Genomic DNA, 69638 nt, shown 5'->3' on the forward strand with positions numbered 1-69638 from the left:
GCTTTATATTTAAAAACTATGGTCCCTCGTCATGCGCATTTTTAACTACGTGGATTAACCTAACCAAAGATAATTTAGAACTTCAATGACCATTACGGGGCATTTTTTGATCTCCCCAAACTTGTTTTTCTCAAAACTACATTTGAAGACTGTGGATCTAAAATAAAACAAACGCAATGGGACGCCTATCTCTTTACAAAATACTATTCTAAATTGAGGTAAATAAACAATTGAAAGAAAATAAAAAGGCATCAGAGGCCTCTTCACCCCCTTTACCCCACTGCACTAACTTCCCCTTTGGCTACTGTACCTGCCCCATCTCCTTTGTACCCTCCACTTCCCCATTCTAATCCTCTCCCTGAACTTCCCCTTTTCTCTGAGCCTCCGGCTGTCACTTCCTCTCTTGACCTATAGGTTCTCCTAAAGTTGACGAGACTCCGAGGGATTTCCTGGTAAACTGCTACGTTATTCCCTTAAACCGCTAAGGGAAAACTAAATTAAAAATTAATAAGAAAACCTTGCCAAATTCTGGTAAATATTGGAGCTACACTATCCACTTTAAACCCCACTTAGAACTTGTAGATGCAATCCTTAAAAAATCTGGCAGAAGCCAACAAAAGGTGAAAATTCTTACTAAGATCAGCTCTCCCAAATCTCTATCTGTAGTGGCCAGTTGGATAGCAAAATAAAATTTCACGTTGCCTCTTCTTTCCAGGTCCAGACTCATTCATTACCGATCCTTTCTCTCCTAGAGATAGTTACTGCCTTCTTGCTTGTCATGTTTTGCATCTGAAGACCTTGACTTGGCTTTCTACCTGCCCGGGACAAGCAGCTGTTGGTTCCTCCTTTTGGCTATCTTTAGGAGTGACTCTGGATCTCGGGAAGGTAATAACCTTTGCACCTTCTTTGAGGACACCTCTTGGGTCCATGGAGTTATTTAATACTGCCAGAAATATTTACTGTTTGTCCCAGCTGAAACCTGACAAGATATTTGAAAGGATTTAGTAACGTCATGATCAGAAATTTGGCCAATCTGGAAGCTAATATACAGATCCGGATAGGAATTTTCTTTTAGACCCTTTCCTTTAAGCTAAAATATACCTGGGTGGTGGAGGAGAGCTTTAGCCATCTGAGAAGATAAACTTAACTTGTTCCAACTGTCCTTTTATAACTAGTGTGCTTGGTATGATTGTACCTGATTCATGGCATAAATTTTAAAATGAAACTATAAGGTGTCTGTTTGCATCTGTCTCTGTGCTTATGTGTGTCAATAAATGTGTTGTAGATGTGTGGGATTTTCTACCTTTGGATGGTATCACAAAAATTAATGTGTAGGGACTTCCATGGTGGCACAGTGGTTAAGAATCCACCTGCCAATGCAGGGGACACAGGTTCGATCCCTGGTCCAGGAAGATCCCACATGCTGCACAGCAACTAAGCCTGTGCACCACAGCTCTCGAGCCTGCACTCTAGAGCCCATGAGCTACAACTACTGAGCCTGCGTGCCACAACTACTGAAGCCCGAGCTCCTAGAGCCCATGATCCGCAACAAGAGAAGCCACCACAATGAGAAGTCTGCGCACCGCAACTTAGAGCAGCCCCCCTCTCGCCACAACTAGAGAAAGCCCACATGCAGCAACAAAGACCCAACGCAGCCAAAAATAAAAATAAATAAATCAATAAAATTAATGTGTAGTTCGATTTAATTGGCTTAAAGAAAATAAAGAGCTTGTATAAATTAAGTATTCATAAAATTTCAAGAAATATAGTAGAACTCCACCAAAATGCTTTTCAGGTTCATGTGATATGGGAAAATACTGTTCGGTTAAAATAATTTGATTAAAATGGACATGTCTTAGAGTTATAAACATGGAATGTAATGCAAACATACAACTTTTATTCAACCTGGGCTTATTAGTCAAATAAGTTCATATTACAAAATCTGTCAGCAAGAAAAGTAACTTGGTATGATGAAATTTTCATAAGTAATCTAAACATTGTTGTTAAAAATGAGTAAATTAAGTAGATGTAAGTAGGATAAAAAGTGTTTAGGTGAATTTAAAAAATAGTTTCCCCATATCTTTTGGAACCTGAAACCTTAGTGTTGCTAAGTTCAGTTAAATAATGAGTTAAGTTGAATTCACTGAATATCCAAATCATCTCCAAATAGATAAGACACTGAAACATTAAATATTTTTTTAAAGATTTATTTATTTAATTTATTTTGGGCTCCGTCAGGTCTTAGTTGCGGCACGCAGGATCTTTGTTGAGGCATGCGGGATCTTTCGTTGCAGTGTGCAGGCTTCTCTCTAGTTGTGGCGCGCAGGCTCCAGAGTGCGTGGGCTCTGTAGTTTGCGGCACACTGTCTCTCTAGTTGAGGCGCGTGAGCTCAGTAGTTGTGGCGCACGGGCTTAGTTGCCCCGCAGCATGTGGGATCCTAGTTCCCTGACCAGGGATTGAACCCATGTCCCCTGCATTGTAAGGCGATTCTTTATCACTGTACCACCAGGGAAGTCTGTGAAACATTAAATATTGAACATAGGTTTATCCATTTTGGGCTTCCTTTAGACATTTGGGTTTATTAGTAAACATGTTTTATGCCACACTGAGAAAATTTTCTATGAGAAAGTTTGTTTCTAGAAATTATAAAAAGTATTCGTAAATTTGCCAAGCCACAGAATGCTAATTAGAAGAAACAGTTCAGAATTGTTTACTCTTTTATTTTCACTAAAAATTAAGGTTTCTAAGGGTTAAGAATTCTAATTAATATATGCAATTAAAGCTACTGGAAATAATAAGAGAAATAGCTCAGTATGCAAGAAAACTAGGATATGGGTTTTTTTTTAATTGTTGTTATTGTTTTAGAAAGGGTGTGCGGTATGGAGATGCATTTTTGTTGAGGAAGATGAAAGTGATTTTGCCCTAAAGTAAAGCTGGTTATTTTGGAAAGGGAAAGAAACTAAAATGAACATAGATATTTGTAGAAGATTCGTGGAAAAGGAATCTTGGGAAAGGGATTTTATGGTGTGATCAAGCTGGATAAGATTGAAAAAATTTGCTATAAAGGTTTCTTTAAAAAATAAGCTTTAATATCAATAGTGTACTTATGAATAAAACTGGAACTTAACTTTCTTCCACCTGCTAAAATGACAAAGTTTGCTTCTACTATTGGTCTGCTTCTGAGAGGAGCTTGTAAAAGGTTTTTCCTTACTTTTTAAGTAATATGCCTAGAAAGGAAAGATTTTGTGTGTTTTTGTTAATTAATTAATTTATTTATGTGGCTGCGTCAGGTCTTAGCTGTGGCACGTGGGATCTAGTTCCCTGACCAGGGATGAAACCCAGGCCCTCGCACTGGGAGCACAGTCTTTTTTTTTTGGGAGCACAGTCTTAATCACTGGATCACCAGGGAAGTCCCTGTTTTTTCATATTTAAGGAAACCTTTTGTCTTTTTAAAAATATTTATTTTTATTTATTTATTTGTCTGCGCTGGGTCTTTTTTTTTTTTTTTAATTGTATATTTTGGCTGTGCTGGGTCTTCATTGCTGCGCACGGGCTTTTCTCTAGTTGCGGCGAGCGGGGGCTACTCTTCGTCGTGGTGCGCGGGCTTCTCACTGCGGTGGCTTCTCTTGTTGCAGAGCATGGGCTCTAAGCACATGGGCTTCAATAGTTGTGGCACACAGGCTCAGTAGTTGTGGCTCGTGGGCTCTAGAGAGCAGGCTCAGTAGTTGTGGTGCACGGGCTTAGTTGCTCCGTGGCATGTGGGATCCACCCGGACCGGGGATCGAACCCATATCCCCTGCATTAGCAGGCTGATTCTTAACAACTGCGCCACCAGGGGAGTGCGCCGGGTCTTAGTTGCGGCACGTGGGATCTTTTAGTTGCCATGCGAACTCTTATTTGCAGCATGTGGGACCTTATTCCCTAACCAGGGATCGAACCCGGGCCCCGTGCATTGGGAGCACAGAGTCTTAGCCACTGAACCACCAGGGAAGTCTGAAACCTTTTGTCTTAAGTTATCTATGACTTATACCAATTTGGCAAAGTATACCTTTGTAAACAAAAATGAAACATTTACTTTCTCTTCCTACCTGATCCCTCCGAAAGTTGGAAATTCTTGCATATTATTTTCATGGCAATATAGTTACTTATTTACATAAGTTCAATAAAAATCTGTTCTCCTTGTAACAGGACAATTAGAAACACTGGCTGTATTACCAAGGTGTTGACTGGAATATTATATTCAAGAGAGATATGCATGGAGTCAAATATGACCAAACAGCTTTAAGGAACTGCCTTAAGTTTGGCTTGCCTTCCTGGACTCGAGGGGTTTTTAGCATTTAATCTGAGATTCCTTATAAAAAGTTCCAACAAAGCAGTCTTAAAAAGAGATTATATGGTCAATCACTGTTCTTGCTGCATTTATAATCAGGGCAAATTTAATGCAAATAAATTTAGTTTTACTGTGTATCTTTGATTAAAATGGCGGCAGTTGTAGAGAGAGACATCTGTCTATATTTCAATCCTGTTAATAGTCTCTGAGATTTTGTTATATACCTGTAAACCGGACTGGATCCTGAAGTCTTCTAGTATCCTCAAATATCTGGCTATGAATCTCCACACTAATGTTTCAGTCAGTAAGAACAAAGACTGCCCTTGGGTCTCCTAGGAAGAGACTAACCATATCTTCCTCATTACCTGGATGGCAGCCAAACTTCAGGGACTTGAAACTTGGATATACATCTCACAGCTGAAAAAGGCTCTGCCTGGCATCCAGTCCTGTACAAATGCCAGAGACCTCCAAATCAACTTGACTAGGAAGAGATATAGCTGACATTGAGGTAGACTGCCTCCTCCCAAGATGCCGGATAAAGACTTCTTACTTTAGCTAAACATAAAACACTTCCATTCTTCTTCCCTTTCTTTCCTTTACTCTGGCATTGGTCTGGAAAGATAATGCCATTCTCCATTTCTCTCAGGCCATTGTTAAGGGGGATAACTTTTCGGACCGCTGGATTTGTCATCAAAAACTCTGATCTGTCCGTGATTCTAGAGACCCCCCCCTGGTCCATTTCCCTTTCTCTTGTTAAACCCAAACATGGGTCAATTTTTGTCCAGGCTCTGTGTAAAGAAATGGACATAAGGAAAGAATAACAAGAATAAAACTCCCTGTTTGGTCTAGAGACCATTAAAATTTTACTGGCCTCCGTGGCTGTCACCTTTCCAGTCCTGAGCCACAGATTCAGGCATGAACAACTTGGAGACATACATGCCTCTGGGGTTGCCTCCATAGGGAGAGCCTTTCTCCCTTGAGTTGGACTTAGCGTCAATAAACATATGATCAGCAATCTCTCCCTAACATTAGGAAAACTGGCCAATTCCACAGCCAAAGCAATAGCAGCCCAACAACCATTACTTGACTTGTTAACTAAAATAGTTTTGGACAATCACATAGCCCTTGGTTACCTACCTGCTGAAGAAAGAGGCATCTGTGCAATAGCAAGTACCTTTTTCACATGGATAAATGTCTCTGGAGAAGTAGAAACTCAATTACACAAGATCAGGGAACAAGTGCATTGGTTACAACAGATTTCATGTGAATGTCCATGGTCCTTTAACTTGTTCAGTTGACTACCCTCAGGTCTGGGTTCATGGTTCAGGATGATTATACAAGCTGGATTTGTCATACTACTTTAAATTCTGCTTTGCATAATTATTTTAAAACTTTACATCTGTTGCCTGTCAAACCTCTGCAGAAACAATGCACCAGATAGAATAATGTTGGCTCAGTGCTTTGCAGTGAATTTTAAAGCTTATAAGCTTAGGTATGATCTTTTAGAGTGAGAATGCCTGAGAGTCACCCCTTCTATCTTCCTTGTTACTCAAATGTGGCCTCAAATCGTTTCTGATCAATATACACTTTCCCTCTGATGTTGGACATGACACCCAGGAAAGGTCCTTCCTGGTACCAAAGGACAAAAATTATTCTAATAAGGAACAGATGACCCAACTTTTGATCAGCTGTGCTTTCAGAGAAAGATCTTGATCAAGAGAAGGAAACGTGAAAATGTGTTAAGGAAACCTAACTCAAAATTGGAGTCAAGAAGCTGTGAAGAGGGATTCCCTGGCAGCACAATGGTTAAGAATCAGCCTGCCAATGCAGGGGACATGGGTTCGAGCCCTGGTTTGGGAAGATCCCATATGCCACGGAGCAACTAAGCCCGTGCACCACAACTACTGAGCCTGCACTCTAGAGCTCGCAAGCCACAACTACTGAGCCCACGGGCCACAACTACTGAAGCCTGCGCTCCGCAACAAGAGAAGCCACCGCAATGAGAAGCCAGTGCACCGCAACAAAGAGTGGCCCCTGCTTGCTGCAATGAGAGAAAGCCTGTGCACAGCAATGAAGACCCAACGCAACCAAAAATAAATAAATAAATTTATGAAAAATTAATAATTTTTTAAAAAAAATATTGCGGTAAAAACATCATTTATCTTGATAACTGAGTTTTTTGGCACCCCCTTAAATTTTGCACCCAATGCCAGCTTATTGACCCTAGTCCTGACTAGTTCTGACCAAACTGCGTCACTGAGTGCAGAAGGATCCCCCACCTCATTTCTGGCCCCCTCTTGACATCCCCCCAAAAGCCTTGGATTCCCCCACAGGTAAAAGGCATATAAATCCTCACCGCCTAGCATGAGATCTGGGCCCTGATCACCTCTCAGACCTCATGTCCCAGAACTCCCTCCCTTGTCACTCTGCTCCAGCCACACCAGCCACCATGATTCTCGCCAGACACACCAGGCTCACTTCTGCCTCAGGACCTTTGCACGTCCATGCCCTCTGCCTGGAATGCTCTTCCTCCTAATGTCCACAAGGCTTGTTTCCTTACTTTATTAAGATAGAAGCATGTTACCTTTTAAGACGGGACTTCCCAGACCACTCTATCAAAAACAGCACACTCCCTCTCCCAAATCATTTGGCTATTTGGTGGCGTAAAACAATGATTCAATATTTCTCACAAGTCTGAGGGTTGGCTGGGCTCAGTTGGATGGTTCTTTTACTTCCACATGGTATCGGCTAGGGTCACTCCTGTGGGTCACTCCTGTGCGTTCAGCTGGAGCTCAGCTGGGGCTGGAACATCCTGGATGGCTTCAGGCTCATCTCCACATGGTCTCTGTTTCTCCATGGGGTCTCTACAGCAGGGTAGCAGGACCTCTATATGGTAGCTCAGGGCTCTGAGAAGGAGAAAGCAGAAGGTTCCCTCTTAAAGCCTGGGCCTAGAAATCCCAGAATGTCATTTCTGCTACATTCTGTTGATCAAGGCAAGTCATAAGGCCAGCTCAGATCCTGGAAAGGACAGAGACTCCCCCTCTTGATGGGAAGAGTGGCATGTGTCCAAGGAGATGGGAGAAATTGTTGGCAGCCATAGTTACAGGTAATCCAGCAACCCACCGCCCCATCCTGTACCCTTGCTATCTTGTTCTTTTTTCTTATCACTATCGGACACTACCTTATTTTTGTTTATCACCTATATCTTTCCAAAAATATAAGGTCCATGAGGGCAAAGGCCATCTGTGTCTTGTTCACCAGTGTGTCAGTGCCCAGAACTGTGTCCAGATCCAGAAGGCAGCCAATACATATTTGAATGAATGAATGAATCCCTGGGGACAACCTTCAGGTTTCCCCAGGGTGATGGCAAATGGCAGGAAGGTGAAGGTCATAATGTGTAGATATTTCTAAGGTGGTGCTTTAGGATTTTTCAGAGACACACAGAGAAAGGACAAAGAGGAAAGGAAGATGAGAAGCGGGAAGGAGGAATGGGAGGAGGAAGAGGCGGCAGAGGACCGGGAGCTTCAGGAAGGAAGGACCAGGGACCGTCTTAGTCCTGGCTGTATCTCCAGCCTTGACCAGCACAGGGCCTGGCACACAGCAGGTGTTCAGAAAACGTGTGCTGAGTGAGTAGCTTTCTCCAAAAACCCTTCGCTGACCTGGCACCTCAACACACTGCTGGGTCAAGCATCCCCTGGCTCTCGCAGCCCTGTGGGCCATTCCATCCCCACCTCACCCACTGTGGGTTGTCACGGTCAGGGGGTGGGTCTGTGCTCCCCACGGGACTCTGAGTCCTGTGGGGACAGGGCTGGGGCTGTCTTGGCCACTGCTGGGTCCCGAACATCGACCAATGGGCCTTGGCCCATAGTAAACGTATATTGCACAAACTTCCTCCCTGCGGGAAATACCGTCTGCGTCATTGCTGTGTTCCTGGACTGGCAGACGCAGCATGGGCACTCAGGAAACACCTTCATCGATTCTCAGATGCACCCCTTTCATCCCCCCTGCATTTTAGCAATTCTGAAATCAGGAAGAGTCCCAGTCAATGGTGCTTTACAGACCGGCGGCCATTGTGATATAGCTGGCCCTGCCTGGGTGTCATAATGGAGCTGCCTTTTCTTTTTTTTTGTTTTTGATGGTTAGCAGTTTTTAGCAGTAAAGGTTTTTTTGTTCAATTTTGTTCATTTTTTAAAATATTTTTAATTGAAGTATAGTTGATTTACAATGTTGCATTAATTTCTGCTGTACAGCAAAGTGGCTCAGTTATACATATACATATATATATATATATTCTTTCTTTTTCAGGTGGGAGAACAGAATTCTAGACCAGGTTAAATGAGTTACTCCATCTGACAGGCTTCACACACACCTGGCGCATCATAAATGCCAGTAAGTGAACACCCAACCTTAGCGTGTGAGCGACTCAGTGCACCCACCAGCCCGGGAGGTGTGCAGGAGCAGGGGTGAGTGTGAGTCACAACTCTGGACCAGCACAGGGACTGGTCAGGTCTAAACAAATGTTTGTGGAATGGCCAAATAACTGAGTGAATTACTGGGCAAATGAGAGCTTCCTCTCAGCTTAGCGTCTTTGCATAGGTTGGTTCCTTAGCCTGGACGCAACTCCCTAGCAGGCGATCTGGCTCACTCCTTCTCATCCTTCAGATCTCAGCTCAGATGCCTGTTCCTCCAGGAAGCCCTCCTTGAATCCTGAGCTGGGTCAGGTGGCCCCTTGGTACTCCCACAGTCCTCTGGGGTCCCCCATCCCAGTCTGGCCCCGTCTGGGCCATCACTGTGTGGGGATGGATCTGACGCTGCCACTGGACTGTGAGTCCTGTGGGGACAGAGGCCGGGGCTGTCTTGGTCATGGCTGCGTTCCCAGCACCTAGCCCAGGACGAGGCCTGGAGAGGTGCTGAATGTTTGATGGATGAAGAGAGAAGAGACTTGGCAGACAGGCATGGGTTCAGCCTCTCTCTGGCTGGTGCTCTCAGGAGCTGGGAGAAGCACCCCTGGCAGCGTGCCAGCCTGCATTAGATGCATTTGTGCGGGTGCCCGGCAGCTGTCTTGGCCCACAGTCACCCTGGGCTGTTGCCATCCCCCTCTCCTCCAACCTGGAGCCTCCAAGGGCCAAGCCTAGCCTGATGTACTTCCGGGGCCCCAGATCACGGATTAGGAGCTGGAGCAGAATGAATGGATGTGGTGGGTTTCAGGGGATGCCATCTGTATACGTTGTCTGCGTGTGTAATTGTGTCTCTTCCGGTCTGCAAGTCTGTGTGGGCCTGAATGTGTGTTGCTTGCGTGGCTGTTATATCTGTACGTTTGCCTGCGTTTGGCTTTTCTGTAATGACTGTATTTGAGGGTCTGTGTCTTTCCTTCCCCTTTCGGGCCAGGGTTGTGTGCTGTGGATTCTGGGGAGGAAACTTAGTCTGTGTGTTTGCTGTCTGGGAATTTCTGAGAATATTTTTTCATCTCTTGGTCTCTGTGTTTGTGTGGTGGAGTGGCGGTCCCGTGAGCAGCTTGGGGGTGGGGTCCCGGGCCTACCATGGGACCCCACCCTCTGACATCACCCTCACATTATTGTATCAGGGCTGGCTGACCAATAAGCTGCGGTTTGCTATTATAATGGGTGGGCCCTGACCTTGCGCTAACGTGGGGGGGGCGGGGCGGGGAGGCCCCAGCAGCGGGGAGAGTGAGAGGGGAGGGCAGGTGAGTTCCCCAAGGGCAGGGCTCTCCAGCTGGGCCCTGTCCAATCCCAGTCCCAGCTCCCTCAACCCTAAGCCCACCCCAGGGGCCACTGGCCTGTCCGCCCCTTGCATTGGGACCTGTCCCAGGATCCCCCTCTCTTCTACCCAGGCCATGCCCTGGGATGGGTTAAGGGGACAGGGCACAGGAGGGACTGGGTATAGCCTGGGGGAAATGCCCCCACCTGGGCTGGGGGATCAGACCTGGAGGGAACAATGGAATAAGGACGGTCTTCTGTAGGACGTTGGGTGCGGCTGGGGACAGGGGCAGCCGAGGAGAGAAGGGGGAGGCAAAGACGTGTGGTTGAAGGGAGAGCAGCTTTTCAGAGGGACCTGGGTTTGAGTCCCAGCTGTGCCTCTGAGCGGGGACATCCCTTGTCTAGTCTGAGCCTCAGTCCGTCTCCGTCCGATGGAGACAGTGGTCCCTGACCTGAGCATCTCTCCCAGGGTTCTCTGAAGAGTGTTAGTCAATGAGGAAGTGTATTTTAGAGGCGATGGACAAGAAGAGCGTGTGACTGGGAAGAGGCCAGGGAAACTCCAGGGTGAGGAGGATGGGGTCACAGGAGAGACCATCATGACGGGCTCTGCGAGGTGGGAGGGGACTTGGCCTAGCAAGGCCTGCCAAACAGGGCTGGGTGTTTAATGAGACGCCCGGTGTGGGGGGGGCACCACCTCCCGTGCCCGGCTGCACCCGAGAATGTCTTCAAAGACGGCCTAGAGAAAGACAGATGATGAGGCTCACGATGGTCACAGCAGCCCTGTGAGGTGGGCAAGGTTATCTTCCATGGTGCAGATGCTGCAGGTGAGGCTCAGAGAGGGCAGGGACGTCACACAGCTCAGAATATTAATAATGATCAGAACAATGACGGTGATGCGGATAACGCAGACCACCTGCTCTGGGTCGGGCACTATTTTATTTTATTATATTTTTTGGCCACACCTCGAGGCTTTTGGAATCTCAGTTCCCCGACCAGGGATCGAACCCTGGCCCCCTGCAGTGGACGCTCATAGTCCTAACCACCGGACCCCTAGGGAATTCCCCGGGCACTGTTTTAAGTGCTTCATGTGTACGAACTCATTTCATTTTCAACAGCCCTAGGAGGTGGTTTGCTACTATGATCGTTATGATCCTCATGTGTAAGATGAGGAACGTGAGGCAGAGCTAAGGAACTTGCCCCAAATCTCTCAGTCAGTATGTGGTTGGCCCCGGATTGGATCCCAGGCAGTGTGGCTCCAGGGTCTGGGTCCCCTTGGCCATCACTTCACACTGCTTCCGATCACAGTAGAAGCAGTAGGAGAGCAGCTGCTCTCTTTGCCTGGTCGGCAGGAGCTGGGCTGAAGCCCCTTCCGTTGCAGGTCTGGCTAAGTAAATTTCGGGGCTCAGTGCAAAATGAAAATGCAGGGCCCCTGCTTCAAAGAGTTACAATTTTCATCAGTGTCATCAGAGTATTAAGCAAAGAGCTGGGCCTTTTAAGCGTGGAGCCCCGTGTGACTGCATGGGTCTCAAGCTGCCCATGAAACGGTCCGAGTTCCTAGGTTATCCCAAAGAGTCTTCAGCCCCTCAGTAGGCAGGTCAGTCATTACGCCCATTAAGCGGAGAAGCAAACAGCCTCAGAGAGGTGCCTCGTTTTGCCCCAGGCCACACAGCAAGTTAGTGGCAGAGATGGGATGGGAACCTGGGCCTACCAAACTCCAAAGCCCCCTACCTCGTGTCCAAAACGTACCCCGGGTTTTTGAGAAGGAGAGGGTTGCGGGGCTCCAGAGGGACTCCCCTTATATCCTCGGTGTGTCTCTCTCCCTGCCCCACGCCAAGGCCCGGGAGGCGTGAACGTCTCCCTTCTCCCCGCTCCCCCGCAGACGCTGAGGATCACGCGTCCATCCGAGACTCTCCCCCAGCCCCCGCGCCCTCTGAACCGCCGGTCACCATGGCTACTGCGAAGTTGCCAGCGGTGCCCGGGGAGGAGGAGAACACCATCCTCATGGCCAAGGAAGAGCTGGAGGCCCTGCGCACCGCCTTCGAGTCGGGCAACATCCCCCAGGCCGCCTCCTGCCTCCGGGAGTTGCTGGCCTCTTTCGAGAGCACCCGGCTGGAGGTGGGCGTCACAGGCGAGTCCGGGGAGGCAAGTCGTCCCTCATTAATGCCCTCCGTGGCCTGGGCGCCGAGGACCCCGGCGCGGCCCTCACTGGCGTCATAGAGACCACAATGCAGCCCTCGCCCTACCCGCACCCGCAGTTTCCAGACGTGACCCTGTGGGACCTGCCGGGGGCCGGCTCTCCAGGCTGCCCGGCCGACAAGTACCTGAAGCAGGTGGACTTCGGCCGCTATGATTTCTTCCTGCTGGTCTCGCCCCGCCGCTGCGGCGCCGTGGAGACCCGCCTGGCCTCCGAGATCCTGCGCCAGGGCAAACAGTTCTACTTCGTGCGCACGCGCACCCAGCGACCCTCGGGCTTCAGCGAGGCGGCGGCCCTGCAGGAGGTCCGCGAGCACTGCGCCGAGCGGCTGCGTGGGGCCGGCGTGAACGACCTGCGCGTCTTCCTCGTGTCCAACCTCTCGCCCGCGCGCCACGACTTCCCGCTGCTCGTGTCCGCCTGGGAGCACGATCTGCCCGCGCCCCGTCGCCAGGCCGGCCTGCTGTCGCTGCCCGACGTCTCGCTGGAGGCCCTGCGGAAGAAGACGGACATGCTCCAGGAGCAGGTGCTCAAGACGGCCCTGGTGTTGGGCGTCATCCAGGCTCTGCCCGGGCCCGGCCGGCGGCCGCTACGACAATGTGCTGCTCGCCCGCTCGCTGCGCGGCTACCACCGCAGCTTCGGCCTGGACGACGACTCGCTAGACAAGCTGGCCGAGCAGGTGGGCAAACAGGCAGGCGATCTGCGCTCGGACATCCTCTACCCGCTGGCCAACGAGGTCTCGCCCGAGACTGTCCTGCGGCTCTACTCCCAGTCGTCCGACGGTGCCATGAGGGAGGCCGGGGCCTTTGAGAAGGGCATCCCCCTGCTCGGAACGCTGGTGGCCGGGGGGCATCAGCTTCAGCACCGTCTACACCATGCTCCGGGGCTGCCTCAACGAGATGGCCGAGGATGCCCAGCAGGTCCGCATCAAGGCCTTGGAGGAGGAGGGGTCCCAGCCTGAGGTCAGCCTGCAGGCGGCTGGTGACAACGGCGTGGAAAAGCGGGGGTCCGGGGAGGGGAGCGGCGAGGAAGACCCGCTCTCGACCTGCCAGAAGCTCGGCCTCCTCCTCAAGTACATTCTCCACAGCTGGAAGAAGCGAGATTTGTCGGAAGACAAATGAAAGTGCGGCCCCCAACCCCCTGCCTCACCCACAAACCAAGCCTTATCGAAACCTACCAACCAGACAAAAAAGGCTGAAAATGAGAGCTGCAGTTGCTGAGGGGCGGGGTGTGGAGAGCTGAGGGTGGCAGGTGGGCCCAAGTCCAGGTCCCGAACCTGGGATAGGAACTGACCTTGGGAGGGAGAGGTTCAAGGTATGGATGGGGGGGGGGCGGGGGGGTCAGGGCTCTTTAATAGTCTCTCTCTCCCTGGTCCGCAAGTGACCATGAGGGATTTGGGGGCGACAGGACAGCCCGGCCTGGATCCAGGACAGGAGCCCACTGTCACCTTGGGTGGGTGGCCGAGTGGGCACTGGGGCCTGCAATCTCATGTCCCTTTCTGAGAACCCGAGTCCCAAAGGCCTGCTCTGGTGGGAGAGGGGCGGCCAACGCGTGCCCGGGATCGGCACGATGGTGCCTAGCAACGGGGTTAAACAGAGGAGGGGGAGATGGGACATCCTGGGCCAGCCCTGCTGGCTGTGAGTGATGGTGGGGGGTGGGTGGCAGGGAGAGGGGAGGCCAGGTGGCCACGGGGAACCGTGGGGAACCTGGGGGAACAGAATGAGAGCGGAGGTGGTGAGAGGGCAGGTGGGCAATTCTGTAAGCATGCAAAGAGGGAAGAGGCAGGGGCGCAACCGGCCACCTAGAACGAGTCTCGTTTCAGAAAGATGGTGAGTGGGTCCGCGTGGGGATGTGTGTGGCGGTGAGCTTGCTGGTGTATCTGTGATTGGGAGGAATCTTGGTACGTCTCCGTGATTTGGATGCTGTGGTCTAAGATCGTGAATAGTTGGCTGAGACTGGGGTTCCGGGTCTGTGTGTGCGTGGCTGCGTGGCTGGGTGCAGATGTTGGGGATGATGCTGAAAGGCCACGGGTCTGACAGGGAGGGCGCCTGTTGGGATTTCTGTGCGAGGCTTTGAACGACAGAGGGTGTGTAACGCACTGAGTGACGGTATTAGCCTGGCCCAGGAGACCCTGGGAACCCAACTGGTTGGCACATCCTCTGGCTCTGTGCTTGGCTTTTTGGCTGGATGCAGAAGGGAATCTGACACCCTTATCTGCTCAAGCCAAAACTCACATGCCGAGTCAAGGGTCGTGCATGTTTAAAAACGGACCACCAGACTGGGGGCCTTGGACAGGACAGGGGTTGCCCCAAGAGCATCTGTGGGCTTGGATGAGGGTCAGGGAAAGGTGGGATTTAGGTGCAGAGAAGGGCGAGTTTCCAGGAATTCAGAAGGCAGCTCTGGTGCTGTGAAGGTGGCCTCACTAATACTCCCTGAGGGTGTTCCAGGACCTGGTGATGGTTCTAGCCTCATCTGGGGGCCTCAAACTACCCCTGACTCTGGGAAACAGACTAACAGGGTCCACTTTTACCTGGAGGGTTAATGGCGGTGCCAGTTTTCTTTGCTGAAGAGCTCTGTGCTTTGCAAAAGATTCCCCTCTTCCCAGAAGGCCTCCCATTGGCTCTGCAAGGACTACTTGGGGTTCATGTGGACCTTTTGGCACCAAAGGAGGTGCGAGGGACCATGGTAGGTTCCCTTAGAGGCACAAGAAAGAAGGTCCCTTCCAAATCCATTCTCAAAAACACAGCCCACATCCCTATACCTGTGGACCCTCAGAAATCATCCTAAGCACAGGACTCACCAACCCCAAGTGGCTGACATGGAAAGGTCAGGCCTGCTCTCACCACACTGGGCCTAAGGTTAAGAGAGACAGCCTGGTTGACTTTTGTCTTCCGCTTCCAACTAGTGGCCTCGTCCTGTCCCTTCTGCCTCCACCGTTCCCTTTCCCACCTCCCATCTCAACCCCCAGCCCTTGTTCCAGCTGAGGCCCCCCCCTCCACACCTAGGTCCTGCCCCAGCCCCTCACCTTGTCTCCCAGGCCCCAGTCTAATGCACCGTAAGGCCACGGAGGGTTCGTTTTAAAATTATTTTTATTATTTATTTATTGGCCACGCCACATGGCTTGCAGGATCTTAGTTCCCCAACCAGGGATCGAACCCAGGCCCTCGGCAGTGAAAGCGTGGAGTTCTAACCACTGGACCGTCAGGGTATTCCCAGGAGGGCTCTTTCTAAGGTCCACCTCGGACCCCTCCCTTCCCTGCTCAGAACCCTTCCATGGCTACCCACAGATAAAGATCAAGCCCAGCCCGATGTTCCAAGCCCTTCCCAAGCTGGCCTCTTCCTGAACCTCGCCAGCAGTAAGACCCCGAGTCTTCCTAGAACAGCAGAGCTGGGAGGGCTCGGAGGAGTCATCTCTCCACTCCACAGGTGAGGAAACTGACACCACCACCCCTCACAGAGGGGAAAATGAAGGCTCCAGAGGGGATATGGCTTGCCCCATGTCACCCCACAAGTCCCTGGCACGGTTGGGATTAGACGCCGTCACGCAATCCCAGGATGTGAACGTGGCTGCCCCGTCCATCACACCGGTGAGGCCTCGGAGGCCTAGAGGCAGGACGGGGCTTGCTTAGGTGTGCCCTGTGGCTCCCGAGCACATGCACGTACTCAGGAGCCAGGCAACGAGGATGAGTAATGTTTCCACAAATGCACTAGACCCGTCTGTTTTGCTAGTGCTGGAAATGCAGCACTCTTGGCACGTACTGAGGGCTTAGCTGTGCAAAGATTTGTCGGGGGAGGTTGTATGGCTAAAGGATCAGAGGGAGCTGGCCCATATCCTGGTTCTGGTGCAGGCAGTAAGACATTTAGCAAGGGACCTTTATCTCCCTGAGCCTCAGTTTTCTGCTCTGTAGAATGGGCACTTGATGAAATCATGTATATGGTTAGAACAGTGGCTGGCCCAGAGTAAACATCAAATAAACCTGATCTATGATTACCAGCAATGATGAAGATTCCAGCTCTTAATCACTGCCCTTTATGGTTGATCCCAGTGCCTAGTGCATGGTAAATGCCCCCCAAATTTAAGACTTTGAATTCCAGGACCAAAAGATTTCAGCCCCATTCCCGATATCCCCAGGAATCAGCTGGAGGCCTTGGGCAAGTGATCTATCGTCTCAGTGCCAAATGTGGAGAGGAAGGGAGGGAATCTTTTCTGGCTGTTTTGAGGATTTGATGAGATACTCCAGGAGGAGAAGCTGGTGGTGATGAATAAATGCGAACTTAAATAAAGCACTTAGCACCGGGCCTGGCATCTTGCAACACTCTCAGTGCTATTACTGGTGATGCCGCAAATACTTCAGGCAAGCTGAGGGATGTAGAGAAGGGAGGGCAACTCAGAGTGAAAATACTCCCTTACCTGTCCTGTCCAAGGTCATCAAGTCCTGAAGACGGAGAGCTGGGGGTCAGGCAGCCCACGGCAAGCAAAGTCTTCCAATCATGCCTCAGCCAGTCCAAGATACTGGAGCTCTCGCAGGGCACCAGGGCTCTGAAGGAGGCGGGGGACCCGCCAGCAGTAGCTGCCACGTTACAATCTATGCTTCATCCTCTGGAGAACGTCGGGCTGGACATTGGTGTTACCGGGGGAACGGACTCAGGCAAGTCGACCTTTGTCAACGCCATCCAGGGGCTGGGGGGGCGAGGACCCCCACCTCGGCCTGCACGGGAGTGGTGGAAATGACCGTGGACCCCACGCCATACCCGCATCCCAAGTACCCCAGCATCGTCATCTGGGACCTGCTGGGCATAGGCGCACACGCCTTCCGGGCTGACAAATACCTCCAGCGGGCGCTGCTGGGCCGGTACGACTTCTTCCTCATCGTTACGTTGGAGAGCTTCGCCGCTGACCATGCCCAGCTGGCCCTTGAGATCCGGGGCGGCGGGGCGAGCGCTTCTACTGCATCCACTCCAAGGTGGATGTGGACGTCGCCGCCTCGTGCAGTCGCCGCCTCAGCTCCTTCTCGGAGGAGAGGGTGCTCATCCAGCCTCGGGACGACTGTGTGCGGAGGCTGGAGGGTGAGGGGCAGGCTCTGGAGGGCTGGATTCGCTCTGGGTTTTTTTGGCCCAGCGTCTTGCGGGATCTTAATTCCCCAACCAGGGATTGAACCCGGGCCCTTGGCAGTGAAAGCAGAGTCCTAACCGCAGGACTGCCAGGAAATTCCTATCTATCTATTTCCTTATTTATTTTTTAAATTTTTATTTATTTTGGGGGGGGCTGGATTCTTGAGGGCTTGCCTCCCCCTTCCCCTTCATCTTCCCACCGAGGCCCATAGTGGGGTGAGGGGTCGCCCAGGGTCACATGGCCCTCATGGTGAAATGCTGCTTACAGCTGCCATTTCAGTCACCTGTGATGGAGACCAGTCACTTGCATTAAGGAAAAAAAAGGGTAGGTACTGGCTTATGTATTGGCCAAGTTAGAGCAGTGCAAATGCTATCCGCCCGTGCCCATGCGGATGCTGGTAACGCGTCGCGGCCGGCAGCTGTTTCTTGAGGGCTCACCAGCGGCCACGGACCACCTTCAGCAGCTCAGTTCACCACCATGCCATCCCTAGGAGGTAGGTTACAAGCATCGCTTGGTTTTACAGGTAAGTACAGGAAAGCCCAGAGAGGTCTGGTAACTAGCCTGATGCCACACAGGGCGTAGGGAGCGAGGCTGGGATCTGAACTCAGGCAGCCTAGCTCCAGGGCTGACGGTCTTAAGCCACATGCTGTGTAGACCCAGCCTGCACCCAGGCAGCTCTCAGGACAGCTGGGTCGGCTTGGCGCGGGGACCCACTGAAAGTGCTTTTGTCTCCTGCAGCGGAGGGCCTCAAGGACCCCAAAGTCTTCCTGCTGTCCGTGTTTGAATTGGGCAAGTACGCCTTCCGCCTGCTGGAGGAGTCGATGGTGAGGGGCCTAGAGAGCCACAAGCGGTGCACGTTCTTGGTGGCCCTGCCCAACGAACGTCTCCAAGCCCGTGCTGGAGCGGAAGGCGGCCTCGCTACGGCAGCACATCTGGCTGGTGGCCATGGTGACCTGCGGGGCCAACCCGAGTCCCGTGCCGGGCGTGCCGGAAGTGGCCTGTGACCTGTACACACACGCTCACCCACTCCCTGGAGGGCTACCGCCGCAGCTTCAGCTTGGACGAGGACTCCCTCGTCAGGCTGGCGGAGCAGATGGGCCGGCCCGTGCACAAGATCCTGGAGGCGCTACAGGGCCCGAAGACCAAGATCACCGAGGCGCTGGTGGCGGAACTGCTGGGCCAGGCCTCCGGGGATGCCTCGGCGTTCAGCCAGGAGCCCCTCAACGTGCCCATCCTGGGCTCCCTGGCCGCCTGCGGACTCTCCTTCGCCACTGTTTACCGATGCTCCGCACCTCCCTGGATGTGGACACCTAGAGCGTGCTGGCTGAGGCCTCCCTCAACAACCCCGAACACAAGCTCCCAGATAAATCCAGTCAAGGATCCCAGCCCTGAGCCTGGGCCAGCTGGAGGTGGCAGTGAGGGGCTGGGAGCACGCAGGCTCCATCTGTGCCCAGGCTGGGCGGCACTGGGGGACGGGAAGGAAGAAACTCAGCAGCAACTCTCCTGGCTGCGCCTGTGTGCTCTCGTGCTTCTGTGCTCTGGGTCTCACACTCTCGCTGTCATTGCCCCCACCTTCCCTACTCTGGTGAACCCACACACCAACCAGCACTGCCCTGGGAAGCAAGGGGAGGGAACGGCACACGGGAGTGCTAAGTTCTGATAAGGCAGAGAAGAGCCAGCTGTCAGGCTGGAGAGAGTGGCCAGAAAGGTGTCCCCGCAGATCGGCACAGCGGCAAAGGACGCAGAAGCATTTCCATAAGAGGGCAGTGAACAGCTCTCAAGGGCCTGGGGGGCCATGAAGGGAGGTTCCCGCCTAAGGTCTCAGCCAGTGGTGGCAGGGCCAGAGCCTGTCCTGGGCCTCATACCTCCCAGACCTGGGGTCTGCAGACTCCCCACTTCTGGCCAGACCTTCTCTGGCCTGACTGCTTTCTTTACTGACCCCCACTCTACCCTCTTCAGCTGTGCTTTTTTTCTCAAAAGACCCCGGGATTCCCATGACCTGGACACCAGGACTGTATACAGGGTATGTCAGAGGGCAGGGGGAAGCCAGGGAGACCAAAGTGGCATGGGGGGTGGTGGACAGACCAGATCAGCTGGTTGGACTGGAACCAACTGCTTTACTGAAGGGTGGAGTGGTATGATTTGAGGGCCAGGACTAGTTTGGGATTAGGGTGTGGTGAACAGACCAATCTGGAGACATACTTTGGGAAACACTAAACTAGGATGATGTACCATATTTAACTGAGCAGGTGAGAATAGGTACTACATTGAACTGTATGGTGTATTTAATTGAGGGTAGGTTCTGGATTAAAGGGAGGGACCATTTCTCAGCAAGAGCAGTTGAGGTTTAGAGAGGAAGGAAGCCACCATTTGTAAGGGTAACATCATGTGTAAGGATAACATATGAGTATTTGAACAAGGGTAGAACCTGTTTTGACTAAGGGGAAGTACAGTTGGCCCTCTGTATCCGAGGGTTCCACATCCGTGGATTCAACCAACCTTGGATTGAAAATATTTGAAAAAAAAATTCCACAAAGTTCCAAAAAGTAAAACTTGACTTTTCCAAGTGCTGGCAACTATCTACATACCATTTACGTTGTATTTACAACTATTTACACAGCACTGACTGGTGGATTAGGCTTTTTTCTGTTTGTTTGTTTTTGCGGTACGCGGGCCTCTCACTGTCGTGGCCTCGCGGGCCTCTCACTGTCGTGGCCTTTCCCGTTGTGGAGCACAGGCTCCAGACGCGCAGGCTCAGTGGCCATGGCTCACGGGCCCAGCCGCTCCGCGGCATGTGGGATCTTCCCGGACCGGGGCACGAACCCGCGTCCCCTGCATCGGCAGGCGGACTCTCAACCACTGCGCCACCAGGGAAGCCCATGGATTAGGTTTTTTAACTAGTCTAGAAGATGACTTACAGTAGATGGAAGGATGTGCGTAGGTTACATGCAAATACTGTGCTGTTTAATATACGGGACTTGAGCATCTAAGCATCTAAGGATTTTGGTATCTATGGGGGGGTCCTGGAACCAATCCCTTGTGGATACCGAGTGACAGTATACTATATTGACTAATTGTATTTAACTAGGGACGTGTTCTATTTTTTAACGAATTGAGTTAGGCATTGCATTTAACTAGGCATTTCACCAAAGGGAAGGCACCGTCTTCAAGTGAGCAGAAAACGAGGGCCCTGTACCTTCCTCTCCATGGCACACAGAGACGGGAGGCTTGATATCACCCCAGGAAATAGAATACCCCTTTCTAGAGGCTTCCTCTGTAGCAAAGACTGGTCTTTAACCACCCCCGGCAACTCTCTGACCTACAGTGGATGTGCCCACGGGAAGTTCATTCAGGCTCCAATGGGAGGCCATGGCTAACCTGCCCCCAAGGGCTGGGACCCAGAACTGGGGGGATTCCCAGGACAGCACGCTGGGGAGGGGGAAGAAGATGCGTGCCAGAACAGGCTTGTGTGACTGTTTTTATTCCAGCCACCAGATCTGCCCCAATAAAGAGCTCCCAGACCCTGCCTCACCTTCCAGGCAGGGGCCTGGAGTCAGGGCAGAGGGACCTGCTGCTCCTGTCCCTGCAGAGGGAGGCCGACACGGAGCCTGGGCTTCCTGGTGACCACTCAGGCTCCTCCCACCGCCTGTCCCTGTGGGGGCTGATGATGGGCTACCTCAACCAGGCTGGGGGCGGGATCTCAAAGTCACCCCCTGAACAACGCTCCCTTGAGGATGGGGGACCGGCCCTGGACACCTCGTGTCTCCGGGTGAGGAAGTCACGGTCCCTTGTCCATCAGGCCTGCTGCCGCTCTCCGCCCTGCGGGGAGAGGACGTGGGTGCCCCTCGCCATCCACTGGGGGCCCGGAAGGGGGTTCTCTGCGAGCCATTCCTCCCCTTGGCCTCAGGCCAGCAGGCGGCTGTACTCTGCCAGGGCGGAGGACTTCTTCACCCCGTCCCAGATCCGGGCGGCGTAGTGGAACCTGTGAGGGGAGGTCAACAGTCAGAGCTGCCCTGGCTGTGGCCCCCGCATGACCGTAACGCCTGGGATACAGGGAAGATGCCAACGCCGATGCTAGGTGATGTGATTCCCTCACCTCCCCCAGGGGAAGCAAAGGTGAAGTCCTCGAGCGCCCACCTCTGGGCCCAAACTGCTTCCCGCTCCACTCAGTGCTGGCCTTTGTGGGTAGGGGTCTATCTCTATATCCCTCCAGAGTCTTGTGATAATCAGAAACGTCTAGCAGCTGCATAACCCTCCCACCTCCCAAATTCTCCCCTCCCCGCTGGGCCCTTGTTTAGACCAAAGAGAGAAACAGAGCTCCAGAGTGGCTTCCTGCTGTGTCTGCACTCCCTGCCCCTTCTGCCCACAGCCGACTGCAGACAGACCCAGGGGAGCCAAGCTGCAGCTACTTCTCAAGTTTCTGTTTCTCTGGAAAATGAGATGAGGCAGCCCCGGGTCTGTGGCAGCACTGCTGTGGGCTCTGGGCATAGAGAGCCACGTAGAGTCGGGGCTGGGGAGGCAGCGCAGGGCTTTGTGAAGGAAGGTGGAGAAAGCCAGAGGCAGAGGCTCCCAGTGGAGGGGGCTAGTGGGGGGAGGGGGGCCTGGAGAACGTGGTTCCCGACAGCTTTCCGCTTTCCTCTCCGGTGCAGCTATGCTCTCTGCACTCAGGGCCTCAGAATAAATCTTTAAACTTGACTGGGCTCACTGGCCCTACTCCTTGCAGTCAAGGGACACCCAACCACAGTGCATGACCTTGCTACGTGACACTTCCTTCTCTGAGGCTGAACCTCCCCACTAGTAAAACTGGTGACAAGCTCTACACCCTCCCAGCTGATTGGGATTCAAAATCACATGGAACGGCGACAAGATGATAGCACTCATCAGTGCTCCAGGAGGGGAAGCTGAGGTGTGGAGAGACCTCCGAGACCCTCAACGCGGTGGAGGTGGGGCCCTCACACTGACTCCTCTGCCGAGCGCTCTCACCAGTTCTTCTCGGTGAGGATTGTGTGTGACAGCTGCGGCCGGGCCATGGACATCACTTGGCTCCGGAGCTTGCTCACCAAGGACTGGAAGCTGGGGTGGCCTCGGTACCCAGGGAGCAGGGAGAAGAGCGGGCTGGAACTGGGTCCTGGAAAGTCAGAAGTTAGGAGGGGAGGGGAAGGGGGACAGCCCGCCGAGAGAGGCCCTTCCTCCCCGTCAACAGCATCCTGGCCTGCCAGGAGCGCCTCTGAGTTCAGCCCCGGCCCAGGTCCCCCCGTCCTTCCGTGACTCGGAAACGTGCTCCTACGGAAGGAAGGGTCTGAGCACCTTAGGGACAGGCTTGAGTCTCCCCTCAGACCAGGGCGGGTCCCTGTCACCCCCAGACCGGGGCAGCCTGTGTCTCCCTCTAACCAGGTGGGCCGTGTCTCCCTACGGACCAGATCCCCTCGAGGCGGAACCGTACCTGCTCTTGGGGGGGTTTCACTCTCTGCCTCGCTGTCCATGAAGGGCATCAGGAACAGATTGACCTCGGAGTCCAGGAAGTCGGGTGGGAGCCCAGGGAAGACGTTGCACTGTAACATGGACAGCGTACCTGGCGGAGGGAACCCGTGAGGCTGCAGGCACAGTGCTGCAGGGCCGGGGGAGGTATGCGCAGGGTGGTCAAGCTGGGGTCAGGGGATGGGTCTGGGGGCCGGGGCTTTGGGACTGGATTGGGAGCCAGAAGGCCACTGGCCAGCTTGGGGGGTGGCTGGGGGACCCTCACCCTTGTACCGCAGGTGGGAGTGGGCCATGAGCTGGTCAATCATCAGGTGCATCTGCCGCAGCTTCCGAGGGCAGAAGTCCTCCCGGCGAGCTTTGTTCTGCAGGAAGACTGCGGGTGGGAGGAGACGGGGAGCTCGCGCTCGCCACTGCCACTCGCCACTCGCCACTCGCCACTCGGACTCCCCTTCTCACACCACATCTGCCCCTGAGTTCAGATCACTTGTATTTACAAGATAAGTAACTTCCCTTTAGTACCAGGCCCTGTGCTGGGCAGCGCTGGGGACCCAGAGAAATGAGTCAGAGCTGGTTTCTGCCCTCAGGAAGTCGCCAGTCTGATGCCCACCTGCTCAGGAGCCTGGCAGAAAGACCAGGGGCTGGGCCAGGTGGAGGAAGCAGGGAAGACCCTGCCTGGGGTGTCATAAACGAGCCGGATCTTTGCAGAGGAGCAGTGCGTCAGAGCGCAGGGCAAGGACAGAGCGGACCAAGGATGCGCGAGTAGGGGCCCAAGCAGGGTGAACAGGGTGCGTGGCGCCACTGGGGCCGACGCCACACTCACTCCCTGAGCCCCGTGCCATGGACCCAGAAACAGGCAGACTAGGGTCCTGCCCCCAAGGGGCTCCCATTCTGACCGAGGGGCCAGAGCTGGACTCGGGGGTCACGCCCTGATGGCCAGGGGGACCCTCAGAGGAAGTGGCAGCTAATCCTTTCTGACTCTCCTCACAAGCCCCACAGGTGCTCCTCCCAGCGCCCCCTCCGCAGAGTACTCCCGGTTTCCGCCCCCCACTCTCCCCTGCCCACCAGTGCAGCCCCCGGAATGCCTCTCACCCAGGTGGGGGTAGTACTCAGTGCCTTCATCGGAGCCTGACGAGCTGCTGGACTCATGGCTGGGGGACGGGGTGGAGGGCTTCACCATCTCTGCTGTCTGGAGGAACCTTGGGGTTTGGGGTGACAGGTTGGTGCTCTGCCGCCGGCCCCCCCATATCCCACAGCCTGGGGAAGAAAGGGGCTCCCTTCACGGATCTGATTAAAGCTACAGCCACACTCAGAAAAATGCCACATACACACCATATTCCTCACACAGTTTCAGGGAACCCAGAGACAACCCTCTCAGACACTGATCCATGGACCCATGTCAACACGTATGTATTCTTTTAACGAGTTTATGCCATCAAGAAAAGTACTTTACTTTTTAGAGGAGTTTTAAGTTCATAGCAAAACTGAGTGGAAAGCAAAGAGAATTCCCACGGACCACCCCCCCCCAACACACAGCCTTCCCGCTTGGCAACATTCCGATGATCCTCCAGTGACACGCCGTTGCCACCCGACGTCCATGGCTTACATTAGGCTTCCCTCCTGGTGGTGTGTGTTCTATGGGTTTTGACAAAAACCACATAAATCCACCACTTGTATCACACGAGTAGTTTCGGGGCCCTAAAAATCCTCTCTGCTCCACCTATTCCCCCCTCCCTCCCCCTCCCAACCCTGGCAGCCACTGATATTTTTACTGGTCTCCATAGTTTTGCCTTTTCCAGAACGTCACAGAGGTGGAATCATACAGTATGAAGCCTTTTCAAATTGGCTTCTTTCACTTAATAATCTCCATCTGAGGCCCCTCCATTGTCTTCCATGGCAGGACAGCGCATCTCTTTTTAACACCGAATAATATTCCATCGTGTGGATGTACCACAACTTATTTATCCGTTTATCTACCAAAGGACATCTTGGCTGCCCCCGGTTTTGGCAGTTATGAATAAAGCTGTGCAGGTTTTTGTATGGATATAAGTTTCCAGTTTATGCTATTTTAAAGTAATTCTTCCAAATATATAAAAGTATATATAAAAGTAAATAAAATAAACCTGAGATAAGGGCTAACGTGATCTGATAAACTATGGCCCTTCTCCTCGTACGGACACGTACACCAAGCAATCTGGAGTGACTGAGGGGGGCAGGAAGGGACGACAGAGTGGAAGCTTCCCTCAGACCAGCCCGGGGTCCCTGATCTCAGGACTCAGCTGAGGGGGCCGCAGGGCAAAAGGGCCTCTGAGCCTATAAGCAGCTACTATGCGCCCAGATTGCACTGGCACCTCCCTTCCAGGCCCTCCCTAAATCGGCCACAAATATGGTATCCACAATTTCCAGGGATTCACCTGCTCTGGGGAGGCCACCTGTAGACTCTGGCTTAAAACCGAGGCTCTGCAAGGGCCAGCCTGAGGCCACACCCCACCACAATGTGAACTCCCAGGGCAGCCTGTGTTACCTGTTTGTTCACACCTGTATCCCCAGAACCCAGGACAGAGACCAGCCTATGTAAATGCCCAATATATTTGTCTTTTGAATGAATTCCAACAGACGACGGTGGTAGGAGGGGGTGTTTCAGAATGAAGTCACTTAGATCTGGTCACAACAGCCGGCTCCCCCAGCAGCTTGTTTTTTTACTGTTGGCCAGACCCTCAGCTCCCACCCATCCCCAGAGTTACTAACACAAACCTTAAGCTCCCACTTAATCTACTGCTTACTAGGCACCAGGTGCTGTGCTGAATGCTCTACATTCTTTAACTCACTTCATCTGCAGGACACCGTTTGCCTATGAGGAAGTGTGGAAAAAGCAACCGCTCGCCTAACAAGTACTGGGATTCAAACACAGGGCTGCCTGACTCCGGAGACATCTGCTTCCTTCAGCTCGGCTCTCCCCTCCCCACAAGCTCCCGTTCCTTCCATCTGTCTGTCTGGGCCCCGTGCCCAGGGCTGCTGGCCTCCCCACAGCTACCTCCTGGGGCCTGAGGCCAAGAGGATCGGAGCCAGTCCTATCTGGGGGCATTTCTGGAACCTCCAGCTGCTTCAGGCAGTACTCCTGCCAGATCCTGACTCCCTCCCTTCCCTGCCCAGCAGGGACCCGCGGGAATGGCACCTACGCCTGGAGATGGACCACGAGGCTCTAAGGAGCAGTTCCTCAGCGTGCTATTTATTCAACAAACTTGTTAAATATCCACCTTGTGCCAGGCACTGTGTGAGCCACTGGGGCTTACATTCTAACGAGGGAGACAAGACCATAAAAAGGTCCACACCATCCTGTCAGGGAGTGATACGTGCAGTGAAGGAGAACACAGCAGGGTAAGAGCGGGAGAGTCACAGGAGAGGCAGTTAGCAGGTTGGGGAGGCCTCACGGGGACGTGAAGGACATGAGGGAGGGGGCCTGGCAGCCGCGGGGAGAGTGTTTCCAGCCGAGAGGTGAGGCGTGCAGAGGTCCTAAGCGCCACGAGGGACAGCCGTGGGGCCACCACACCTCTGATGGAAGGAGTGAGGCAAGTGCTGGGGGAGGTCGGGGCGGTGACCGGGACCACATCACGTAGAACCCTGTTAGCCATGCATGGGGAGGACTCTGAATTTTACTCTGAGTGATGTGCACAGTGCGTGGAGGGTGGTAAGTGTGTATGTGTGCTGAGAGAGGGTTAGGTGGCAGTGATCCTCTCCAACTCACGTTTTCAAAGGGTCCCTGTGGCTGCCGTGTGGAAGTGGTGAGAGCTGCGCAAGTGGCTGAGTCTCAGGGCCCCCGTCCCTAGCCTGGCTCCGCTCCCGAAAGCGCCTCACCTGTACAGGCTGAGGTCCGTGAACCAGTCCTGGACGACAATCACCACGTGGCAGACCGTGAAGAGGAAGGCAGCGATCTGGAGTGACTGAGGGGGGCAGGAAGGGACGACAGAGTTGAAGGTCCCCTCAGCCCAGACTGAGGTCCCTGATATCAGGACTCAGCTGAGGGGGCCGCAGGGCAAAAGCGCCTCTGAGCCTATAAGCACCTACTATGCGCCCAGAGTGCACGGGCACCTCCCTTCCAGGCCATCCCTAAAATGGGCCAGGTGGCAATGATCAGCCCCTTTTTACACAGGCGGATACGGAGGCTTGAAGGGGGGATGATTTTGCCGAGAGGCAGAGCCAGGGGCTGAGTCAGGTCTGACTCTTGGTGCCGTCCTCTCCCTCCAGCTCTGGGGTACCCAGGGCTCTTATGAAGCAGAAACTAGCCTAACCCGTATCCACTAGCGCTCCATCCTGGACCACCAGGCCTGGCTCGGCCCCCTCACCTGCATCTCCACGTAGGTGTGGGGCAGGCTGTACTCTGGAGGCAGCTTGCGGTCGTTGTTGATGAGGTGGTCCAAGATGGAGGGGCTCAGGATGGGCTGGAGCAGGAAGACAGCAAGGTGTCAGGGAAGGGCCGCGGGTCAGGATCCCAGGGGACACGGCCACCCAAGTTCCACCCGATGACTGCAGATACATCACCTCTCAGGACAAAATAATGTCAGATACACAGGCAGTTTCTAATTAGGAAAGAACTAGTCAGTGAGAGGAGGTGACAGAAAAAGAGTTTCAAAGCCGACACACTTTCCCCAGCCCTCTCACAAGTCCCCACTGCTTCCAAGTGCTGCGTGCCCCAGAAGAGCGCTCCTAGTGCTGGAAAATCGAACATCCACTTGAATGAGTCATGTCCCTGTGACACCCTTATTTTGTTGTTTCAAATGCTGTCAGGCCTTCCCTGGTGGCGCAGTGGTTGAGAGTCCGCCTGCTGATGCAGGGGACACGGGTTCGTGCCCTGGTCCGGGAGGATCCCACATGCCGCGGAACGGCTGGGCCCGTGCGCCATGGCCGCTGAGCCTGCGCATCCGGAGCCTGTGCTCCGCAACGGGAGAGGCCACAACAGTGAGAGGCCCGCGTACCACAAAAAAAAAAAAAAAAAAAAAGTATCAAATGCTTTCAAAACTTCACTAGGATAATCACTCAGGTCAAATAACAATGGTTAATGTGAAGACTAGTGAGGATTTAAAAGGCTGCATCAGGGCTTCCCTGGTGGCACAGTTGTTAAGAATCCGCCTGCCAGTACAGGGGACACGGGTTCGAGCCCTGGTCTGGGAAGATCCCACATACCGTGGAGCCACTAAGCCCGTGTGCCACAACTACTGAGCCTGAGTGCTGCAACTACTGAAGCCTGCACGCCTAGAGCCCGTGCTCCACAACGAGAAGCCACCGCAATGAGAAGCCCACGCACCTCAACGAAGAGTAGCCCCCGCTCGCTGCAACTAGAGAAACCCAGCACGAAGCAACTAAGACCCAACACAGCCAAAACAAACAAACAAACAAAGAACTGCATCAGTGGGTGTAAAAGACTCATCTGTGAGCTCATCACCTTTTCTTAAAGGAACATCCCACTAAAAATACAAGAGGTTAAATTAGTGGATCATCTATCCACTTCTTCCTGCCCTGGATGGAACTAACTTTAAGAAAGAGGCTTGGGGCTTCCCTGGTGGCGCAGTGGTTGGGAGTCCGCCTGCCGATGCAGGGGACATGGGTTCGTGCCCCGGTCCGGGAAGATCCCACATGCTGCGGAGCGGCTGGGCCCCTGAGCCATGGCCGCTGAGCCTGCGCGTCCGGAGCCTGTTGCTCCGCAACGGGAGAGGCCGTGGCAGTGAGAGGCCTGCGTACCGCAAAAAAAAAGAAAAAAAAAAAAAACAGAAGAGGCTTTCCTCTTTCCTCTTTCGTCAATCCAATGGCTCACTTTCTAAAACCCCAAACACTGCAGTGTTCCATTCTGTCTTTTTTCATTCATTCATTCATTCATTTATTGCTTGCTTGTTTGCTTGCTGCGTTGGGTCTTCATTGCTGCTCGTGGGCTTTCTCTAGTTGCGGCGAGCGGGGGCTACTCTTCCTTGTGGTGCGCGGGCTTCTCGTTGTGGTGGCTTCCTTGTGAAGCACGGGCTCTAGGTGCACAGGCTTCAGTAGTTGTGGCTCGCGGGCTCTAGAGCACAGGTTCAGTAGTTGTGGCACATGGGCTCAGTAGTTGTGGCTCGAGGGCTATAGAGCACAGGCTCAGTAGTTGCAGCACACAGGCTTAGTTGCTCCACGGCATGTGGGGTCTTCCTGGACTGGGGCTCGAACCTCTGTCCCCTGCACTGGCAGCCGGATTCTTAACCACTGCACCACCAGGGAAGCCCCTTCCATTCTGTCTTGTTCTAACTTCTGCTCTGCCCCATGGGGGCCCCGGACCAGCCCGCAGCTGGTTCAGCTCGGCACAAGGTCTCGGTGGTGCTGTCACAGGGCCTGGCACACAGGTCTCACACCACATTTGTGGAAGGTTTTCCACCCATCAATGTGTACGGTGGCCAGAACTTTGTTCCACTAACATTCATTGAGCATCAGCTGTGGGCCAGGCCTCTCCCTGAGGAGCTGCAGACCGGATAGGAGCGGGCACAGAATGCAAGAACCAGATTGTGGTAAGCCACGTGCTGCACTGGGAGGTGCACATGGGTGCACATGGGCACCGGTGGGCGCTCAGAGGAGGGGGAGGCTTCCGGGAGGAGGCAATGCCCCTGCGGAGTCTTCAGGGAGGAGAAGGCAATAGCCAAGCAACAAAGCAAGGGGAGAGAGAATGTTCTAATGGTGACGATGCTGACAGCCAAGAGTACTGAGAACCCACTTCATGCCAGGACTTCACCTGTGTTAATTCACTGACACCTCACAGAAACCCCACGAGGGAGGTAATGTTGTTTTTCCCACTTAAGAAAACCGAGGAGTGGAAACGTTAAACAACTTGGCCAAGGTCGCAGAGCTCAGGAGCGAGACCATGGCAAGGCCTGGAGGTGTGTGTGGTGGGGCCGGTGTCTACATCAGAGAGGGGAGTCCAGGGAGTCTGACAGGCGAGACGCACAGGCCCCGGCTGCCTAGCTAAGGAACAGGGATCTTGGAGAAACTGAGAAAAGCTGCCGGGTAACGCAGGACAGGCCAGCTCTTGTGACAGTGAGGCGCCTGAAGGCTCGCCACGCACCATCCCGTGCCTAGCACTCTGCCTGGACTGTTCCACTGACTCCCTGCAACCCTCCTATGAAGCTGAGAAAACTATCACCCCCATTTACAGATGAAAAAATGGAGGTGGGGGGGTTAAAACTTACTTAAAGGCCAGCTCTGGCTGTAGACTGACTCCAGGGCCCACACTTCCAACTGCTATGCTATAAGATTCTTTAGGCTCCTGTGTACACGATGGATGGGAGTGGAGAGGGGGTGAAATCTGACAAGAAGAGACTAAGGGCCAAAAAGAGACACAACTTGCCCAAAGGCACTAGCATGTCCGTGGCTTGGCCGAAGCCCCATGGAATCCAAGCAAGGTTCTGGCTTAAACACATTTGGGGATGAAGCTGAGTGCTGCACGCAGCAGGGTAGGGTGAGTGGGGGTCAGCACCTGCGTGTCCAGGAAAACGATCCGCTCCTGGGTAATAAAGAAGTCAATGCCACTGGTCTGGTTGCCCCCTCGTTCCTTCATTTCGGCGCTCTGGGCCCGGAAGACATAGGCCCTGTGGAAAGGAGCAGGTGGGGGCATTAGAGGTCAGGTTCTTGGCCTTTGCCGCCTCCAGAGTGTGGCCCTGTGAGTGAGACCATGAGATGTGATTCCCCGCCTGCCCGCAAAGCCTTCCATTCATGGCCCCTGCTGCCTAGGGGGCTGTGTTTTATATCACATGACTTCATCCCTACCCCTACCCATAGGTAGACCTGTTAAGTCTTAACAAAATCAATAGACTGAGGTGTTTAAGAGCAAGGACTTTGCTGCACTGCTGGGATTCAAACCCCAGCTCTGCCTCTTCCTGGCCGTGTGGCTTTGAATAAGTTCCTTAATCTCTTTCTCCTCGGTTTCCTCGTCTGTAAAACGGGGACAACAATAGTCTCAATCTCTCAGAGTGACTGTGAGGTTAATATACATAAAGCGCTTAAAAGAGTGCCTGATACACGACAATATAAAATAGCTAGCTATTAATTATCAAGTGTACCTGCCATGTGCCAGGTATGGGACACACAGCACTGAATACTCTCCACCCCATGGTGAGAGGGTGCAGGGCATCCAGGCTCCCAGTTCTTGCCCTGACTGGAGCGCTTTCCCTGCTCCCCCTCCTCAGCGTCTGCTTGTTCTCAAATGGCCCCTTGACCAGCTGATTTATACAGTAACCTGGCCCCAGCCACCTCCCTATAACCCCTTCCTGTTTGATTATCATCTTCTAATGTGCTTGTTTACTAGCTCCCCATTAAAATGCAAGCCCCACGGGGACAGAGATTTTTGCCAGTTTTGTTTACTGTTGTAGCCCCAGCACCCAGGACAGGGCCTAGCCCGTGGTAAACACCCAATAAATATTTGTTGAACTGAAGCAGGGAGACCAGTTAGGAGGCTCCTGGCCTCCTCCAGGGGAGATGGCAGTGGCCTGGACCAGGAGATGGGCGTGGAGGAGAGGAGCAGATGAATTCTCAAGATAATTAGGAGGTAGAACTTATGAGACCTGATGACAAGAGTTGGTACCAACGTCTGCCATGTCACAGGCGGACCTGCCTCAGAAGGACACATTAGGCCGACAGGATTCTAGCTCAAGTATCTGAGCCGACGGCCACAGGGAAGTTTTGCTAGTTGGGGGTGGGAGCTGAGATGGAAAGGATGCCAGCCAAGAGAGCTGCAGCTGTGCCAGAGCGGGGCCCAGCTGAGCTGAAGTCATGAGTGAGCGGAGAAGAGTGGGGACGGAGCCGACCTGGGAGGCGGGGCACCGCAGCTCGGGGCCTGGTGATGTACGTTCTCACCACAGGGGTTCCTAACCTGTTCCGGGTTTCCCTCAGGCCCCTCTGAGAGCTGGTGGGAACTATGGACACTTTCCCTAGAAGAGAAGCCTGACTGTAAATGTGTGTAGAATCCTGCATATACCGTTCGGGGGTTCATGGACCCCTGAGGCCCATCCATGGTGTCCAGGGTGACATCACCGACTTTATAAAAACCAAACTCCTGCGCTTTAAGATAACCCTAAGTGGCCACAACCCCTGCTCACCCCCCATCTTGGTTCTTCCCTAATTAGACTGTCTGTGTTCCCTACCTGACTCCCCAGTCCCTGCCTTTCCCTCTTTCCTTCCCTGCCCTCAGTTTGGGGCTCTAGTGCTCAAGCTCCCTCCTCCCCCAAAGGACTCCCTCCTTTACCTTCACAATCATACCCTGTCCTTACTCAGCAAGGCAGGACTGAGGCCGGTCTAGAACCCACGCCCTTCACCCAGGTCTCTTGTCCCAGTGTTTCCCAGGCCACATCAGCCACATCCTGTGAGCACTCGCTCTGTGCCAAGTTCTTGTTAACTTTTGCCTTCCCGATCTTGTCTCATCCTCCAAAAATGCACTTTACAGATGAGAAAGTGAGATACCAGGAGGTGAAGGGACCTGCCCAAGACCAGCCAGCCGGTGAGCGGCAGGGCTGAGACTGGGGTGAACCTAAATCCAAAGACTTAATGGATACGCCATGCCAGCTCCTGGCTGGTCCTGTCCATTTGCTGGAACGAGGAAGGGAGGGAGGGAGGGAGGTACAGGATTGGTGTCCTTGGAGCTACACGGAAGTTTGGTCCAGACTGGTCACCATCCTCATCTGACAGAGACATTGAGGTCACGGTAGGGGAACACCGAACACCACTTGCAATATCCAGGCCCACCCTCCCCTGACCTAGGTGGGTGCCACCTCCCTTGCAGACCCAACGTCCCCCTCACCTCTGGTCCTCCTCAGGAGTGTTGGCTGACAACAACGACATAACCATGGACTTGCCTGTCCCCTGGAGGCCCAGGACACCAACCACCAAGACATCAGTCTGATCCAACAGGTACTGCGGGAAGAGACAGGAATGAGACCCTCAAAAATCTGTCGGTTGATGGAGTGGGAGTGAGGAAGGGGCCCTAAAGACTTCCATGGCTCGCCCACCTACCTTCTCAGATATAAAGAAAAACATTTGTGCTCCAAATCCCCTCAACTGGGCAAAGGGCGGGGGAAGGGGGGTATATGGAACGTTCTGGGCACAAAGAACAGCATTTGTGAGAGCTCCAACGCAGAAAAGAGCCTCCCTGGTCAAGAAGGTACTAGGAAGTCAGAGTGGCTGGAACACAGAGGAAAAGGGGCGCCTGACTTTGGGGAGAAGGGGAGAGGCATAGGAACAAAAGGATGGGTGGAAGAAGCCAGGACTGGGTAACTGAGGGCCACTGGAGCAGACTCCTGGGAGGCTTTGGGCTTCAGGCAGGTTGGGAAAACATGGGAAAGCGTGATAAAGGCAGCAGTAAGCAGGAAGGGGAGACCAGCCCGTCCTGGCTCTGTCTGTGGGGTTTAAGAGTCCTACAGAATCCTGAGACCTTCACCTCTGGGCTGCCAGCTCTGCTGATTTTCACCACCAGGGGGCATAAGAGACACTCCTCAAGGAAAAGAGTCATGTCCTCAATGTGGCTGCTGCACCTTAGAATCATCTGGAGAGCTCTAAAAAAAACCCCTCTAATCCTGGGCTGAACCCTAGACCCACTAAAGCAGAATATTGAGGGCTAGCCCAGTTCAATATGGTAGACACTGACCACATGTGGCTACTTAAATTTAAATTAATTAAAATTAAACAAAACTACAAATGAGTTCCTCAGTTATACGATCCACGTTTGGGGATTTGTGGGTAAGTGCTCTATAGCAGGGCCTGGACAGCGGCTCTTTTTTTTTTTTTAAAGCTTCCCAGTTGATATCAACATGAGAGTGGTAACAGATGGGCCTGGTATGTTGTTAGTAAATCCAAGCTGTTGGAGAAGGAGAGGGAGCATACCTGGGAGAATCTGAGTAATGTGACAAGCCTGGGAGGGAAAAAACAGGACGGGGGGAAATGAAGACTGGGACACTGGAAGTAGATATGATGGTCCAGAGGTGTGAGGTGTGGACTACAGTGAGGGCTGTTGGGATGGAGGCGGAACCTCCGGGGGCTAACATTCAAACCAGTTCACACTGGTACTGCATGGGTCTTGACCAATCAGGAGGAGGACTGGAGCAGGCCCAGGAGGCTGCCCTGCTGCGTGCGAGAGCGGGCAGGAGATCCCAGGGCCTCTGCGGTGGTAATGGGTCCCTCTCCGCCAACCAGTATCAAAGTATTTCAGCATTTTAGCAACCAGCACAGCTGAGCTAGTGTAAGCCACTGAAATTCGGCCCGGCTAGGTGAGAACGTTCTGATCCATTCTCTCACTGCTGCCATTGCCCGAAAGCTGTCTAGTCTGGTGCTGCCTGCCAAGGAGCTGGGGGGCGGGGAGGAGGTGAGGGTGTGGGGCCCGGAGAAGGTCGAGCAGGGAGAGAGCCCTGACCCCCCAGTACCTCAATGGCACTGTCGCACCAATTCATCTGGTCATCCACCAACTTGATGCTGTGCTTCATGCGCTCTGGGGGCAGCAGTTTGGCCTGGCCCACGACAGCTGCAGACAAGGACGTGCTGACGGTCTGTGCGAGGGGGTTCCGGCTCCCAACCAGATCCCGCCCGGCCCCAACTCACGGTCCATGGCTGCCGGCGCGGCAGTCCCCATGCCCCGGTTCTGGATCTGGTACACAGGCTGTGTGGGTCTCTGCCCCTCCTTCTCCCCCTTGGGTGGCGCAGGGGCTGCAGGGGGTGGTGGGGCAGTGCCCTCGGGGGTGGAGGCATTCGCTGTGGCCGCAGGCCCTTTCCCCTCCTCCCGTGGCTTCATGAGGACAATGGGCTTCTCAAGAGGGGCTGGGGCAGGCGGGGCGGCAGGGGCCGTTGGAGTCGGTGGCTGCTTTGACTACGGGCGTGAGAAGGTTCCGGTCAGTGGAGAGATCCTTGCCCTAACTGCTCCCAGCCTCCCCTTCCAAAGCGTCTTCCCCACTCACCCGCTCTGCTGGAGGCTTTGAGAGGATGATGGGGGTTTTCTGCATGACGGCCGTGCTTGTCTCTTCGCTGCCATCCTGTGGTGAGGGAGGGCAGTTACTCAGGAGTGACTCCCCTAGCTCCCTGGACACCCCTCTAAGTGTCAAGTATCATTCTAAACGCCTTCAGACATAAACTCCTCCAATCCTACCAACAGCCCTGTGAGAGATACCTTTATCCCCATTTTTCAAATGAAAAAACTGAGATCCAGAGAGGTTAACTGGCTTGCCCAAGGCCACACAGCCAATTAAGCAGTGGAGCCAGGACTTGAAGCCAGACAGCCGGGTTCCAGAACCACGCTGCCAGCCGCTCCACTCAGCTGCCTTTGCTAGACAAGCCCAGGCAGAAGGCGCTGGGGCTTTGGAGCGAGAGACATCTGCATTTGAACTTGGCCTTGGCTTTTGTTGGTTGTGTGAACACGGATAAGGAACCACCCTCACTTAGGCCCATTTGCTCATCTGGCGAATGGGGATAGGAATTCCTTCCTCACAGGACTGTTAAGAGGCTGAAAGTAGACAGGACTCACAAACCGTCCACGGAGCACTGGGCACGTGGCAGGTGCACAGTATCTAGAGCTGCTCTCCTGACAGCCCTGCTGTCCCAACCTCCGCTCCTCAGCCCCACCCGGGCTCGCCAAGTCAGCGGACTGATTCCCATGCCTTACCCTCTTCATGCCTCTTCTGTCTCACCCCCACCTGCCTAAGAAAGGGGAGAGACCTGAGTTTGAATCCTGTTCCTTCTGTGGTACCCTGAGTAACCCTGGGAGAGTCCTGACCCTTCAGTAGGTCTGTTTCTTCACCTACATATTGAGGATACTTATTTAAATCCTGCTCACTCACTGGCCTATGACGAAGGACAAACCAAAGGATATGAACGTGCTTTGCAAAGAACAGGTGAGGGTGAAGAGATGAGGATGGATAGGAGATACAGTCAGGAGGCACCATGTACAGCACTGGTGCCCGATGGGCGTGGGGGTGACCAGGATGAGACCTGATGGGCCGTCACTAGTAGCGGGAGGAAGTGAATTGGCAGGAAGACGCTGAGGTCAGCAGGAGACATGGAGGACGTGAGGAGTCCATTGGCCAGTTAGGAGGCTGCCAGGGTCTCAAAGACAAGACATCTGGGAGCTGCTTGTTCAGGGATTGAAGCTGAAGGTGCAGGAGGATGGTAACATTCCCCAGAAAGATGTGTGTGGAAGGAGGAGAGACTGCGTGTTGTCATTTATGCTGTGGCCCAAGGGAAGGAGTAAGCAAGAGCCAAGCTCACTGTAAATAAATTTCCTTCATGATTTTTGCAGTTTTATGGCTCAGAAACTGTCCCAACCATTATCTTCTTCCACTCCCCCCCCCCAAATAAACAGCCCTTAGAGGCGGGCAGGGCCCTGGAGAAAGAACCCGGGGGGCAGGCTGTGGCAGTGAGTCACCTACACACAGGAGAGGAGCAAGGCTGGACCGGGCCCACAACGACGCTCCCGACTCCCGATTCCCGGTCCAGGACACTCTACAGCAGACACAGTGGTGCTGCGCCTGAGGCTCACTTGGATTCGGGTTCAAGGCCTGGCCCCAAAGCTTATTGACTTGTGACTTTGGGTAGGTCCCTTCCCCTCTAAGACTCATTTCCTCATTAGTGAAAACTGCATCTATCATAGGCTCTACTTCATGGGACAGCTGCAGGAGCTCAGCAAGACCCAAAGGATGGAAAGCACTCTGCAGAGCACCAGCACACTGCACACTGCTCAATAAACAAAAAAGGCTGCTATTATGACACAACTCTGGAAAACAGGGGCTTCTGGCACCTCTCAGCTCAAACTCCAATGCCAATCCAGTCAGTGACATCCAAAGTTCTTTCCAAGGCCTATCAGGTCCCACATGATCTGGCCCCAGTTTCCTCTCTGATCTCATCTTCTATCACTTCCCCTTCCTCATCCACTGCAGCCACGCTGGCCTCCTGGCTACTCCTTGAACACACCAGATAAAGGCCTCAGGGCCTTCGCATTTGCTGTTCTTTCTGTTTTGAATGCTCTTCACTCAGATTCTGTCAGGATTTGTCCCCTTGCCTCCTTCAGGTCTCTGCTCAAAAGTCAGCTGTTCAGAGAAGCCTTCTCTGACTGCTTCATCTAAGACAGCCCCTTTATCACTCTAAGCGCAGTCCGTTTTGTCCACAGTTATATCCCCAGCATCTAGATGAGGGCCCGGTGCCTAGCTGGTGCTCAATAAACATTGGTGGAATGAGTGGACACATGAATGCTGCCCTTGGGCCCAGACACTCACCCGTCTCTCTCTGTCCCAAGGTGCAGTGTAGTCCCTCTCTCGACCACCAGGCCCGGAGAGATTCTGGGGGCCGCCAGGGCCGGGCTCCTTCCACCGCCGCCGCCTGTCTATCCCATAGAGCCCAGGCTGACTGTGCCCAGACTCAGACATGGTCACCTATGGGTAGAAAGAGGTTGATTCCAGGATGAAAGAAGTCTCTCCCCACTCTATGTGGCTTACCCTGGACTATAAGGCACTTCCTTTCAAGAGAGCTCTGTGGCTGTGGCAGTGACTGCCAGCAGGATCTCAATAGCCATTCTTCACTACTTCCAAAGAAATAAAACCCTCAGTTCTGAGCTGGACACCTGGCTATCCAGAATACACTTCTCAGCCTAGTCTGCAGTTAGCTGTGGCCATGTGACTAAGCTCTTTCTGGCCAATGGTATGACACCAGAAGCGTGTTTTGGCAACGTTCAGAAACTTTTCTTCACAGACACTGGCACCTGCCTTTTGTCCCTTCCTCCTACTAGCTGAAAGGAATGCGGGTGTGGAGGCTGGAGCTCAAGCAGCCATTAAGGTCTGTGAGGCAGCTTAATGGAAGGAAGGCATAAGAGACAAAACACAAGGTTCAGGGACTCCCTATTAACCTTAAATTGCCTATCTCTGGATGCAGTGACAAACAAATCCCCTTCTATCTCTTGTAGCCAAAACTATTCCCAACTGTTAATCACTTTTCTCAACATAAATACTAACACATGAGGGAAAGGTCACATAAAAATGGGCCATACTCTTTCCCAAAGTGCAGCAAAGCATTTCCATACAAATCTGTAACATGACCCCCAGTCCGACAACTACCCTTCTGATTACCCAATACTGGCACATGTGGGGGTGGGGCACCTGTATTAAAGGACCTGTTTTCACCGGGTGTCCCTTTACTTTCAGTGTGTTCACCTTCCATTACTGACGGTCTGCCATCCCTCACCCTCCAAGGCCTCACCAGGGACATTATATGTCCCTCACCAGGGTCATTATATGTCATTATATGTCTCACATGTAAGACATTATAAAATGTATGGTTACCTATATAACCCACTCTCTATCATTTAACTAGCTGCTTATAGGCCCCTAGGGAGTTTCCCCAGCTGTTTACACTTCATTCCAGGGAAGTCTCTTGAGTATGTCTGTTTGCAGGACTCCGAGGCCAACTGCTATAGCTCACGGGTCCATATCTGGTCTGCCTTCTGTTTTCGGAAATAAAGTTTTATTGGAATACAGCCACATCCATCAATTTTACAAGTTGTCTATGGCTGCCTTCTTGATACAATGGCAGAGGTGAGTAGCTGAGACAGAGATACTATGGGCTGCAGAGTCTAAAGTAATTATTCTCTGGACCTTTACAGAAAAAGTTTGCTGACCTTTGCTTAGCTCTGAAGTGCCTTCAAATCATTCTATGAATCCCTCCACCTCCCACCCCAGTACAGTGACATTAAGAGGTCCTTGTGTAAGACTCTTTCCCCAGAACGGAAGTATCTGTTTACAGGATGCAGGAGTAATTTTCCTAGCCAGGTAGGGGCTTGTCTAGCTCCTCTCGCACTGCTCTTCGTGACCTCTCCCCTAGCCACAAACTAGCTGGAAGACTGCCTTCTGAGACAAAGGAGGGCAAGGCCAGTTTACAGATGCTTATGCAAACTGATTCAGCACTTAAGTGACTGTTTACAGTCTCCTGAAGGACAGCCTCCTCAGAAATCGAGACTCTTCCCCACCTTGCAATTAAGGTTCTGTTTACACTTTATCCTGGAGGCCTCCCATGCACTTAATTGTCTGTTTTCTCGCCTCAATAGGGATTCTGCTCCACCACTAAAGTATCTGTTTACATAACCCATGAGGACCTTCTTCCCATGCATGTTATTCTGGGAACTTCCACAGTATCTGAGTTTATTCTACAGCCCCTATGGCAAGCTGCCCAGAATTTAAGAGTTCACCTACAAGCATTTTGGGGACTCCCAATGGTTTCCAGGCTCCTCTGGGGATCCCCCCCCCCACACAAAAGTATAAAGCCAGTCTATTTGTGTTTATTTACAGGACTCTTAAGGTGACCTCCCAGAACTACAAATTACAAATTCCCCTATTACAAATTCTTTGGGGGGGCTTCCTCAGTACTTAAGCATCTCTTAACATGCTCCTTTTGGGGGATCACCCAGAATCTATTTGCAAGTTATTTGGGGAGACTCCCAATTCCTAACTCCGTATTTATGGTCTAATGGAGCACTCCCACCCCAGAACCTGGGTCTATTCACACTATTTTTCTACAAGACTCTCCAGCAATTACATGTATATGTACAGCCTCTCATATGGGGTCTCCCCTGGAACTTGAGTCTGTGTTTTATTCAGGGGACTTCAGCATAATTAGGCACCTGTTTACAGGCCTCCTATAGGGAACCCCAGAACTTAAGTTTCTATTTACACTGTATTTAGAGGAATTTGGAGGACCTCCCCACTGTTTAAAAATCCGTTTGTAGGCCCTCTACGAGTGTCCCCAGGGCTCTGCACGTTATTGGAGGGATTTCGCAGTACTTTACCGCCAGTTTACAGGCCCTCATTATAAATGGTCTCCCAGAACTGAAATTTTTCCAATATACACATTATCTGTCTCCTGCCCACCCCACTCCCGGCAACGCGCTTTTTAACGCGTTGCTTTGACTCCGAACTTAGTTATGCACAACCGCCAGGCGTCCGAACCAGTTAGCGGTCAAGGAGGAGCCGGGTCCCGAAACACGCCCCGTGCCCCGCCCCCCGCCGAGGCGCCAGCCTAGCGCAGGCACGCGGGCCACTTACCTAAGGCGGCTGCTGATTGGTTCCCGGGGCGTAAGGGGGGCGCGCGCTCTCCGAGATGGGGGTGGGGTGGGGACGGGGAGGTTCCACTGCAAGCCACCGGCCTGTAAATGGTGTCTGGGAACCCGGGAGCGTGGCGGGAGAGAACGGGTACCGGTCAACTCACAATCGGTGGGGGCATCCCGGAAGCGGCACCGAAGGTAGGCCGGTCCGAGGGAGGAAGAAGTCGAGAAGATCTCGCGGGGCCGAACCGAGATCACGTCTCGCGGGCTGCCGGCCCTGCGCATGCGCCGCAGGCTGGGCGCGCGAGAATCGAGCGTGAGCGCCGGGCTGAGCATGCGTTGATGTAGGTGGTTGGCTTCAGCAAGTCGGCGGGTTGCAGAGGGCAGTTGGGAGTGCGCGGCGACTCCGCTTCAGTACGCGTGCTCATCGCAGGGGGCGTACGTGGGCTTGCAGAGAAGCTGGGGAAGCGGGGCGGGGCGGAGACGCCGGAGGCTCTGGGTTCGAGTACCGCTTCAGCTGTGGTGTTGGCAGGACGCGGTGGGGTGGGATGGCAGGAAAGAATTTTAAGTGTCCCGGGCTGAGTGAGTGCTGAGAACACAGGCATGAATCAGAACTGGCGTAGGCCCTGGAAGGGATCCCGGTCTGTGGAGGGAGACGGCTAGGGAATCAAATCACTTAGGAAAGGGTGCGGATACGATTGGACCTTGAAGGGCAGGCAAGGACACTCCAGGCGAGGGAACCCCGGGAGAAAGGTCCAAACTGGCCTGGACTCATGGAGTTCCACTGGGGTGGGAGGTGAGGCAGCAGACATGGGCAGGTCAGATCCTGAAGAGATGTGAGACGTGGACTGGTGGGAAGAAGAGCACGTATAAACCCTTCGGGGGCTGCGGTGGAGGAGGGATACAGTGCTAAGAGTCGACAATTCAAACGCCTGCGGTGGGAACCCTGTGCGCGCCTAAGAAGAATACCGGGCGGAGAGTGAGGCCCGCAGAGACCGCATGCGCTGTTAGCCCAAAGGCCTCCGCGACTTAGCTGAAGCGGGTGGTTACCAATGGGAACGATAGATGCTTCAAGAGAAGAGAGAAGTGTATATATACATATACATATATTCATAGATATATAGGTGAGTGAGGAATTTACCATTTTTCATTTAAAATTACATTTGGGTACCTCCCCGGAGGTCCAGTGGTTAAGACTCGGCTTCCATTGCTTGGGGACACAGGTGGTCCCTGGTCGGGGAACTAAGATCCCACATGCCGCGTGGCGTGGCCAAACAACAACAAAATTATATTTGGACAGGGAATACATGTACATTCTGACAAAAGTCGAGCAGTCCATGGGGTAGACAAGAAAAGTCCGTCTCCTCTCTGGTTCCCATATTCCATTCCTAGAGCACCGCTTCTCAGTTTCCTTCTGGAGCTACTGTTAGAGCAAAGCATTGGGGTTGAGAGCTTGAGCCTGGCCAAGTTCCTTAACCTTTCTGCGTCTGTGTCCTGTTTCTACAATGGAGATGAGGGCACTGAATGATGATACTGGCAGAGTTAAATGGGTGACAGTGCCTAGAATAGTGCCTGGTGCATAGTAGCACTGTGTGTTGTCATTATTTTGTGGTTTACGATGACAGTGATAGTGACTGAGTCTGAACTGCCCCCATCCCGTCCAGGCCTCATCCCTGCTGCCATTTTCTCAGCACAGGTGGCAGATGGAACCATTTCTCCAGGCTGTCACAGGCTGGGTGAAAACAACCATCACACAGACTGAGTTGAGAGTCCTGTTGTTTGTGGATTCTCCAGAAGATTGTGGGTGTCTGGAATAGATACACATGACAGGCCATCTTTGTGTTATGTCTGACATTATCCCCTTTAGCATCTTCATCTGTTAGGTGGAATCTGTTTTTCTTACCTGAATTTCTCAACCCCAGAGTAGCCTCACAAATGCCAGTTTCACCTCTGGGCAACCCTCAGAGGTGGAGATTTGACTTAAGGGAAAAGAAGGGGCTTGGCATTGGACCATGGGCCCACTGTATACTATATACATCACTGTAACCTTCTCCCCTCCTCATTTAACAGATGCAGAAAATGAGTCTGAGAGAGAAGAAGGGCCTTACTGAAGTACCCAGGGCCAGGAGGCATCAGGGCCTGGATTCAAACCCAACCCTGTCTCACTCTAGGGCGAGCCCACATTTTTTCCCTGGCATTGGGCAGCCTGCCTAGCGGTGAGTCAGTGGTGCAATCAAGCACCCAGAGAGCTGCCTTTTATATAAATGGGATGGCGTGCTGTTGTGTGGATGTACCATACTTAACCATTACCCTATTGATAAACATTTAGGTTGTTTCTGAACTTCTGCTCTTAAAAACGTTTGCCACAATGAATATCCTGTACATCTGACTGCATGTAGATGATAGTATTATCAATAGAATATCTCGTTTGAAGTAGAATTGCTGAGTCAAAGGGTACATGCACTGGGCATTTTAAGAGCCCTTTGCCAAACGATCTATTCATTTCTCAAGTCACTTCTCTGTTCACTTCATTCATTCGTTTGTATCTACTGAACGAATTATGGAACTCTAGTCATCTGCCAGGACAGAGCACCTGCCCTTCAGGAATGGATCTTCTAGTAGGGGCAGATGATGTCAGGTAAAAGATGCTTGGAAAAATCAGGATAAGGGAACTGAGAGTGACAGAGGTCACAGAGAGTGACAGGTGGTCAGGGAAGGCTGCTCTGAGGTGGCATTTGAGCAGAAGCCTGAAAGATGGTAAGGGAATGAACCATAGGAAGATGCTAAAAATCAGTAAGTGGAAAGATCCCGAAGTGAGAATGGACCTGGGTGTTCAAGGATTATCAAGATGACCAGAGTGACCGGAGCAGAGTGGAAAAGGGGTAGAATTATTTAGGGATATAGCTGTAGAGAGGTCCAGGTTACATGGGGTCTTGTGGGCTATGGTAAGAGCTTTTGAATTTACTTACAAGTGTAACAGGAAGCCTTTGGAGGGCCGTGAGCAAGGACAAGCATGTTGTGAGGTAATGTTTTATAAAGATTTCTCTAGTGTTATTCTCAAAAAGTAGTAACAGTGGTTCCCTGTGGGGGTGAAGGTTATAGGTAGATGTGGAGGAAAACGTCTTAAGACTTTCATGTTTTTGAACTATGTGACTCTTATCTATGCACAAAAAAGTTAAACCAGCACTGGCCACCATGAGGAGAATGGGCTGCAGCTGGGCAGCAGTGGAAGCAGGAGATGAGGAAGCTGCTGTCTCTTCCCTGGGCAAGAGATGACGATGACTCAGGAAGAGGGTTATGTGAGAGGAAGCATGAATCAGGAATGACTTAAAAGTTATCCTGAAGGTTTGGGCCTGACCCACTGGGTGAAGAGTGATGCTTTTTACCAAGATGGGGAGGAGTAGACTTGACGGGAAATTGACAAGCTTTGAACTGCTTAACTTTGAGATGCACATTGGACATCTCAAGTGGTCCAAGTAAGTGGTCGCACTAGGGCGAAGCCAGGGTTTGTAGATACAGAATTTTTACTGACTTTTCACTATGAAAATTTAAAAACACGCACAAAAGTTTTCTGGTATAAAGAACTCCCACATACCCACCACCCAGTGTGGAGAGCCATCACATTTTACTTATCTTATTTCTTCTATTTTCTTCTCCCACATATAAGCACACTTTTTCCTGGAGTTTCTGTATTATTTTTTAAGCTTTTAAGCAAACCTCAGATGTCCTGTCATTTTATCAATAACTGTACAAGTGTGCTAAATTTTGAAGCTGTTAATATATAGATGACATTTAAAGCCCTGGAATTTGCTGAAACCATCCAGCCTGAGGGAGTAGGTTGAGCAGGGACTGGGCCCTGGGCCTCCCACATTTAGGAATCGGGGAAAGGACCAGCGTCCTAGAGATGGAGCAGGAATATCAGGAGAGGTGATAAACTGGGGCCGAGGAAACAGAGTTCCAAAAAGATGGTGATCGACTAGGGAGCAGAGATACAGAGCAGTAGCTGGAGGTGGACTTGGGGTCCACCATGGAGAAAACATGGCTGTCTTATCCCCCAGTCTTGTTGCAGGAGAATGGGGTGCAAGAAGATGGTCATGTCCCAGGCGAGTCCCAGGGACAGGCCGTCAAGTGAGGGTCCTTGGTTTCACTCAGGAAAATTCAAGAGCGAGCCACAGTAAAGTGAAAGTAAGTTTATTTAGAGAGATACGCATTCCATCGGCAGAATGCAGACCATCTCAGAAGGCAAGAGTGGCACTGGGGTGCGGGGGTGGTTAGTTTTTATGGGCTGGATAATTTCATAGGCTAACAAGTGAGAAGATTATTCCAAATATTTTGGGGAGGGGGCGGGGATTTCCAGGAATCGGGCCACCACCCACTCTTCGGCTTTTTATGGTCAGCCTCATAACTGTTATGGTGCCCGTGGGTGTGTCACTTAGCATATGCTGATGTATTGCAACAAACGTATAATGAGGCTCAAGGTCTAGGGAAGTCAAATCTTCTGCCATCTTGGGCCTAGTAGGTTCTAAACAGTTTTAGTCGTATCCTCGAGGGGCTGTGTCATTCTTTTTTTTTTTTTTTTTTAAATACTTATTTATTTATTTGGCTGCGCTGGATCTTTAGTTGTGGCATGCATGCAGGATCTAGTTCCCTGACCAGGGATCAAACCCAGGACCCCTGCATTGGGAGCATGGAGTCTTAACCACTGGACCACCAGGGAAGTCCTGTGTCATTCTTTTAAAGGTTGTGTCCTGCCCCCTTCCCTCCTGTCTCAGTCTCACTATGTCATGGAAACTTCTCAATATCGTAATATGGAATCTATAAGGAAAAGTTTACAGGTACTTACTTTTCTTTATCTTTTTTGTTGTTGAGGTGTAACTTAAACGTGGCGAAGTGCAGAAAAGACACAGATCTTAAGAGTATTGGTCAATGAATTTTTACAAATCTATATAATCGTGTAACCACTAACCAGGTCAAGGTAGAGAACATTTCCAACGCCCCAGAAATTTCTCTTGGACCCTTTCCCTGTCAGCTCCCCCACTCCAGAAGCAGCCACTGATCTAATTCTGGTTACTATACGTGAGTTGTGTCTGCTCTTTTGAACTTGATATAAATGAAATCTTACAGCAGGTCTTCTGTGTTGTCTTCCTTCTTTAGCTCTTTGGTCTGTGAGAGTCTTTGCTGCTGTTGAATGTATCAGGAGTTTGTTCTATAAGAACTTACTTTTAAAGGATTTCCACATACAGGTTATTTTACAATGTGTAAAATAAAGACTCTGAATTTGAATTCGGGATGTTTTGCAGTTTGGAGAATACAGTGGAGGATGTAAAGTGCTTAAAGTTCCTGTGGGCCGTTTTTGAGATGGGAGGAATGACAGCATGTTTGTATGCTGCTGGGAGTGATAGGGAAACCATGCAACTCAAATTGGAACCCACGTGCCAGGGCCAAACCCATACTGGGAATTGAACCCACGTCCTTTTATTTATTTTTTTGAATTTTATTTTCTTTATTTTTTATACAGCAGGTTCTTATTAGTTATCAATTTAATACATATTAGTGTATATATATCAGTCCCAATCTCCCAATTCATCCCACCACCACCACCACCCCGTTGGTGTCCATATGTTTGTTCTCTACATCTGTGTCTCTATTTCTGCCCTGCAAACCGGTTCATCTGTACCATTTTTCTAGTTGCCACATATATGCGTTAATATACAATATTTGTTTTTCTCTTTCTAACTTACTTCACTGTGTATGACAGTCTCTAGGTCCATGCACGTCTCTACAAATGACCCAATTTTGTTCCTTTTTATGGCTGAGTAATATTCCGTTGTATATATGTACCACATCTTCTTTATCCATTCGTCTGTCAATGGGCATTTAGGTTGCTTCCATGTCCTGGCTATTGTAAATAGTGTTGCAATGAACATTGGGGTGCATGTGTCTCTTTGAATTATGGTTTTCTCTGGGTATATGCCGAGTGGTGGGATTTCTGGGTCATATGGTAATTCTATTTTTAGTTTTTTAAGGAACCTCCATACTGTTCTCCATAGTAGCTGTATCAATTTACATTCACACCAACAGTGCAAGGGGGTTCCCTTTTCTCCACACCCGCTCCAGCATTTGTTTGTAGATTTTCTGATGATGCCCATTCTAACTGGTGTGACACCTCATTGTAGCTATGATTTGCATTTCTCTAATAATTAGTGACATTGAGCAGCTTTTCATGTGCTTCTTGGCCACCTGTATGTCTTCTTTGGAGAAATGTCTATTTAGGTCTTCTGCCCAGTTTTTGATTGGGTTGTTTGTTTTTTTAATGTTGAGCTGCATGAACTGTTTATATATTTTGGAGATTAATCCTTTGTCCTTTGATTTGTTTGCAAATATTTTCTCCATTCTGAGGGTTTTCTTTTCATCTTGAGTGTAGTTTCCTTTGCTTTGCAAAAGCTTTTAAGTTTCATTAGGTCCCCTTTGTTTACTTTTGTTTTTATTTCCATTACTCTAGGAGGTGGATCAAAAAAGATCTTGCTGTGATTTATGTAAAAGAGTGTTCTTTCTGTGTTTTCCTCTAAGAGTTTTATAGTGTTCAGTCTTACATTTAGGTCTCTAATGCATTTTGAGTTTATTTTTGTTTATGGTGTTAGGGAGTATTCTAATTTCATTCTTTTACATTTAGCTGTCCAGTTTTCCCAGCACCACTTATTGAAGAGACTATCTTTTCTCCATTGTATATCCTTGCCTCCTTTGTCATAGATTAGTTGACCATGGGTGCGTGAGTTTATCTCTGGGTTTTCTATCCTGTCCCATTGATCTATATTTCTGTTTTTATGCCAGTACCATATTGTCTTGATTACTGTAGCTTAGCAGTATAGTCTGAAGTCAGGGAGCCTGATTCCTCCAGCTCCATTTTTTCCCCTCAGGACTGCTTTGGCTATTCGGGGTCTTTTGTGTCTCCACACAAAGTTTAAGATTTTTTTGTTCTAGTTCTATAAAAAAATGCCATTGGTAATTTGATAGGGATTGCATTGAATCTGTAGATTGCGTTGGGTAGTATAGTCATTTTCACAATATTGATTCTTCCAATCCAAGAACATGGTATATCTCTCCATCTGTTTGTATCATCTTTGATTTCTTTCATCAGTGTCTTATAGTTTTCTGAGTACAGGTCTTTTACCTCCTTAGGTAGGTTTATTCCTAGGTATTTTATTCTTTTTGTTGCAGTGGTGAATGGTATTGTTTCCTTAATTTCTCTTTCTGATCTTTCGTTGTTAGTGTATAGGAATGCAAGAGATTTCTGTGCATTAATTTTGTATCCTGCAACTTTACCAAATTCATTGATTAGCTCTAGTAGTTTTCTGGTGGCATATTTACGATTCTCTATGTATAGTATCATGTCATCTGCAAACAGTGACAGTTTTACTTCTTCTTTTCCAATTTGTATTCCTTTTATTTCTTTTTCTTCTCTGATTGCCGTGGCTATATTGAATAATAGTGGTGAGAGTGGACATCCTTGTCTTGTTCCTGATCTTAGAGGAAATGCTTTCAGTTTTTCACCATTGAGAATGATGTTTGCTGTGGGTTTGTCGTATATGGCCTTTATTATTTTGAGGTAGGTTCCCTCTGTGCCCACTTTCTGGAGAGTTTTTATCATAAATGGGTGTTGAATTTTGTGTAAAGCTTTTTCTGCATCTATTGAGATGATCATATGGTTTTTATTCTTCAATTTGTTAATATGGTGTATCACATTGATTGATTTGTGTATATTTAAGAATCCTTGCATCCCTGGCATAAATCCCACTTGATCATGGTATATGATCCTTTTAATGTGTTGTTGGATTCTGTTTGCTAGTATTTTGTTGAGGATTTTTGCATCTATATTCATCAGTGATATTGGTCTGTAATTTTCTTTTTTTGTAGTGTCTTTGTCTGGTTTTGGTAACAGGGTGGTGGTGGCCTCATAGTATGAGTTTGGGAGTGTTCCTTCCTCTGCAATTTTTTGGAAGAGTTTGAGAAGGATGGATGTTAGCTTTTCTCTAAATGCTTGATAGAATTCATCTGTGAAGCCATCTGGTCTTGGACTTTTTGTTTGTTGGAAGATTTTTAATCACAGTTTCAATTTCATTACTTGTGATTGGTCTATTCATATTTTTTAGTTCTTCCTGGTTCAGTCTTGGAAGGTTATACCTTTCTAAGAATTTGTCCATTTCTTCCAGGTTGTCCATTTTTTGGGCATAGAGTTGCTTGTTGTAGTCTCTTATGATGCTTTGTATTTCTGCAGTGTCTGTTGTAACTTCTCCTTTTTCATTTCTAATTTTATTGATTTGAGTCCTCTCCCTCTTTTTCTTGATGCGTCTGGCTAAAGTTTTATCAATTTTGTTTATCTTCTTAAAGAACCAGCTTTTAGTTTTATTGATCTTTGCTATTGTTTTCTTTGTTTCTATTTCATTTATTTGTGCTCTGACCTTTATGATTTCTTTCCTTCTACTAACTTTGGGTTTTGCTTGTTCTTCTTTCTCTAGTTCCTTTAGGTGTAAGGTTAGATTGTTTATTTGAGATTTTTCTTGTTTCTTGAGGTAGGCTTGTATTGCTATAAACTTCCCTCTTAGAAATGCTTTTGCTGCATCCCATAGGTTTTGGATCATCATGTTTTTGTTGTAATTTGTCTCTAGGTATTTTTTTATTTCCTCTTTGATTTCTTCAGTGATCTCTTAGTTATTTAGTAACGTATTGTTTAGCCTCCATGTGTTTATGTTTTTAATTTTTTTTTTGCCTGTAATTGATTTCTAATCTCTTAGTGTTGTGGTCGGAAAAGATGCTTGATATGATTTCAATTTTCTTAAATTTACCGAGGCTTTATTTGCGACCCAAGATGTGATCTATCCTGGAAAATGTTCCATATGCACTTGAGAAGAAAGTGTAATCTGCTGTTTTTGGATGGAGTGTCCTATAAATATCAATTAAATCTATCTGGTCTATTATGTCATTTAAAGCTTGTGTTTCCTTATTAATTTTCTGTCTGGATGATCTGTCCATTGGTGTAAGTGAGGTGTTAAAGTCCCCACTATTACTGTGTTACTGTCAGTTTCCTCTTTTATAGCTGTTAGCAGTTGCCTTATATATTGAGGTGCTCCTATGTTGGGTACATATATATTTATAATTGTCATATCTTCTTCTTGGATTGACCACTTGATCATTATTTAGTGTCCTTACTTGTCTCTGGTAACATTCTTTATTTTAAAGTCTATTTTATCTGATATGGGTATTGCTACTCCAGCTTTCTTTTGATTTCCATTTGTATGGAATATCTTTTTCCATCCCCTCACTTTTAGTCTGTGTGTGTCCCTAGGTGGGTCTTCAGAGTGGGTCTCTTGTAGACAGCATATATATGGGTCTTGTTTTTCTTTTTTTGGTTTTTTGGGGTTTTTTTTTTTTGCAGTACGCAGGCCTCTCACTGTTGTGGCCTCTCCCGTTGCGGAGCACAGGCTCCGGACGCACAGGCTCAGCAGCCATGGCTCACGGGCCTAGCTGCTCCGCGGCATGTGGGATCTTCCCGGACTGGGACACGAACCCGTGTCCCCTGCATCAGCAGGCGGACTCTCAACCACTGCGCCACCAGGGAAGCCCTGGGTCTTGTTTTTGTATACATTCAGCGAGCCTGTGTCTTTTGGTTGGAGCATTTAATCCATTCACGTTTAAGGTAATTATCGACATGTATGTTCATGTTACCGTTTTCTTAATTGTTATGGGTTTGCTTCTGTGCGTCCTTTTCTTCTCTTGTGTTTCCCACTTAGAGAAGTTCCTTTAGCATTTGTTGTAGAGCTGGTTTGGTGGTGCAGAATTCTCTTAGCTTTTGCTTGTCTGTAAAGCTTTTGATTTCTCCGTCGAATCTAAATGAGATCCTTGCCGGGTAGAGTAATCTTGGTTGTAAGTTCTTCCCTTTCATCACTTTAAATATATTGTTCCACTCCCTTCTGGCTAGTAGAGTTTCTGCTGGGAAATCAGATGTTAACTTTATGGGAGTGCCCTTGTATGTTATTTGTTGTTTTTCCTTTGCTGCTTTCAATAATTTTTGTTTTTCCTTAATTTTTGTCAGTTTGATTACTATGTGTCTTGGCATATTTCTCCTTGGGTTTATCCTGCCTGGGACTCTCTGCGCTTCCTGGACTTGGGTAGCTATTTCCTTTCCCATGTTAGGGAAGTTTTTGACTATAATCTCTTCAAGTATTTTCTCGGGTCCTTCCTCTCTCTCTTCTCCTTCTGGGACCGCTATAATGAGAATGTTGGTATGTTTAATGTTGTCCCAGAGGTCTCTTAGGCTGTCTTCATTTCTTTTCATTCTTTTTTCTTTATTCTGTTCTGTGGCAGTGATTTCCACCATTCTGTCTTCCAGTTCACTTATCCGTTCTTCTGCCTCAGTTCTTCTGCTTTTGATTCCTTCTAGTGTATTTTTTACTTCAGTTATTGTATTGTTCATCTCTGTTTGTTTTTTCTTTTTTTTTGTTTGTTCTTTAATTCTTCTAGGTGTTTATTCTTTAATTCTTCTAGGTCTTTGTTAAACATTTCTTGCATCTTCTCGATCTTTGCCTCCATTCTTTTCCCCAGGTCCTGGATCATCTTCACTATCATTATTCTGAATTCTTTTTCTGGAACGTTGCCTATCTCCACTTCATTTAGTTGTTTTTCTGGGGTTTTATCTTGTTCCTTCATCTGGTACAAAGTCCTCTGCCTTTTCATCTTGTCTGTCTTTCTGTGAATGTGGTTTTCCTTCCACAGGCTGCAGAATTGTAGTTCCTCTTGCTTCTGCTGCCTGCCCTCTGGTAGATGACGTTCTCAAAGAGGCTTGTGAAAGCTTCTTGATGGGAGCAACCGGTGGTGGGTAGAGCTGGGTGTTGTCTGGTGGGCCTAGCTTAGTAAAACTTTAATTGGCTTGTCTGCTGATGGGTGGGGCTGGGTTCCCTCCCTGTTGGTTGTTTGGCCTGAGGTGACCCAGCACTGGAGCCTACCCAGCTCTTTGGTGGGGATAATGGCGGACTCTGGGAGGGCTTGTGCCAAGGAGTACTTCCGAGAACTTCTGCTGCCAGTGTCCTTGTCCCCATGGTGAGCCACAGCCACCCCCCACCTCTGCAGGAGACCCTCCAACACCAGCAGGTAGGTCTGGTTCAGTCTCCTAGGGGGTCACTGCTCCTTCCCCTGGGTCCCAATGCACACACTACTTTGTGTGTGCCCTCCAAGAGTGGAGTCTCTGTTTCCCCCAGTCCTGTCGAAGTCCTGCAATCAAATCCCACTAGCCTTCAAAGTCTGATTCTCTAGGAATTCCTCCTCCTGTTGCCAGACCCCCAGGTTGGGAAGCCTGACGTGGGGCTCAGAACCTTCACTCCAGTGAGTGTACTTCTGTGGTACAAGTGTTCTCCAGTTTGTGAGTCACCCACCCACCGGTTATGGGATTTGATTGTACTGTGATTGCGCCCCTCGTACTGTCTCATTGCAGCTTCTCCTTTGCCTTTGGATGTGGGGTATCTTTTTTTGGTGAGTTCCAGTGTCTTCCTGTCGATGATTGTTCAGCAGTTAGTTGTGATTCCAGTGCTCTCACAACAGGGAGTGAGCTCACATCCTTCTACTCTGCCATCTTCCCCATGGCCTTTTAATTGAGATGACACACCTGGTCTCAAGACTTAATGAAGCTCAGGTTCTTGATGTCTCCTTGCAGAAAAAATTCAGTGAGAGACAAAGTGATATGTGAGAAGTGGATTTATTTAGAGAGAAACACACTCCACAGACAGAATGTGGGCCATCTCAGAAGGCGAGAGGCCCTGAAATATGGGGTGGTTAATTTTTATGGACTGGGTAATTTCATAGGCTAATGAGTGGAAGGATTATTCCATCTATTTCAGGGGAATGGGCGTGGATTTCCAGGAATTGCACCACAGCACACTTTTTGACCTTTTATGCTTGTCCTCAGACCTGTCATGGCGCTGGTGGGTGTGTCATTTAGCATATGCTAATGTATTACAATGAGCATATAATGAGGCTCACGTTCCACTGGAAGTTGAATCTTCTGCCATCTTGGACTTAGTTGGTTCTAACCAGTTTTTGTCACGTCCTTTGGCTATGTCATTCTTTTAAAGGTTGTACCCTGCCCCTTGCCTCCTGTTTCAATAGCAGGGAAAATGGATGAGGCAGGAGACTTAGGACCCAGGCCCTCAAGGAGGCGAGAGAGGGTGCAGCCTGGTTACACGTGGAGACAGGGCTTGGACTTGAATTGAAGAAGGGCCAGCTCATCCTGGTAGAAGAAAGGAAAGTGTTACCATTTGACATTGCCTCCAAATTGTGAAAAGCACTCTCCTAGTTTTTATGTTAGCAGTAATCCCACACAGCAGAAAAGCTCAAAACAGGTCCTTGGACTGCAGTCTGGTGTTGATGTAGATGATAGAGCTTCCTTTACCAACCATCATAAAGAACTGGACAAATACTGGCCATGTTTGTTCTACATGGTTGGGGCAAAAGGGCCAGGAGAGTGGTGGGCAATTACAACAGAGAATCTTTGGGAGGGAAGAGCCCTGTGGCTGGAGCAGCTGTGATACTGTGATTTATAATAAATATGTATTTGGTCTTTGTCCCCTGAGTCTGGAACAGAGCTCCTAAACCCTTTGGAACGGGGTAATAAGGGTGTGTTTTGTTATGTTAATGAGGTGGCTTTGGAAAGCACCTAGGTAACCTAAGGATAGGGGCTGGGTGCCAAGGGACCCAACTGGATGATTAGAGGGTCAGAACTTCCAGGTCTCCAGGGAGGGGAGAGGGGTTGGAGGTTGAATTAGTCACGGAAGTTCAATGATTTAATCAGTCATGACTGTGTAATGAAGCTTCCATAGAAAACCTCAAAGGACAGGGTTTGGAGATCTTCCAGGTTGGTGAACACATGGAGATTTGGGGAGAGTGGTGCCCAGAGAGGTCATGGAAGCTCCCTGCCCCTTCCCCATACCTTGCCCTATGCATCTCTTCCACGTGGCTGTTCCTGAGTTATATCCTTTTATAAGAAACCAGTAATCTAGTACATCAAGCATGTCTCTGAGTTCTGTGAGCCACTCATCGAACCCAAGGAAGGGGGTTGTTGGATCTGTAGCCAGTCGGTCAGAAGCATGGGTGACAGCCTGGACTTGAAATTGGCATCTGAAGGGGTGAGGGTAGGGGGCAGTCTTGTAGGACTGAACCCTTAACCTGTGGAATCTGACGCTGTCTCCAGGTAGACAGTGTCAGGATTGAGTCGACTGTGGTGTCTGAGAATTGCTTGGCATGGGGGAAAAAAACCCTCACACACTGGAATTGGGTGCAGAATCATTAGCAGCCATGACAGGGAGGTTATGGGGAGGCTAGAGGCAGGGGCAGGGGGGTGCAGAGCCTGAAGAGACCCCCCAGGTGAGGCCTGTGCGTGTAGTAACACCATTCTGTAGTAAAAACGAATGTGCACCTGGCTGGTACCAAGAAGCAGGTACACACCAGGGTGTGCAGCAGGGTTCCTTTCAGAGTTCAAAATTGGGCAAAAGGAATCAAGATGGGAGGGGTGTGAGAGTTTTTAGGGGCCCAGAAACTTCAAGCTTGAGCTGAGTGGTAGTTGCTCAGGTAAATTCTTTTGTAAAAAATCTATTGAGGCCACGTTTAAAATTTGTGTTGTTTATGTAAAATAAATCTCAATGAAAGAAAATTGAGTGGGGACTTCCTTGGTGGTCCAGTGGTTAAGACTCTGCGCTTCCATTGCAGGGGGTGCGGGTTCAATCCCTGGTCAGGGAGCTAAGATCCTGCAAGAAGAGAAAAAATGAGCTAGGACTAGGAGCCAGACTTTGAGAGAAGGGCAGGTGGGAACCATGGAAGGGTTTTGAGCAGAGGAAGGGCATGTCCGGGGCATGGTTGGGGTGGGGGGTGGGGTGGCCCCAGCTCCTGACTGGCTCTCTAACCCTGGTAAGCCCTCCAGCCCTCTCTGGACCCACTTTTCCCCACCCAGTCCTCTCGTGGGCATGGAGGCAAAACAGAAGTAGGAGGGGGAAGTTGCCAAAATCACCATGAGACTGAGCCTCTGGGGGCAGAGCCCTCTGACTTATGCCAGCAGCCCTGCCCCTGGTGCAGGGCCTTCAGGAAGTGCTGATTGTGTGAGGGGGAGAGCAGAGACTGCTGGAGGGAGAGGTCAGGACCTGAGCTCCACAGTGGAGAGTGGGGGCAGGGCGGCGGGGGCAGATCTGAGATAACTCAGAACAGGAGCGCTCTCACGTGTGCTCTTAGTTTCTTAGTCAAAAGCCCCTTATAACCAGTTCGTCCCTTGTCCCAGAAGAAACCAACATGTGGTAGAGGGTGAGAAGCTTCCAGCCATCCCAGGTAGTGTGTTCATTCAGTGATATTCACTGAGGCCTGGTATATGCCAGGCCCTTGACATTGAAGACGCAACAGAGTAAAACTTAAAATAGGGTGTAGGGATCTCTGAGCGAATGAATGGGCTGGTTGGCTAAGTGCTGGGGCTCCAGAGCCCAGCCACCTGGGTCAAATCCCAGCTCCCCCATCTCTTTGCTGTGGCTTTGGGCAGGGTTCTTAATCTCTGTGCCTCAGTTTCCTCATCTGTAAAATGGGACCAGCAATACCACCTTGTCCCCTTTTGTAGAGATTTTGTAAGATCATTTATATAAAGGACTTAACTTGGGGCTTTGCCCAATAAATATTATTATCGTAATAGAGACAGGTTCGTGGGGCTATGGGAGCTTCAGAGAGGGCTTCCTGGAGGAGGGGGCATCTAAGCAGGGGCCCAAAGGAGGAGTAAGAAGGAGTTTGCCCGCTGAAGCCAAGTACAACTAGGAAAGGGTGGTCCTGGAGGAATGAGTTCGGCAGGGTATCTGGCATCACTAAGGAGGGCTTACTGCAGGGGTAGGGTGTTGGAAATGTTCCTGTTTCCTCTTCCCCGCAGATGGGCTGGCGTCCAGAGGAAGGGCTGTCTGCGGCAGTGGGTGGTGCAAACCCCAGTTTAGCTCTTGGGGCTGAGGGGGAGGCTGGCTGTGGACTTGCAGGGAAATCCAAAGATAGCTCAGCAGAGAAGGATGACTCGCAGCCTGGGCTTCCCCTCAAATCAAGGGAAGTGAGGATGAATCAGCCTCTGCAAGTGGAACGAAGCGGCTGTGGGAAACGAGACCTAGGTTCAGGGTCCAAGGCTGCTCTGTCTTTGACTCACCTCAAGCAGGGCAGAGAGGGAGGGCTCTGCAGTGGGATGAGCTGGGTGTGAATCCAGGCCCTCTAGGCCCTGCTCCTCTTGAAACCTCAGTTTCTGTATCTGTACAATGGGGTGGAGTGGGGCGGGCAGTGGTGGTGGTGACTTACAAAACAGGAGCGCAGAGCTGGGCATACAGGAGGACCGCTGTAAGTGCCAGCCCCCCTTCCTTTTTCTATCTTAGCCCTAGCAGGTACGAAACAAGTACGTAGGATGGATTGGAGTTCCTGTTAGTCTCCTGATAGGTGAGTTTTCATCTAGGTTCTGGTGGGATATGAGTAGAGAGGGTTAAAGGGCAGTAGAAAAAAGAGAAAGGGCAGCCCCTTATTCATTGTGTCTGAAAATCAGTAGCACTAATAAAAATGATTAAGTTCTCGCCTGTATTTGTTCTTACTAAATACCTGACCCTCTGTGCACTCCCAGTTTTAATCTTCACAGCTGACCCATGGGAAGGTGGCCCTATCTTACAGGTGAAGTGAAATGTTCAGAGGTGAAGCCACTTGCCCAAAGTCACACAGCCAGTGGTTGGCAGAGCCAGGATTTGGACCCTGATCCAAATCTGAGGGAGGAGGGCTGGGGGCCTGGACTCCTCGGTCTGAGGGAGGAGGGGCTGGGGGGCTGGGCTCCAGGGCCTGAATTGAAAGCCCTTGCTCTTCGCCGCAGATCTGGGCTGGGGCCAGGTGGGAGTTGAGGACTCCCCAGCCTACAGACCCGGGAGGATACGTCCTAGAGGCCTCTGTGTTATAGATGGGGAAACAGGTTCAGACAGGGCAAGGGCGTTCCACTGGCTGACCTGCCTGTTTGGAGTGTGGATATGTTTCGAAAGAAACAGCAACTTCTTCTGACTTTGTTTAACATTTATTACAAAGTATAAGAGCAGAGACTGGTGAGCTTCCCCCTTCCCCCCAGGTCCCACCTTCTCCCCCACCAGATAATTCTCTGCAGCTCTGGAGAATTGGTGTCCTCCTCGATCTCCCGCCAGGGGGCTCTGCCTTCTGCCTCGGGCCTCGTTCCTTCATCTGTGCTGGTCAGCGGGTAACTGATGCAGTCCAGGATCTTGGACTCTGGGCCCCCGCTCCCCTCCTCTGGGACTCAGGAGTCCCAGTCCCCAGGCACAGGGTATGTGGGACAGGGGTGACCATTTTCCCGTTTGGGGCCTCGGTGGGGATGGGCCACGGCCTCCCTCCTTCAGCTAGTGTCCCCGCCAGCAGCCATCAGGGAGTCAACCCACCCCAAGGTGTGGCCCCCCTCGGTCCTTACGCTTAACTGGCTTTATGCATGGGGCTGGGTTAGGAGTAGCAGAGAGAATGTCCTTGACCTCAATCCTGGGGAAAGTAGCCTGGTTCTTCCTGGCTGGGTCCTGGGGAGACAAACAGAGAGCTGGATAGACAAGCAGGCCACACACCAGAGGAAGAGACAGAGACAGAGACCAAGCAAAGAAAGAGAGAGCGGGTACTGAGAGTCTGTGAAGGGGGGATGGAACGTCTGTTCCTTCGCTGCTGGTCCAGCCCCGAACTTGGAGTCCCTCCCTCCAGACAGAGCCAAAGCGGAAGAGAAAGGGTGGCCTCACCTCCAGGCCACCCATCCCCCACCCCCTTAGTCACATGGAGTGCTGGCCACAGGCACCCTTCCTCCAGGATGTTCTCCTGCCCAAGTCCCAGCTCCCTTACCAGCTACGTGGCCTCCTGGCTTGGTTCTGGAAGCTGCCGTGGACCCAGGGCAGCGCTAAGCAGCTCGGTCAGGGTGTCTAGCCTCCCTGCCAGCGCATCAATCTGCTTCTCCAGGGCCTGGTGTGAGGTGCTCAGACCCAGCTGCAGGTCACAGAGGATCATGTGCATCTGGGCAGAGAGAGGTCAGAGGGATCGGTGGCTGGGGGAGACTCTCCCTGCCCCGTGGAGTCAGGCAGCGGAACCAGCATTTACTAAGTCCTTACAGGCCTTGGAGGACTATCCTCAATAATATCAGGTACCTTATCAACCACCTGCCACCGCCCAGCAACTTGGCCCGGTGCTTTTTATAGTTTAAAATCCTCCTAAAAGTGTGGGCAGTGGGAATCCTGTTTCTATTTTTAAGAGCTGAGGAAACAGGCCTGGAGCAGTTAAATGACACGCCCAAGGCAGCACCTGGATCAAGGAGGCCCTAGAACTTAGTAGGTGCTCACTTAAATCTTTGTGTAATTGATGACTGCCTGATTCACAATCCACAGAGCCCTTTCTCTGCCTTCTCAAACTAGGATTCACAGCTTCGTCCTTGAGAGTGTGTGAGCTTTCTATGAGAACTCTTGACTTCCGTGTTTTGGGCCAGGTGGATAATCTTGGAAATCATGACCTGCCAATTCCGGCAGATTTAGGCCACCACCATGCAGTTTAGGGGCCAGCATCTGTGGCTGTGTTTACCATGGTATTGGGGCCAAGGGCCACTGTTTGAATTGTCGTGGACTAATGAGAAAAAAGCAGAGGCTACCGGATAAGCAAGAGGTGCTGTGAGCCAAGCCGGGGTGCATGATGTCACCTACTCGAACACTTCAGAATCAAGGGGACCCAGGAGAAGGAGGGCAAGCTGAGTCACCCCTTGGCCAGGCAAGGCTGCCCAGCGCTCCTGGGCCCCCTCTTCACAATAGCAACACAGATTGAGTTTTCTACCTGTCCGGTGTCAGTGCTGTTAATTCGCATTTTATTGCTTTGCCCTTTGTGTCTGAACTTGGTTTGTCAATTTGCTTTGGTTTTATTGTTGTATAAGAGTCATAGTTGAAAGGAATTTTATATCCGTCCACATGTAAGTAACTTGACAATGGAGATAATTTCACATCGAACACTGGAGTTCTTTGTACAAGTTATTTAAGTTTCAAAGGAAACCGCACCTTACATGAGAAACGCTATTGCATCATTCACTTATTCATTCATTCGTTCGTTCAGCCACAAACCTTTAGTGAGTGCCTGTGTGTGCCAGCGTTCCCTATTCCAGGGCCAGATCTCCCTACCAGCTGCCCCCAACCTCCCTCTTCTCCCAGACCCCCTCTCATGGGATCCCAGTACCTTGGAGATGTCCACCATAGAGTTCACTTTTTCCCGGAGCTTTCTGTGTTTCAGCCGCACCTGGCGGAAACTGGGGGTAAAAAAATGGGGGGTCAGAGTGGCCCTAGCTCAGAGGTGGGATGAGAGGGGGTGGCTGCACCCCTGAGCCCGCCTCCCACATAGAGACCCGGGCATCCAGGCCCACAGACACTCTGAGACATGTAAACGAAACCATCACGCAGAGTCACTGTGAGGTCCAGGTGGGCATCCGTTCAGTGAGACAACACATGGGCATCCTGACCTGGGCACACGTTCATGCTTGGTCACACACACGCGCGTGCGCGTGCACCCTGCAGAGAGGAAGAGACTTGGACATGGCGTGCGCACGCACAGAGGTCCTCACCTGTTGATGGCGGCCAGCAGCCTGCGCTGGTGCCTGCGGGCGGCTCCAGAGTCCTTCCTGCGTGTATGTTTGTAGAACATCCAGGACTCTTGCAGCACTCGGGCGGCCGACTCCTTCATCTGGGGGTGGGTTTCACAGTGTCAAGCGAGATAGTCCTCCTAGGGTTCTGGGAGGAGGGGCCCGGGGTCTGGATCCTGGGTCTGAGGGAGGAGGGGCCGGGGGCCTGGATCCTGGATCTGAGGCGGGAGGGGCCGGGGGCCTGGATCCTGGGGCTGTGGAGGGGGTGTGCTCTGGGTGCTGGAGGCCCCCCTCACCTCTTTGGTATACTGAATATCCATCATGAAGTTGTGCACGTGCTTCTCTGCCTTATTAAACTCCAGCTTCCGGGCCACCACGGCCACCAGCAGGGCTGTGCAGCAGACCCCCTGTGGGCACAGCAGGCACTATGACACAAGGCCCGTGGGGATCTGAGGACCAGCCGTGTGCCACCAACTCTCTCTCTCCTTGAGCCCTCCCACCAGCCACAGACAGCAGGCACCACCACCGCTAGTTGACAGACAAGCAAACTGGCCCAGAGAGAGCCAGGGTCCTACAGCTCCCAGTGGTGGAGCTGGGATCATAAAATCATGCGTCCGAGTCCAACTCCTAGGTGTGGTATTTACACCATCACAATGTTCTCTCTCTTTTTTTAAAAAAAGAAATTTATTTATTTTATTTTATTTATTTTTGGCTGCATTGGGTCTTCATCACTGCACACGGGCTTTCTCTAGTTGTGGCGAGTGGGGACTACTCTTTGTTGTGGTGCGCAGGCTTCTCATTGCTGTGGCTTCTCTTGTTGCAGAGCATGGGCTCTAGGTGCGCGGGCTTCAGTAGTTGTGGTGCGTGGGCTCAGTAGTTGTGGCTCGAGGGCTCTAGAGCGCAGGCTCAGTAGTTGTGGCTCACGGGCTTAGTTGCTCTGTGGCATGTGGGACCTTCCCGGACCAGGGCTCGAACCCGTGTCCCCTGCATTGGCAGGTGGATTCTTAACCACTGCGCTACCAGGGAATCCCATGTTCTCTTTGGTTAAGTGTGATTGGAGATTGGGGAGAAGGGCTGGTTCTGGGCAAGGAGCAGACCTCAGGCTCCTGCGGGACCCTTTCCTCCCCACGGTCCAGTGGGCCGTCAGGTCAGCGAGGGTGTCCTCCCCCTCCTCCCCACCCCTACAGCCTCTGCCCAGCTCTGGCCACATCCTCTCCCTTCTGGACAGTCTCCAGCCTTTCCCTCACTCCACCCTGACCCCAGGGAGATCGAACATCCAGTTATGTCCCTGATGCCCTCACCCTAATCTCCTTCTAGGCTCCCACTGCCCCAGACTTCTTAGCGCAGCTCTCAAGGCCTTCCAAGGTCCAGGCCGCTCTTCTTCCTCTGCCCAGCTCCCGTCCCAGGCAACTCAGCCCTCACCTGCCTGAGCACCTTGGTCTCACTCTTCTCCCTTCCTTCTCGAGGCCTCTGATCCTTCAAGGCCCCAACAAATCCCAACTGCTCTGTAGCACCTGGAGTTAGAATGAATCTCCTGAAGTCTTCCCCCACCCCATATGTTTCAACTCTTGACCCTCAGAATAATTACTAGCTGTAAACCTTGGCTCTGGGACTGCTTGGGTTTCAAGCCCAGCTTCAGAGCAAGTTATCTAATCTCTTAGTGTCTGAGTTTCTTATCTGTAAAATGTGCACACCCTCACAGTATTACTCCGAGGATTCCATAAGTTGACACCTTTAGAGCAGAGACTGGCACAGAGTATGTGCCCAATAAAAGTTAGCCGTTATAATTTCATTGTACCTTGGAACCTCTCAGCTAGGAGTTGGTCGTGAGCTCGAGTGCAAATCGCCTTATCTCTCTTTGGGAGTGTGTGCCTGGCTGAGTCTCTGCCCCTCTTTCCTAGTCACAAAGACTCACTGCTGGAGGGAAGGGGGCTGTCACATTTCCCCCCATGCATCACCTGTGGACCCAGGACTGGGGGATTCACCATGTCCTTCCTGGGACAAATCAGGGCTGGGGCTGGAGGCTTGAATTCCTGCGGGTGAAGGGAGCCAGATCTCACAGGGAGGTGAAGGCCAAGGCATTGGGTGCTGGGTCTATGAGGGGAAGGGGGCAGATGTCTAGATGTAGGAGGAGGCCGACTCTGGGGAGGAGGCTGGAGTCTGGCGCTTGGGGAGCCTCTGCCTCATCCTTGAGGGCACAAGAGCTGGGGTAGGGGCAGCCGGACGCCTGGAACCAGTTACAACAACAGCTTCTGCATCGCCACCCCCTGACCCAGTTACTGAGCATTTTCTGTGTTTGAGACCCTTTACATGGTTTAATTCATTTTGTCTTCTCAGGAACCCCGTGAGGAGTACGCTGGTATCAGCATCCCCATTTTACAGATGAGGAAATTGAGGCCCAGAAAGATTGTGTGGCTGACTCCCAGCTAGGAAGTGGGCAGAAGCAGGATTTGAACCCAGGCAGCCTGAGTCCACAGGCATGCTCTTGATGTCTAAATAGCTTTAATGGAGGCTGGGAGACTGGATTCCTGGGTCCTGGAAGAGCCTAGAGCTGGGAAACCAGGTACCTGAGTCCTGGATGATTGAGAGGGTAAAGGCGGGGGTGGGGGGGAGAGGGCAAGATACCTGAGTCTTGGTGGGGCTTGGGACTGGACTCCTGGAATCTGGGAGGAAATGGGGCTGGGAGGTCAGGGGCCTGTATTCCCGAGGAGGACGAGGGCTGGGTCCTAGGTTCTGGAGAGAGCAAGGACTCAGGGGATGGATTCCTGGATTTTCAAAGGAAATGAGGCTAGTGTTTGTGTCCTGGACAGGGGATGGGGCTGTGGGGGTCCAGACACCCGAGTTTCTTGGGGGTGTCCCTGAGTGCCTTAGTTGGCTCTGTGGTTTCCTGGGGCCCAGGGGATGAGCAGTGTGGGATAAAGGCAGGGTCCCTGAGTGGGTGTACTCACCATGACCCCAGTGCAGAGGCAGACAATCTTGCCCCATGTGGTACCCGGCACCACGTCCCCGTAGCCGATGGTCAGGAATGTGATGGGGATGAGCCACAGTGTGTCTGAAAGGTGCCCGGTGGCATTAACGGTCTGTCTGTGGGGAAGAGTGGGTTAATTCTGGGGTTCCTGTGATGTTTGATACCCTCTTTCTTAACATACACCCACATTTGCAAGAAGGACTCAGAAAAAGCCAGTAAGTTCTGGGCTTTGGAAAGCCTGCCTGGCCTCCTCCTTGCTGTGTGACCTGGGCAAGATGCTCAACCACTCTGGGCTGTGGCATTTGAACCTGGATCCGACCAATTCCAAAGCCTTTTGGTTTCAGCTAGGCTACCAGGGCTGCTACATTCAGAGCGTGTGGTTGAGGGGTTGAGGGGGGGCAGACACCCAGCCTGAAGTCCACTTGTCAGACCCAGCAGGGGGCTGCATCCACTCAAAGGAAGGGGCACCTTTTTCTAATTTCCACAAAGATGCTCTATGGCCTAGAGGTGGCCCTATCAGGACTAAAAAGGTGGGACTCTAAAAAGGCTTGACGGGGGACTTCCCTGGTGGTCCAGTGGTAAGGAACCCACCTTACAGTGCAGGGGACATGGGTTCAATCCCTGGTCAGGGAGCTAAGATCCCACAGGCCGCAGGGCAACTAAGCCTGCACACCACAACTACTGAGCTTGCGCACCTCAACCAGAGCCTGCGTGCCGCAAACCACAGAGCCCACGCGCCCTGGAGCCTGCATGCCACAACTAGAGAAGAGAAAACCTGCGCACCACAACTAGAGAGAAGCCCACACGCCGCAACAAAAGATCCCTCATGCCGCAACAAAGACCCAACACAGCCGAAAGTAAATAAAATAGATAATAAATCTTTAAAATAAGGAAATAAATGCACTTTAAAAAAATAAATAAAAAGGCTTGGCAGACTCTGCCTCTTTCCCCCTCACTTCATAGGAGGGGACATTTAGGTCCAGCCATGGAAAGGATGGATAATCAGGATTTGTCTAACTTTGACCCGCAGTTAGGCCAAAGCAGGGAAAGCATCACTCACCAGGGCCCCAGACACCTCAAACCCACTAAATTGTGTCTGGAGGTGGCGACTGAATCTGCCCTGTTAAGCTCCAACCCCTTCATCCCAAAATACATTCAAGTTTGAGGACTTGTGCCTCAAACAGATTTAGAAATTTGGCTCCCTCCCCATCCTCCCATTTTTCAGGTGAGAAAATTGGTGGGAGGATCATTTACTGATCCTGACCAATTTCCCAACTGAGAAAACTGAGATCCTGTGAGACGAATGAGTTTAAAATCATGAAAGATTAGAATTGCCAGGGAGACTTTAAAGATGGTGGATTTTGATACCCATTTTATAGATGCGGAAACAGAGGCTCAGAGAGGAGAGATCTAAGGCCAGTTCTTCCCATTCTCCATCTCCCCTCAAGAATCCTTTGCCAGATGTACGAAACCAGAGGTTCTCAAATTTGAGCCAGCATCAGCATGAACTGTTAAAAAAGATTGCTGGGCCCAACTCACCAGAGTTTTGGATTCCATAGATCCGGGTGGGGCCTGCGAGTTTGGATTTGCAACCAGTTCCCAGGAGATGCTGCTGGTCCAGAACCACACTTTGAGAACCACTGGCTAAGATTACCCCCAATTTGTTTATCTGTAAGGTAAGTGGAGGCCCTGAGGGGTACAGTTCCAGCCTCAGGTCAAAGTCCAGCAGGGGGTCTTGAATTCCCGTACCAATTCTCTGCACGGAATTCCCTTCTGGCGCAGCCCGGGGGTCACTGGGAGCACCTACAGTGCATCTGTGCTAATTTGGAAGAGACGTCCCCTTCCTCCAAAGCAGGTGCAACCCTTGGCCAGGGCCCAGAGCCTGCGTGTTGAGACTGAACAGATGCCTGGAAACCTGAGGCAGGAGAGATTTGGAAGCAGGAAGGGCAGGGCTTCCTATGGTGTGTGTGTGTGTCTGGGGAGACTGGAGACTGCAGGTGGAGGAAAGGCTTTGGGGCGATAGGCTTTCTCCACTTCTTGGTCCCAGGGAGTCCCAACCTGCACCACGGTACAGGGTGATAGTGGTTGTAAGCGGCTCCTCCAGAGGCTCCAGGTACCATCCCTTCCCGCCCTCCCCTCCCCGCGCACCCTCACCTCTCGGCCACCGACAGCACCCAGGCGGTGGTGAGCCAGAGGCCAAGCGTGAGGCAGAGCAGCAGGCGGCCGGGGTGCGTGTTCATGTACAGCTTGGCCACGAACCAGTGGCGGAAGCGGACCTGGTTGAGCGCGCCGATGCTGCGGTAGGAGGCGTTGAGCAGGACGCCACTGCGCAGGAGCAGGGCGCGGGGCACCAGGTACAGGCGCAGCAGCATGGCCAGCGACAGCAGCGCCTCCGCCTGGCCCAGGAAGCTCGGCCAGGACTGCGTGACCGCCGTCTGCGGGGACCCCGAGATCTGCGCGCACGGCGGGCGCCACACCGGCGCCGGGTGCAGCGCGCACACAGCCAGCTCCAGCACGATCTGCGCCGCCTGCCGCCCGGTCAGCGCCACGCGCCAGTCCCGGAGCCCGTTGTCCGTCATGAACAGCTGCAGGGAGGGGAACGGATGGAGAAGGAGGGGGGTCACACGAAGGTCAGGCTCCCGCTCCCCAGCCTGCGCGGGGAGATAAGGGGGGCGCGCCCGCGGGGCCGGAGAGGGAGGCAGATAGCGCAGGGCATGGGGCCCGGGAGGGTGGGAAGGGGCAGGGCAGGACCCGAGGAAGACATCTCTCCACCTTCTCCCCCTAGTCTCAGCCCACTTCCAGAACTTCCAGCCCAGAAACACTTATTGAGTGCCTGTTGTATGCCCGACGTTGTTCCATATGTTGAGATACATTGAGGATACGGGTGGACAAGACAAACGAAACAAAACCCCTGCCTCTCCGAGGACTTACATTCCACATCCATAGAGCTGTGTCCTAACTCCAGTTTCTGGGGACGCAGTAGTAATTGCCATCGTCCCATTAGCAATGATAATGGCCAACATTTACAGGGCACTTTGGAGGTGCCAGGCATTGCGCTGTCCTCTGTACGTGTGTGACTCAGCGAATGCTCACAAGACAGTGAGATTGAAAATATTCTTACCCCCATTTTACAGATGCAGAAACTGAGGCCCTGGGCTCTCAGGCCACTTAACTATTCGAATGACTGCTTTAATGATAATGTGTACTTCTTACTGAGCACATCTTGTGTGCCAGGCACTGCAAGGGGCAGTCGACCAATAACCCTCATTTTATACTGCAGAGGTGTGGGGGGAAGGAAACAGGATCTGGGGATGTGGGGGATGGGATGAGAGGGGAAGGGGTGGAGAGTCCAGTGTGGGTTGAGACATGAGATGGGAGGGGGGGATACGGGTGGGAAGGGCTTCTGGGTCTGTGGAGTCGTTGGCACAGAGGTGGGGAGCTCAGCAGTGGGGAAGGACCTGCGGGCACATGGCTAGGATCTTGGGTTGTTGGGACAGGAACAGGTAGAGACTCAGGGATGGAAAAGTGAGATCTGGGAGGCTGTGTCTTGTGTGAGGCAACCTGGGACAGAGTGGACAGAGGCCTGGGGGCGGGAACTCTCAGCATCTACAGGTGTGCAAGGTGAGACAGGGCAGCAGGTGGAGGAAGGTCAGGGCTGCTGGGTGGGGGGGGGCTGTCTGTCCGTGGTTCATCCCCTCCGGGTGGATGAGGGTGTGGATGTATCTCAGGGTGGAGGAAGCTCATTACTCAGCCCAGGAGGTGGGAAGTGTGAGCCGACAGGGCGTGGGGGTGGGCTGAGGGGAGCTAGGAAGGGGCTGGGGGCCTACCTGGACCTCTTTGGCGTGAAAGGCCACAATAAGGGAAAGGAGCGAGAACGTGGAGATGCTGATCATGCATTTAACCAGGAACAGGTGGATCGCCCACTGTTGGGAGGGAGGGAGAGAGGGGTGAGATCCTAGGCCTCCCTCAGCCCCCGCTGCACTCTTCCCAAACCGCCATCCCTTCTCCAGTCCCAATTTCCCAGCCTCCTAACCCCCAGCCCCCAGCCCAGTTCCCCCTGATGCCTCAGGTCTGGGGAAGTCTCAAAACCATCATCTGGTCCCCAGGGAGAGTGCCCTCTTCCTTCCCAAGGAGACAGCCCTGGCCCAGGTGCCAGTGTTCACCCTCCTCAGCTCTTCTGCTAGGACCACACCCCTGAGGGAAGACCTTGAAACTCACATTCCTTCCTAATTGCCCTGTACTGGTCCCCATCAATAATAGTTCCTCAGTTGTGTGTGTGTGTGTGTGTGTATGGGGGGGGTGTCTAGAAACAGACATTTAGCTTCTAAAAAGTGGTCCCTCCCCTTCCCTTCCCACCCAGCTGGTCTCTGCCCTAGAAAGCAACTTCAGGTCCCTCCCCTCCCCCCGCCTGCCCTCCGCAGTTCCTGAGGAGCCTAGAAACTATCACTCAGGCCCCAAGGAATGAGTGACACCCTCCCCTGCCCTCATCCAGGGGGCTGGGTTCCTAAGACCCCAGCCCCAGCTCTGAGAAAGGCCCCCCAGTCCTGCTGCCCCGTGTGTCTCCTCTGCCCCCCTCCCCACCTCCTGCGTTCTCTCCTGGCTCTAAGCCCAGGGCAGAGCTGCCCAGAAGCACATGGCCTCCAGAAACCACAGGAAGTTTTTTCCCCTGTCTTTGTGTGGCAATACCTTGGAGGAATCTAGAATTCTTGAGGAAGGGATTTAGAGGGGACTGGGACTGCTGGATTCCCTAGGAGGGGGTGTGTGTGTGGATCCCTGCCTGGGAGGTGGTGTCAGGGGGAAGGGGCCACCTGGGCTCCCACTCTGAGCTCAGCACCTGTTTCTCCTAAAACACTGCCAGCTCCCCTGACCCGGCCAGGGCCCCCCTCTGTGCAGGGGAAGAGGGCCAGTTTCCCGTTCCATGGGACCTGCCCCCCTTCCCCGAACAATGGTGCTGTTGTCCCTAGCCCTCCCCACCCCTTCATCCTTCTGTGGCTCCCCAGTTCCCTGTCCCGCTCTTTAGTTTGTCCCAAAGAACATCCCACTAGACCCAACCCCCTCCCCACTCTGCAATCCACTTCTCTGGTGGTCCTCTCTCCTTTCCAATTCCTCTTGCCCCGAATCCCCGACCCCCTTCTCTGTCTGTACCACTCCATCTCTTACTGCATCTTTGTCTTGGTCTCTCTCTGTCTCGGTCTCTCTGTGTATCTCTGCCTCTCGGTACCTCTCACCATCCTCCCTCTCCCGCCCCACTATCTCTATCACATTCCCCTGCATCGGTGGGGTCTGGCACCTGCCTCTCCTCCAGCCCTTCCCTCCTGGCGAGCAGGTGTCTGGATCCCTGCAAAATGAGTTTATTAGATTACGATGGAGGTGGGGAGGGGACACGGGTGTTGTCAAGGCAGTCATAGAAAGGGGGCCGAGGAGGACCCTTCGGATCATGTATTTCAACCCTCACTGCCGGTTTCCAGTTGGGGAAACTGAGGCTCAGAGAGCTGCAGCAGATTCCAGAGTCCCCGTGCTGGAGGCAGCAGCCTGGCAGGTGGTAGAGGGAAGCAATTGGAGGTGAGGCAGCGGAGGGATGGGGTGGCGTAGGAAAGACCCCCTGTCCCTTCCCATCTGCCAGGGCTGCCTTGTCCTCACCTCGCCTGCTGGGCGGGGTGCTGAAGTGTGGGAGCGGCGGGTCGGCCTGACCATGTTTCCTGTTGGCATGGGCTTCGGCGGCCCCACCCCCTCAGTGCCCGCTGCCCTCGCCTGGCCACCCGGCCAGAGGAAGCCAGCCTGCCCTGACAGTCCGTGTGGCTCCTGGTCACTTCAAAGCTGTCTGCCTCTCCCACCCCCAAATCCAAGCCTGAGTGTTGTCCCCCAGAAGTCCCCCCAACTCAATCCTCCAATCAGTGCCCTCCAACCAGCCCAATTCCACGTCCCTTACCCTAGACAGATCTCCAACCCCTCCTTTCCTGTTGAGCAATTCTGTCCCGTCCTCAAGCCGCCAGTTCTGACCCGTGTCCTTCATCTGCCCCCATCGCTGCCCGGACCAGGGCTGGAATGTGCTGGGAACCTGCTCAGACCTGTCCTAGCCCCACTTGTTCTTTCCTTCCCCACTCACACTATCCTCAAAGTCAGCCCCTCTCCCCCTAAAAATGCTCTAAGTCACCTCTAAGGAACCCGGGCCCCAGCCTCTCCTCTCCTGGGACCCAGGAGTCCAGGCTACCATAAACCTACCTCTCCCTTGTTGCCCAGACTAAATAGCCCATAGATTCTGGGGAAGCTGAGCTTCTTAATGTTGGAGATGGAGGGGGGAGGGGGGCGGTGCTTTGTTTTCTTTTCCCACCCCCCCACCCAGCCAGTTCTTTTGGTCTCTGCCCTTTGCCTCTGAGATACTGTGCAAACATTAGAGTTTAGATAAGGACCAAGGAGCTGCTGCCTACTGGAAGAAGTCAGCCTTTCTCCCCACCCTCCCTTCACTGAACCTGGGGTTACCTCTCCCCTAATCTGCTCAAGTATCTGACCAGCCACCTCCTGGCCTGCAGGGCTCCTGGACCTCCAACTGTCTAATTGCAATACCTTCAAACTGACACTCTGTGACCCCTCTTCCCTTCCTTTTGCAGAGAGGGCCCCCAGTATTTACCTCCCTAGGTCCCAGGAGTCCAGCCCTCAGCTCCCTCCACTCTCAGACCCAGGGGTCTCCAGCCTCTACTCACTCAGGACCCGAGAGTCCTGGCCCCCAGGCCCCTCCTCCCTCAGACCCAGCAGTTTCAGCTTCCAGCCCCTCCTCCCTCAAGACTCGGGAGTCTCAGCCTCCAGCCTCCACTCACCAGGCACCCCCCGAACCATAGCATCTCCGCGTGCAGGACCATGAGTCCGATGCCGATTCCTGCCAGTGCCAGTGCCCAGCCTGCCAGACTCCTCTCCTGCTCCAGCAGATGCTTTCTCCGCCGCAGGGCCCCCAGGCCCGGCACCAGCTCCCCGCCCATGGCCCCCGGGGTCTTGGGGCTCAGCCAGCTTCCTGCCCAGAGTCCCCCACCTCGCAGCACACAAAGAGCAGCCACTATGGCTTGCAGGTCCCCGGCCTGCTCTGCTCCCTCGCTCTGGACTCTTGCTTTGAGGCACAGCAGAGCCTGTGCCCTCTGGGGGGTGGTGACTGCTGGGCAGGGCGGGGAGGTGCTGGGGAGGCCCCTGGGCAGAGGGGAGGCTCCCCAACCCCCCTTCTCAGACTAAGGAGGGGCTGGGTGTGTCTTGGGGCAGAGCAAGGAAGAGGCGTGTGTCCACATGGATTAAGACACACACCAACACACAATGGGCTTTGTCATACACAACGGTCTGCAGCGTGTAATACACACCTACACTCAGCCACACCCGGACACCATGCAACACAGGGTGATAACACCCTCAAACACGGACGGCATGGCCGGAGGCAGAACCTATAACACCCATGGGCATACAACACAACCTACAACGAGTGACTCACAACTCCCGACAAGCTCTGAAACTCTCAGCCACACCCGGACACCACACACATGATGCGACACACACCGGCACTTAGTGAGGCAGGCAGCGCCCCGTGGCACACACGGCCACTTAAATATTGTCCACACGCAGACACAAACACTGCAATCAAAGTTGGCACGACATCTTCTGACACAAACAGCCACACCCAGACGCCTCACACAGGATGATGCCCATTCGTAGCTACACAAACACAACATATACGGGTGTTCCACAAACACACAATCTGTATTGACCTCGCAATCCCCAAATGCCACGCACAACATATCTGTGTGAACAAAGCACTCAGCCATCACACACCTGTGGAACAAAACACGACGTGTGCAGACACACAGCACTTAGGGACACACCCATGGCAGTCTCCAATCACCCAGCACGTGGAGAAATGCACACTGACGTATGTCACGGCACGTGGTGACTCAAGCACATATGCTCATAGAATGATTCGCAACACACATGGATTCACCCTGACAGACAATATACCCCGGTGCACAATGCCATTCATATATGCAGTCAGAGGACAACATGAACGGATGCGTGTAGGAACGGACCTATAGGCACAGTGACACACACAGAAACCCAAGCGGCACATGCCCCGT

At 51.9% G+C, this 69638-nt stretch overlaps 3 protein-coding genes, 1 long non-coding RNA gene and 1 pseudogene across 4 annotated transcripts; 2 read left to right on the forward strand and 3 right to left on the reverse strand.

The window, feature by feature from the left end:
- Positions 1–11994: 11994 nt before the first annotated feature.
- Positions 11995–13394, forward strand: IRGC (immunity related GTPase cinema). The gene is given in 4 exon segments (XM_012533482.2): positions 11995–12184; positions 12187–12817; positions 12819–13083; positions 13085–13394. Coding segments are annotated over 4 exon segments (1362 nt in total). The 3' UTR covers positions 13361–13394.
- Positions 13395–13624: 230 nt separating this feature from the next.
- On the forward strand, positions 13625–18874 carry LOC101275173 (interferon-inducible GTPase 5-like; annotated as a pseudogene).
- A 1943-nt stretch (positions 18875–20817) lies between these two features.
- On the reverse strand, positions 20818–40060 carry SMG9 (SMG9 nonsense mediated mRNA decay factor). Its single transcript, XM_004271206.3, has 14 exons — positions 39894–40060; positions 37080–37235; positions 34773–34847; positions 34420–34684; positions 34245–34342; positions 32630–32742; positions 30314–30425; positions 27171–27266; positions 26683–26768; positions 23920–24026; positions 23096–23203; positions 22796–22924; positions 22336–22480; positions 20818–21334 (listed from the first exon to the last, which is right to left on the reverse strand). The coding sequence occupies exons 2-14, from the start codon at positions 37227–37229 to the stop codon at positions 21256–21258; spliced, it is 1563 nt and encodes a 520-aa protein (XP_004271254.1). The 5' UTR covers positions 37230–37235; positions 39894–40060; the 3' UTR covers positions 20818–21255.
- Positions 40061–53541: 13481 nt separating this feature from the next.
- LOC125962767 (uncharacterized) lies at positions 53542–54899 on the reverse strand. Its single transcript, XR_007474483.1, has 2 exons — positions 54787–54899; positions 53542–53682 (listed from the first exon to the last, which is right to left on the reverse strand). It is a non-coding gene; the product is annotated as an uncharacterized LOC125962767 (long non-coding RNA).
- Positions 54900–55589: 690 nt separating this feature from the next.
- KCNN4 (potassium calcium-activated channel subfamily N member 4) lies at positions 55590–69023 on the reverse strand. The gene is made up of 9 exons (XM_004271205.4): positions 68349–69023; positions 65361–65456; positions 63688–64118; positions 61514–61649; positions 58862–58972; positions 58548–58666; positions 58166–58235; positions 56801–56968; positions 55590–56490 (listed from the first exon to the last, which is right to left on the reverse strand). Exons 1-8 carry the CDS (start codon positions 68505–68507, stop codon positions 56804–56806), a joined length of 1287 nt encoding a protein of 428 aa, XP_004271253.1. The 5' UTR covers positions 68508–69023; the 3' UTR covers positions 55590–56490; positions 56801–56803.
- Positions 69024–69638: the final 615 nt, after the last annotated feature.

Source organism: Orcinus orca, chromosome 20 (genome assembly GCF_937001465.1).
Source record: "Orcinus orca chromosome 20, mOrcOrc1.1, whole genome shotgun sequence".
NCBI classification, from domain to species: Eukaryota; Metazoa; Chordata; class Mammalia; order Artiodactyla; family Delphinidae; genus Orcinus; species Orcinus orca.

Excerpts from the sequence above, each read along its gene's own strand:
- SMG9 (XM_004271206.3), bottom strand. The coding sequence starts at position 37,229 with ATGTCTGAGTCTGGGCACAGTCAGCCTGGGCTCTATGGGATAGACAGG. Across the intron at positions 24,027-26,682 it reads ACGGACCTCAGCCTGTACAG|GTTCCTCCAGACAGCAGAGA; the intron begins GTGAGGCGCTTT and ends CCAAACCCCAAG. Across the intron at positions 23,204-23,919 it reads TGAGTACTACCCCCACCTGG|TCTTCCTGCAGAACAAAGCT; the intron begins GTGAGAGGCATT and ends TCCCACCCGCAG.
- KCNN4 (XM_004271205.4), bottom strand. The coding sequence starts at position 68,507 with ATGGGCGGGGAGCTGGTGCCGGGCCTGGGGGCCCTGCGGCGGAGAAAG. Across the intron at positions 65,457-68,348 it reads TATGGTTCGGGGGGTGCCTG|TGGGCGATCCACCTGTTCCT; the intron begins GTGAGTGGAGGC and ends CCCTCCCAACAG. Across the intron at positions 58,973-61,513 it reads GCCTCTGCACTGGGGTCATG|GGGGTCTGCTGCACAGCCCT; the intron begins GTGAGTACACCC and ends CTGTGCCCACAG.